General features: G+C 34.5%; 1 protein-coding gene across 1 annotated transcript; it reads left to right on the plus strand.

Annotated features, from left to right (window-relative positions):
- Positions 1 to 4,865: 4,865 nt before the first annotated feature.
- Positions 4,866 to 40,826, plus strand: SPSB4 (splA/ryanodine receptor domain and SOCS box containing 4). The gene is made up of 2 exons (XM_070945936.1): positions 4,866 to 5,559; positions 40,699 to 40,826. The coding sequence occupies exons 1-2, from the start codon at positions 4,866 to 4,868 to the stop codon at positions 40,824 to 40,826; spliced, it is 822 nt and encodes a 273-aa protein (XP_070802037.1).
- The last annotated feature ends 31,263 nt before the right edge of the window (positions 40,827 to 72,089 follow it).

Raw genomic sequence — 72,089 nt, forward strand, 5'->3', positions numbered from 1 at the left:
TTTATATACCTATTTTTATTCATCTGTTCCTATAATTAAATTATTAGGCTTTCCCAGATTGAATGTAAATGATGGTCTTTTACATTGCTTTAAGTACTTTATACATTTCTGAAAGATCATGCAAAATTATGATTCTAAACAATGAAATTATGTTTTCAAATTAGCTGATAAATTAAGCAAGACATAAAACAATGAAGATATATAAAAAGTTTTTAAAAAAAATGCCTTATAAAGAAAAGTAAATTATACCAAGTAAAGAAAAGTAAATTATACCAAAGATCAATTCTTCTTATGTTAAGATGAAAAGTATCCATAATGTTGATATTTGTCTTGTTTTTACAGATACCAGCGAACATTGTGAGTATGTACATTCACACATTCAGTATTGGGTCCAATTTTCTTGTGATATTTAGGAACTATTGTACAATGGTGTAAAGGATTAGACAATGAAGATGTAAATATAAAGATTTTTATGTTTATTTTTATGCTGCTTTTACTTGGCTTGTGCTGATAAGTAGGTACACTGACAACAGCGACATCCCAACAGTGATGTCAAGATCACTCTTAACTAAGGTGCATATACTATTGTCCTAGCCTAATTAAAATTATTATATATACCTTCCAGCATTTTCTATTCTTGCAGTTAATTAACTGGATTATTTTAAAAAATATGCTGATAAATCTTAGGTAAAGGGTTTACTTCTTTGAAGCACGAAAATTATTTTTCCCTACCTCACAATCTGCATCTGGAATTCCAGATGTCTTCAATCCTAATGTGCAGCTCCTAAAATATTTTAGTAGTGTATTTCATTGGTGTGCTACAAATACCTGTCTAGGCTCCTGCAAGTGCTTCTTAATGACTTATATAAGACTGTTTTCAGAATAGAATTGGTAGAACTATTAATTCATTTTGTGTCTTGCTTACTACATGTGTGTGCCAGTTTCTTCAATGAAAACAGATATTCAGATAGAACATATAAAACCCTGAAGGTTTTGTCTTTGCTTATTTGTTTAATCTCTCTAGCAACCTTGCTTCCTACTCAGCTTTTAATGGATGCTTTTGTTGTTCTATATGGATTAATCTAGCTTTTCCATATTTTTAAAAAATGAGCTTGTAAAAAACTTAGGTATTTTACCTTTTTAAACTTGGTTTAACTTTTTTAACATTCATCAGATGTTCTGCTGAATGAAAGCATGTTTATTTTAAAAATAAGTATGATCAACTAAAATAGGCCTATACAGTATAGTTAAGTCAATCCTGATTGTATACACTTATTTTTTCTCTTTGATCTGATATCATGCCACAAGTGACTACATGATACATGTATTAATAATTTATTTTGAAATCAATTGTTTTAAACCACAGGCGTCAAACTCGCAGTGTCACATTGCCGTCACGTGACATATCGTGACAGTTTTCTTCTTCCTGAAGCTGGGGTGGGCGTGGCCTGCATGTAACGCATCTGGCTCGCGGGCCATCAGTTTGACACCCCTGTTTTAGAAGCTTCTGAGACTCAAACAATAATCAGTTTGTATGCTAGTGCAAAGCTGTGTTGTAATGAATGTCTAAATCTGATGGAGTAAAAATAGGAAACCTTAAAACTGCAATTCCAGGAGTTTTCTGCGTTCAGGCAATGCTTCCTGCTTTGCAATAGCAGGTTGGTAATTTCTATTGCTACCATTTTGTCTTCCAGGGTAGTTTCTACTGGCATAACCACTTGCATCCCCCAAGCTTTAAATATTAAAATGCAATCATTCCTGGTAAAGGAAATAAACTGCAAAAGTTGTTTAGGTCCTGGGAAACTAGTTGTTAAATTTGTAAATGGAAATGCAGTGCTCTGAGCAGATCACAAGATGACAACCATCCGTTAGATTTTTTTTTAAGAAAAACTTTTATATAAAAAAAGATTGAAGCAAATTTAAAATAATAACAGATCAATAAGATTACATATAAAATACCTTCATATCCATATGTATTAATACATACATATGTATGCATTAAGAGAGGTCACTTGACTGATTAGAAAAAGAACATGAGACAAGACTTGACCTAAGCACAGTGCAGCAAATTACTCCCCCCCCAATTAAAATATTGCAGGTTCTAGTTTACCTCGTCCAGACCCTTTCAACAGAACATGCGCTAATTTCTTAAGTTCCAGAAGTTTTTCTTTTCTGAAAGAAAAGAGAGTTAGATTACAGAATATTGGGAAGTGTATACTGTAAATACAGTAGGAATAATCCTAGATTTACAGCCAAAATGGAACTTGGAATTTTGTTTGTAAATCATTGTTGTAATTTGAGGCACTAAGTGAAATTATTTAATTTTACAACCATTTTTGCAGGTCATCTAAGTTGCAAAGCAAATTACACGGTTATTAAGCAAATCTGAGAACTGGCAAAAAAATTGCAAATTGCCAACATGTCACCATGGGACACTGCAACCTCTTGTAAATGTACACAGGTTGTCAAATGCCCAAAATGTGAACACGACTGTTTTTTTAAATTTATTTTTTCTTCCATTTATTCGTGTCCAGTTCTCAGAAACTGCCTGGACAACTATGCAAATGAGGACAGAACTATATTATTGACTTGTTTAATATGGATTCATCATGATACTCTTTAGTTTTGTCACTACTTTCATAGTCAGATCTTTCTTCACAATTAAAATGATAATCTCACTTGCTTTCAATGTATTCTGTCTGATGTTCTTGTGATATAATATAGCATGCATTTTCAATAGTGGAATACTGTCTGCCCAACTTAATTTTTCCAAGGTTCCACTTTCACTATTGGTACTGACAATGCTCTATTTAATATCTTGGCAGTTCAATGAAAAACACTGGGAAATGAAACTAACACTCTCTTTCCTGCTTCAATTTTGATTACTCTCTGCTATGTGCAAACAGAGCTGTTATCCTGACCATTTTTCTCCATTATGTAGGGTATACATGTGAAACCAGAAAAATATTTTTCACCTATAATATTTTGAACAACTTATTTTTTTCTTACACCAATTCATTAAGAGCTAAGCAAAAATATTAGAGAACATTTTAGCAAAGAGATAGGCCTTCGGATGGGACATAACTTAATTAAAAGTGACCTTTTCCACAGGACAGATGTGAAATCTTAAAAATAGCAGTTTGTCATGTAATGTAGGGGAATTCTTCATGATCTCAGCTGCAGACATTGCAGATAGGTCTAGGAAGGAAGCAGTGGCAAACCACTTTTGAAAAAACTTGCCAAGAAAACTGCAGGAACTTGTCCAAGCAATCTCTGAGAATTGAGTAGAAAGGAAAAAAATACAGTAGATGCTGCTCACTTCAAAATCACTGATCACATTTTCTCAGGTTTTTGGAAAATAATCCTAAATTACCTCACTTTGTATAACATCATCTAGATATTTTGAATCCCAATTACTATCATTCTTGACCATACCAACCAAATAAATTGGCCTAGAATATAAAGATTTGGACTCCAACTTAATAATAATAATAAAAAAAAACCAGCCACAAATGCTATGGCAGTTAGTTTTTGGAATCAGTTTTAAAAATAGCCTATTTAAGACATACAATTTGTACCATCAGTGGTTACTAAAGACAGGATAATTAACAATTATCTCTTTTCATTTGCCAACTTTCTTTAGCAAGGCAAATTATCTTAAGATATTGATTGTAAGATTAAACCATTCTTCATTTGAGATTAGCCTAATATACTACGACAACTTTAAACATATGGGTTCCATAATATTGTTCAGAGGTTCTTAGTCAGATGGTATTTCCTACAAGGTACTGTACAATCTTCTATGGAATAAAATCCATCTACTTTTATGGAATAAAATATTTATTCTATTTTGTAAGCTTCCAGTCTTATAGAAAGATAAAGACTCCCTTGAGCTGATTTCAGCTACTGATCACTACATGTTTTCTTGGCAACTATATGTACATGGTTTTCAGCTGCAGTCATCCATAGTGTCTTTCCCTTCCTTCCTTCCTTCCTTCCTTCCTTCCTTCCTTCCTTCCTTCCTTCCTTCCTTCCTTCCTTTTCTTCTTAGTAGTTTTGCTTCTAATTTTAAAATCAAACAATTCATAGGACTTGCTAATCAAAAAACACCTACATAAAGTTCTACCGCCCTACCTTTCTTTCTTTCGAAAGCTATATTAATTGTTAAGATGTTAAGCCTTACATGTTTTTATAGGAGGCACGGTGGTTTCATCTGATTTTTTTGCTATCATATGTCTGCATCTCCTTGGGACAAAAGGTAGATTTAATAAGAGAAAGAGATAAAAGCGAGAGTTTGCATAAAGAATGTCTTTAAGGTAAAATAAAAAATTAGAAGTGAAAATGGACACAGTCTCATACATACCTGATAACAGGGGCAAGCTGTTTGTACAGTGTCACATCCCTCTTGACTAGACTTTGGGTGGAAGGGCAAAAGGTGTGGAATGTCTCTGTCTGTTGTGGAAAAAAGGAAATGACTGTCTGTGCTCTTAAACTGTAGACTCAATATATCCAGCTGACAGTCTGGTTAACGAGGACTGAAGTACAAAGGCCACGAAGCTGAGAATAGTTAGGTCTTAATTTTAAAGCAACTTGGCACAAATCCCCCTTCTACTTTTTTCCTCTCTGTTTTTCTTTTGAAAGAATAATTATGTGGTTTATAATTTGGCTACTTTTTAACCGGTGACTTTCTGCTTTATTTCAGAAGTGTGTTTTCAGAAAACATTGGCTCTGAAAGAGTCCAGAAAGAAGTAAATCAAGTTGCTGCATAGTGAGTCATTGGCTCAGCTTGAAAGTGCTTTCATGACTTGACACTGGGCCCACATTTACCCTTCACTCCCTGCAATCAAGCAATCTGCAGCTGAGCGATGGGCCAAAAAATCTCAGGGAGCATAAAGTCTGTGGATGTTCGGGATCCCCCATATAGACCAGTTAAACGAGAACTGAGGGGACCAGATTTCTGCAAGCCTGCACGATTGGATATGTTGCTGGATATGCCCCCAGCCCACTTGGAGGTCCAATACAAACATGCTTGGAACAACGAAGATCGATCCTTAAATATATTTGTGAAGGAAGATGACAGACTAACCTTTCATAGACACCCAGTTGCTCAAAGCACAGATTGCATCAGGGGAAAAGTTGGCTACACAAGGGGACTCCATGTCTGGCAGATTCACTGGCCCACTAGGCAACGAGGAACACATGCTGTAGTTGGGGTCTCAACAGCAGAAGCCCCTTTGCATTCTGTAGGATATACATCATTGGTTGGTAGCAATAATGAATCATGGGGCTGGGACCTTGGACGGAACAAACTTTACCACAACTGCAAAAACCAGCCTGGAGTGACCTATCCTGTGTTTTTGGAACCAGATGAGTCTTTTGTACTTCCAGATTCCTTGTTGGTGGTTTTGGATATGGATGAAGGAACCCTTAGCTTCATCGTGGATGGACAGTATCTTGGAGTAGCCTTCAGGGGCTTAAAAGGGAAAAAACTGTATCCTATAGTCAGTGCAGTATGGGGGCACTGTGAAATAACAATGAGATATGTCAACGGGCTTGATCGTAAGTGTTTCATTAACATTTTTCTTCTTTTCAGAATATGTAAAGATACTTGTTACATTGCCAAGCTGACATTGTCTCCATGTTAAATGGGCTGACGAGGCAAAAGTACACCTGCTGTTCTATATCCATCTGTCAAAGTATCTCTAGGGCTCATCGTTGTGTTGATAGCTGCAACTTTGAGTGGCAGGAAAATAGAACCTAGTTCTAAAAGGAATGCTTTTTTCTTTTTATTATGTGTATACAGCTGATCTGAAGGCCCAAAATAGAATGAACAGTTTTTTTTAAATTTTGTTTCTTTAAAGAATTCTGCAGCATTAAATGTTGATTGTGAAAAACTAACACAAATCCCATTGGTATTCCAGAGTAAATGGCTTTGCAAAATTACATCTGCCTTTGGGATTCAAACTTAACTAGACTGAGTAATACAGGAAGCTTTTGAGAACCACTTCTAAATATATGCATAAAGATTGTCTTCCATCTGTGGTTTTTCCTTACTTTATTTTTTTCTTTACAGTCACAAAAATGGTAGACAGGTTTTTGTGGGGGTGGGCTTCGTAAAAGTTAAATGCCTGCAATATATGTATACTGCCTTCACTTTCTCCTTGCATGCTTGTACTGGATCTCATTGGGACTGCTCAATAGGGAATCTCAATGGGGCTTTCTCATAGCAGCTGGTCTTCAGAGCTGCTTGCTGAGCTGGAAAAGCAGAGAGGTGTTCCATTTACATGATGTGACTCATGCTGTTTTCTCCATTAGGCACAGTTCTTTTGTAATCTCAATTGAGGAGCCTCTCAGTTGTATCACTGCGTGTTAGTGTTTCTTTTTAATCACTCACAGCAGAGTGAAGTATTAGCAGTCTGCGGCACCGGTAAAGGTGCCTACAAAACCCACATAACTGTCAAGGTTTGCTGCAATATAGTGATTGGTAGTGCTCTTTTTTTTTTTTTTTTTTTTTGATCCTTGAATAAAAAAGTTCTACACAAACATGATGCGGTCATTGTCAGTGACCTGTGAGCAGCATAAGTATTCAGCAGTGTGACCAGGAGGCCATTGATTGTGAAAGCCTTATACAGAAACTGGCATGAGCCATTTGGCATAAGTAGGGTCCATCAGTAGCTCAGATCAGCTGCCATGAGAAAGACGTGTATAATCATGCAAGTGGCAGATCTGTTGCAACTGAAGAAAGGAAAGAAAGAGGAAGAGCAAATACAGATATGTTGCTATGGGACAAAGAGGGAAGAAGCCCTGGAAGAAAGACAACAACAGTAAGGTCCCACAATTACCATAAATTCAAGGTCTCATTTGTCATTTTGGCACCTATGGGAATAACAACATATGTTTTATTTTCTTTTGATTTTAGAGAAAGTTTCTCCCCCCCCCGCCCCATTTGTATAAATGGAACTAAATCCAGTGTGTTCCTTTGTAGCTTTTGAACTTTCCAATGCTAACATTATACATTTCTGAAATAATTCCTTCGTACAATTGAGAGTTACAAATCCATTTTGACCACCATTCAGCTATTAAGCTATTTGCTTAAATGATGAAAGATTTCAAATTAATTAAAATCAGTGCTTCTCAAGAGTTTGTACAGTATACATGTTGCCTGGGGAATTCTGGAATTTGAAGTCCAGATATCTTAATGTTGTTGAGGTTGAGAAACACTGGATAAAACTAATAGGCAATTCATGCTGGTCACTGCTGCCGTGCCTTCTGTGTGTGTGCCTATATAATAATAAATTATTACCGGCTTAGAACAAGATCCCCTCCCAAAGTATTTACAATCCCGATTAAAGTTCTGACGGTTAATTCCACCCCCCAAGTCATATGATTGCATTCTGGGCACTCAGCAACCAGCTCTGTTTAATGGCCATTTGCACACGCAGATGTGCAAGAAGGAAAACCAAGGCTTTCCAAATATACCTTGCTTGTTGGGGCTGAATGTCGCTAAATGGCACCATGTTTGAACAGAGATTAAGCTGAAAACTATTATTATAGAAAGAAATACAATTTAACTTTTTAATAAAGAAACATTTATTTTAACTAGGGAAAACATCATAATTTCTGCAGGATATGCTTTGTTCTTTTATTTTAAATGTCATACTGAATTTTATTTGTGGATTTTTTGGAAGAACTTGAGGTAATTAGTTTAGTAAATAACCTCAACTTTATTTATTTATGTATTTATTTGTTTTATATGGCTAATCCATCTCACAAAATGACTCTGGGCAGTGAACAAAATTTAGAAAAATAAGAGCAGTTAACAATAGTACAAACATTAAAGCATTAAAAATTAAAATACATAGTTGGTTTAATCTGAAACAGCAGTGTCATTAGTTATCTAAGATCATAAAATGAAAAGATTTTTTCATAAACTGGAAAGCTAGAACTTTACCATTTTTAGCACTTCCATCTTATCTTTTACCATTAGGAGTTTCATGAGTTTAATTTTAGGCAGTACACAGTTATTGTATTTTTACATGAAAAATGGTAATTGGTAGAAAAGTAAGAAGGAAAGAACAAACATTTTATAAATAATTGAATTGAAGTGGGATAATATATGTTTGAGAGCCATCTTGGTCTAATGGTTAAGGCAACAGGATAGAAAGCAGGAGGCTCTGAGTTCACTTTAGCCATGAAAACAGCGGGATAACTTTAGGCCAGACTCTCTCTTAGTCCAACCCACTTTACAGGGTTGCTGTTGGGGGGGAAATAGGAGGAAGAAGGTGTGTTAGATATGTTTGGCACTTCGAGTTATTTGTAAAAATAATAAAGTGGGATGCAAATAAGTAAATATTTTGATTTGAAAAATGGTTGTCATTTCACTGGGAACTGATAGAAGTTGACTAATAAAAATGGAAATGACCCCAAGCAGTCTATGGAGATTCTCAGTCATCCAGGTCATAGTTGTCCCAAAGGTGCTTTTTCAAGAGGCAACTGGACTTTCTTGTTTTTATTTGAACATGTTTCGCTTCTCGCCCAAGAAACTTCTTCAGAGCTGAAGAAGCTTCTTGGATGAGAGGCGAAACGTCTTCAAAGAAAAACAAGAAAATCCAGTTGCCTCTTGAAAAAGAAGCTTTGGGACCCCAAGCAATGTTGCATTCAGAAATAAAAGAATACAATTAGTTTTACAAGCAAAGCATGTTCCCAGTTCATTCATGCAAAACTTTCACACTTACGTGATGTAACAACCAGATTTTTGTGTTTCTGGTTTATTTAGGAAAAGAAATCTTTAAAACAAGAAAAAAAAATACATTTTAAAATTACAGTCTTCCTTAGGCTCAATTATAGTTGAAAAATTGTCATAAGTTGCTTTTTTCAGTGCTACTGAAAAAAGAAGGTGTAACTTTGAACAGTTACTAAATGAACTGCTGTAAGTTGAGGACTACCTGTATTTAGAATCTTGAGAATGTGGCTGTCATGAAGTAGACATACCTTCTAGTGAAGGTATTTTTTTGCTAATCTGCATCACAAGGCAGATTAATCTAAGGACAGCAACTGGGACTGCCACAACTGCCGTCATAAGTCAATGAGGTCACATGATGTTGTGCTTTATGATCGTGTTGCTTAGCAACAGTTGCCAGTCCAGTTACCATAGTTAAGTGAGGTCTACCTGTAATTCTTTTTGTATATTTGTATAAGTTCATATTGAATTTATTATTGTGCATGGGCTAGAAATATATATTAACATTTCACCTAGATTAATAAAACATACTAACATATAAACATTAAAAAGATCTTTTGTTCAAAAATCTATATTGAATGTTACCTCACTTTAGCGTGAGCATGAAGTGTGGTTTAACTGAAAGAAAAATGAATGCATGATGTGATGCTTTTTATTAGTTTGCCCAATAAAATTTTCATGGTGCTCTCAGGAAAAAAAAGTCATTTAAAAGCAAAAGGACATTTCAGTGTAAGACAGAAATAATCATTTTAGTAATTTACTGATGACCATACTGACCTTTGAATGCCTATTAAGTCCCAATTAGTTGCTGAAAAATGCAAATGCAGATTCTGATAATCTGCTTTCTGTTGCTCAGACAGCCTACCAAATTAATGGATAAAATCATTGTCTTCCTAGACAGAAAATTAGTAGCACATTTACATGTTTGCAGCAGCTTGTCAGAGCATCCTTTGTAAATTCTTCATTGGAGGTCAGCATCCTTGCTGCTCTGATGTTTAAAACTAATTTTCCTTTTGACTGTTATATCTAGTTATTAGACATGCATTTTTCTTTCATGTTTACTTCAGTGGGAAGGGAAAGTAAAATGTAAGTGAGATCTGTAAGATGAATGTTTCTCTAACATTTGATTATTTACATCTATGTATAAATTATTGATTGTTAACTAATGAAACTTGTAGCAATGATGGTATGGAGCAGTGATAGCTAACCTTTTTGCCGTCACATGCCAAAAGCGGGGGTCATACGGGGGGTCGCGCATGTGCGTACCCACACCCATAATTCAATGCGTCCCGCCCCCTTACATGCACACATGCACCCCCGCACTCCCCTCGCTTTTGGCACGTGATGGCACAGTGGGTCCGGTAGGCCCGTTTTTCGCTCTTCCCAGGCTCCAGAGGCTTTCTAGGAGCCTGGGGAGGGTGAAAACGGGCTCCCCCCCGGAGGCCACCCTGGAGGCCCTTATATAGTTCTTGTGATTATCAGGGCTGTTGACGTATTAAGTGTACTTGGTTTTGTTTTGTTTTTATTTATTTATTTATTTTTGATTTATATGCCGCCCTTCTCCGGAGACTCAGGGCGGCTTACAATGCGTTAAGCAATAGCCTTCATACTTTTGTATATTTATACAAAGTCAGCTTATTGCCCCCACAAATTGGGTCCTCATTTAACCTACCTTAGAAAGGATGGAAGGCTGAGTCAACCTTGAGCCTGGTAAGATTCGAACCTGCAGTAATTGCAGGCAGCTGTGTTAATAACAGGGTGCTTTAAACCACTGTACTACCAAGGCTCTTAATGAATGAGCATGTAGAATCACTTTGTATATTCAGTTCAAATATGCAAAAAGTAAAGCAGTCACGCATGCAGATATATTGAGCATGGAGCTTATGACTATATTCACACATTGCAGATTCCCTTAACCATGATTAATTGAATAAGTGACAATTAGCTAAGCCATCAAAAACAATTGGCAGGTTTAGTTGGAAGCAGGTCAGATAATTATGGTGATATTAAATCAATGATCAAGCTTTTCCAAGATTAAATTTTTATTCTTGTATAATGTTAGGAGAAATCAGTGCTATGGTTTCAGAAACAAAACCAAGTTGATCCCGAAGAAAGAAATGTATGCCTTTTTTCTAGACTTCGGTAGTATCATAATCGATATTCCATATCTCCCCATCCTACTTAATAATACTGACATCACCCAAAAAATATCCTTAGGGAAACAAGTCTTATCAATTGATTTTAGTTGTGTTCTGGTAACTAAAATCCATGGTTTTTTGGTATATTTTATTTTTGTCTTTGTGTGTTTTTACTGTCCCACCCAGGGGTGGGTTCTACTTACCTTTACTACCAGTTCACAACAGGGCCGCGCGTGTGTGCTCGCTTCACTTGCACGTGCGTTCACATGTGCAGAAGCTTCTGCAGATGCGCAGAAACATTCTGATGATGTCGGGGTCGGTGGGCGGAGCCTCCCGCCGGTTTTACTACCGGTTCTATAGAACCGGTGGAAACCGGGAGCAACCCACCACTAGACTGAACCCAATTGCAGATCACAGTTTTAAAGATTAGATTAATATATGGGAAGAAGAAGATAATTTCATTTTTTTAGGTGTGATGTGCATTTTTTGTTCACTATGTGATAGGCGGCTTTGCTAAGAAGACATTGTAAACATTACTTACAAATGAAATCTGACTAAACTAATTGGATATTGAAATTTCCTATTAAGGGAGAAGTGTCATTAAAAAAATTATCTGCAATTTTTTTTTTCTGTTCTCTGGCTTCATGATACTCTATACTCTATATTTGTTAGTAATTTATTTATATAATAACTACCATATCTTGTAACACAATTTTTATACACTTATAAAAGTGTATACACTTATTCACTTGTGTTTTTTTTTTTCAGTTCATGTTATATTTTTTTCACATTCCTGGCTAAGAATTCTGCAAAAAAGGAAACCAGTTGTCCTCTCCCTCTGTATGACTTCATTCAGCAAACTCAAATGTATACTGAAAAAATGCACAGAGCAGAACGCAATATATTGGGTGGAATGCTTTTATAGCTTTTGTAAACTTGTAATTGGGTTGGGAAAAAATGTACTCTATCAGTTCCCCCAAGCATGTAGCTTAGAATTATTTTCCATGGAGTCTTCTTAACCCTAATAAATATATTTAATTATAGATTATTACCTTGCGTATGCAATTCAGGGGATTGTGTAGGTACATATTTATTCAAATTGATATTTTGAGAAAACCTTTCCAAAAATACTTTTGATATGGCAAGCAAGTTGAAGGGGGTGTTTTGGATTACATTCAAATGAACTAGTAAACATGGTTAGGAGATCCTTTCTTAAATGATTTTCAAACGGAGTGGTATATCATTTTGGAAGAACCATATGCATTGTTTCAAGGCTGATGTCAAACACAGTTGGCTGTGTTACATCAGAAGAAAATTCAAAACAGCTGGAAGGTTTTGATCCTGCCTTCAAACAAGGACTTTTTTACTTTGTAATCAGAACACTTTAAACATTCACTTTCAAACTTGAACAGCTGATTTCAGATTTGCTTCCTATAAACTCAGAACGTCCACTATTTAGAACAACCAACTTTGTTTCTATGCTGGACTGAAATAGCCAAGTTTTGTTCCAACTTCAGAATAAAATTTTCAAGAAACATTATTTTTGTTTCACACTCAAAAGGCCATTTAAAGTTTTAAACATGTAGTGCATCCCTAATTAATATTTTGTATTTTACGGGTGAACATGAGGTAAGATAATGATAAAAAAGAAAAAGCTAATAGACTATTTTAAAACTCTTTGAATTGACTTGTGATCTGTTAAATACTGTTGCAAGTGACTCTAGGATCAACATTCTACACATACATTTGCTGTCACAAATGTTTAAGGGAATTATACTGTACCTCTTTGAAAGTGAAAACATAATGCCTGGTTTCCTCTTAACAGTGAAAAAGACACAATGAATTAAGTGACTCACTGATTCACCCAGACAGTCTGCTGAATAGCAAGTAATACTGGTGAGGGTAAAGGAAAGAATAAGGAGCAATAAGGAATATTGAAAAGAAGGATTGGGACACTTATATATTGTGAAAGGAAGGCCACATTACCTGCATACTTTCTGTTCTACTCTTTTTTTTAAAGATAGTTCTCAACTTACAGTAGTTCGTTTAGTGACTGCTCAAAGTTACAACAGCACTGAAAAATGTGACTTATGAACATATCTCAGAATTATGACTTTTGCAGCATCCCCATGATCATGTGATCAAAATTCAGATGCTTGGCAACCAGTTCATATTTATTACCTTTGCTGTGTCCCAGGGTCATGTGGTCACCTTTTGTAACCTTCTGACAAGTAATGGGAAAGTCAGATTCACTTAACAACCAGGTTACTAACTTATCAACTACAGTGATTCACTTAACAACTGAGGCAAAACTCACTGAACAAATGTCTCACTTAACAACAGAAATGGACTCAATGGTGGTCATAAATCAAGGATTACTTGTATGTTTCTTTTGTCATAATACTGCAGGGATAAAATAATTGGAAAAATATATAATCCTTTCCTTTATTCATTTTCCTTTGTTTAAATTTAAAATGATATTTATTCCATCACATAGTTGTACCCTAGCCCTTTACAATAATCCTCTTTCTGAAAATAAGCATGCTTGGATGAAATTAAAATTTGACTTAGTTATGTTATTACAGAATCAAACAACTACAGAAAAAGAGCATTCAATATGCAGTCCGTGGCTTCAGATTTTTAGCTGCTTTTTGCTGATCTTTTGTGAAGAACCACAAGTCTTTTAACTGCCTTTTTCTCGGTTCTAGGGCTTCTCGTTCCTTGTCTTTCCAGCTTTCATGTAACATTAATTGATCCACAATAACTAAGCAGGTGATCAGTTTCAGTTCTATATTAAAAATTGGGTAAGAGACAAACTTTATTGAAAGTATAATTGACAGAGTTTTTGTCATTGAACAAACAATGGAACCTGGTTCAAAATAAATAAACAAACAAATAAACAAACAAACAAACAAACAAACAAATAAATAAATAAATAAATAAATAAATATAGTATATAATGCAATTAAGGAATTTCTTGCAACTAGATAGGTAGACTTCTAGTTTAGAGAGCACTGCACTAGGTTTATATTGGATTAATAGCAATTTATTCCAAATAGATAAATAGAACCTCCCAGGTTCAGGAGTAGCTTGGCTTCAAATACTATATATTATAGAGATTTTTATCTGCTTCATGCCATAGTGGTTTGAATAATGTAAGATACTAGGTTGGATAGTTCCTTCAGCCCAATCAGCTTATTTGATATTTGTGACACATTTTTTTAAATTTGGAGATTTATCTATCTATGTGTATATACACATATAAGGTAGAATATTGGATATTGCGCAGTAATGAGAACTAGAAAACAAAGATGGTCATAGTTTGCACCTATTGTAAAACAGTAACAAATCCTGTTTCCAAAAGTTATTCTAAAAATGTAATTCAGGAAAGAGCTTTTAGGTTGATTTTCTAACAATGGGTTTATTGTTACAGAACCTCTGAAGGGTAGAGGTATTATAGAAATACTTTTAAGTGCAGTTTTTTTCATAATAAACACTTGAAGCTATTTAATTTCTTTTCATACAAATATAAATGTAAACATGACATTAGATAAAATGTAACCGTTACAGCTGAGAGCTTTTCCATTATGTCTTCTGCCCAATGTCAAAAATATTCATGGATCCTCTATTCCACATTAAAAGCTTTCCACTCTTACATGCCTTGTAAAAATAGCTTCGTAATTGGTAGTTTTATGTAGGAATAGACAAGTTAATGTTCTTTATAGCTACCATCAATGTTTACTTGTAACAGCAGATGTGTCTGCACAATGTGCTGGACAAGACCTAAATAACACAACCTGCTTTCACTGACCTTTTTATTATTTCCATGCTTATGTCTGGAATAATGAAGTATTCATTCAACTGATTAGCTTTTAAAAATACATACTATATATCTCTCTGTGTGAGAGAGGATTAGAGAAATTTCAGAAAACAGTGTAATATTTTCGGAAATACTGTAACATGAATTTGTTAACCTATAAAGATGCATGAAAAAGTTACAGGTGTAAAGTTGATCTGCTATCCAGTATTTTTCTTCTATTAAGGCAATTTATATATTTTCGATGTTAATTTAATTCAGATGTTAAAATTAATTTAATTTTAATCCATGGCTATGTGAAGGCTCAGCAGTTAATATGGGGTGAGCTCTTGTTTTCGCCCTAACTCCTCCTACTTAGCAATTCGAAAGCATGCAAAATGCAAGTAGATAAATAGGTACCAGTTTGGTGGAAAAGTAACAATGCCTTGTGACATCATACTGGCCAAATGTCTTCAAACCACACTGCTGTTCAGTGGTCTCGAAACAGAGATGAGTACTAGCAGAATGAAATCCACAGGGACTCCTTTACTTTTATTTTAATTCTGTAAAAGTAGTAGAATTTTTACTATTTTCTGGAATTATAATTTCTAATTAAAAGTTATCATATATGGGAATATATTGTTAAGAATATTAATTGTAGAAGTACACTATAGAGAATATTTAGCAATGATAAGAAAGTGTTTTATGGAACAGGGAGCATTTTATATTTCTCATTCAGAGTAGCTTTTTAAAGTTTGGTTCAGTACGAAGAAAGATAAAATACTACAGTAGACTTCTCCCCCAAATTTTATTTGTAGTTTTTGTGCATTTAATACATCTTCCTGTTATAAGTGCACTTTGCAAAGTGAAAAGGGCTTTACATCACTGAATACCAGTGGGGTAAATGAGCCATAAACTGACATAAGATCCTCAATCATTCTTCCTCTACCAGCAGAAACTGTCAAGCCTGGGACCTGGAGATCCCAAGTTACATGCAAGTGAGATTGATAGCTATATAAATTAAATAAATAAAAATCAATAATAATGGATTTTTTTTGGATGTTTGGAGCTAAGAAGCCTAATTTGTTTCTCATAATCTAGCCACAGGATAGAAACAAACAAACAAACAAAAACATGACTTCTGATTCTAGTTTTCAGGTTTACCAGTAGTGTGGATACCATCAGCATACTATTGAAGGAATGTCTATATAGTCTATTTAAATCTACTGTTGGCAAAAATGCATCAGGTTATTTGTGCTAATTAAATAGAAAGTAAAATCACGCAAAAAGCCATTGATAAGAATCAGTGCTTGAATAGGCTACTCAAATATTTCACAAGCAATGCACATTTAAAAATATATGTTTGAAAGCTTGTTTAAATATCGATGTATGTTTGTTGGCCTTGTTTGTAACTTTAAAAATATAACCTTTTAAATTTATATTAAAACATAAATTCAAAATATAACTAATTAAATATGTTATATTGTATAAATCTAGATAGGTCTGAATATTTTGTAGGTGAGCAGCATTGCATATGATCACTGATCAGTATAATGTCAAGCGATAGTCACTTTCAGATACTTCTGTCTGAAGACTTCACATCTCTGATCCTCTAAGTGGATAGGTATAGTATAATATAGGTTCTTCTGCTTAGCGGCGTATGCTTTGACATTAAATTAATTATATATCCTTAAACCAGGGTGGATAAAAATCAATGATTTTTTTAAAAAAATCAAAAAAATCAGATTTTTTTTATTTAAATCGGATTTTTTTAAATTTAAATTGGATTTTTTTCATTTAAATTGAATTTATTTTAATAAAAAACTTTTGGGGTAAAAATCTATCGTAAGATAGTTTTCTATTTAAGATACATAAATAATTTAGTTTATTCAGCATGAAATGGAGCTTAGTTATGTAGCATGAGGCTGTATATTCTGCAACACTGGGGCTATCGGTGAGTCAACAGTGGGTCAAAGGAGTAGCAGAGATGACAGTTGCTCTTTAAAAATTATGATTTAAATCGAGTTGATTTAAATCAAGCTTTTTTACTAGTGACTTAAATCATCATTTACTAGTGATTTTTACTAGTGATTTAAATTATGATTTAAATCAACTCGATTTAAATCAAATCCACCCTGCCTTAAACCATTCTCCAATATTTCATCAGTGGAGAATAGGAGAATGTAAAAGTTGGAATTGGGCAAATAAAATAGCTGCTCCTGTTTTCCCAGGGATTGTCCCGCTCTTTAATCTTGATTTGAAATGATGAGAAAGGTCAATTCATTACTGAATTAATTAGTCCCTCTTAGCTGCCTTCACTTGTTTCCATACACATCTGAAAAATTGTTAGTGCAGATTAGAATTAAATTATGTGTTAAAAGTGAGAAACTATATTCCTGAAAGTTTGCCCACTTCGATCAGTATCTTATGGGCATACTTATATTAGAAGGAGATGAGTAATTCCGCTAATGGCCCATTTATAGTGAGAAAAGCATCCTGAAGTTGGTTTATGATGCATTCTTGCATGCCAAAAATACAGATTTAGGACATACACACACAAAAGACCATTTTTAAAAAAGACCCTCGTAATCCCTTGCATAGGGGTGGAGTTAGGATGACTGAATGGAGCTGAATGTTTACTGGCCAGATGCTCTTCCTGATGCCTACACAGAGTTTGAAGCAGATATTTTCTCTTTCTGCCCAGATCGAAGACCTAGGATACCTACGATCAAACTCACAGCTTCCTGATTGCAAGGCAAACGCTCCACATCTAGCCCACTACACCACTCATATATATAAAAGACCCTAATTGTATTATAAATGAAAGAAAACCATAATGTTAAGTAACAAAACAGTTCTTAAAATATTTAAACTGATTGGAACAGTTATGCTAATATTTACCTAATTCAAAAACAGTTTTTCTCCAAAGAACAAATCTTTTATTTGCTATAAGAAGTTATTGAAAACCAAGGAATAGACAGGAGTTTGAAATATTGCAGGGCCGCACTATAGAAAAGTCTTTGAAGAATAGTTGCTGCTTAGAGACCTGCTCATAATCGTTTTTAAAAATAAAACCTTAACAAAATTTCTCATTTTTTTTCCATTTCAGTTACTGTATTTTTCAGACTATAAGATGCTATGGACTATAAGACGCACCTAGCTTTTGGGGAGGAAAACAAGAAAAAAGAATCTGCCTCTGTGTCCCAGCAATTTGCCTCCTTGCAGCAAACAGCCTGGTCAGGTTCAGCACAGCCTGATTTAGCAGGAGCAGCTGATTGGCAGTTGGATCTGCCTCCTGGAATATCGCCTGTCAGCTGTTCCAGATTGCAGTGATCGCTACCGCCCATCGCCACCACTGCGGCCTATCACTCTCTCCACATTCCAGGGGACGGGGATAGGTGGTGGCAGCACCTGGAACGGGCTAAAAATGGGGCGCACGGAAGCTGAAAATGGGACGGGCGGAGGCCAAAAATGGGATGGGCGGAGGCGGCAATAGGCAGTGACGGCAGCGATGGGAAGTAGTGATCCCTGCAGCCTGGAACAGCTGATAGGCGTTATTCCAGGTGGCAGATCCAACCGCCAATCAGCTGCTCCTGTTAAATCAGGCTGTTCCTTTATTAGTGTAGTTTGCATAAAAATAAAATTGTTATCTACAGATGATAAATCTGTTAAATGAGGCATCTATTAATTGTATTGTAATTGTAATTATTTTACAATTTTAATTAATTTTACTCAGTAAAAATAATTTTAATTATTATTGATTATGCAACATCAAAACACATAAATAGGTTTTTCTCAGTTATAGCACTTAGACTTATATACCGCTCCATAGTGCTTTACAACACTCTGAATGGTTTACAACATCAGGATATTGCCCATACAACCTGTGCCCTCATTTTTCCAACCTCAGAAGGATGGAAGGTTGAGTCAATGTTATGATCTGTAAGTAGTCCTCACTTAAGGACTGTTCATTCAGCAACTATTCAAACTTAACTGTGAACAAATGGTAACTACGAACAGTGTTCATATTTATATTGCCTGTGGTCAGGTGATCCTCATTGGCAACTTTTTTGGGGTTTTCTATAAACAAAGTCAACATTAAAGACGGCACATATAGTGACCACATGTCATCCTCACTTAATCCATGATGATTTACTTAACATATTTAGTATTTTTGATATATTCATCACTAAGTGGCATAGTCATGTGACATGCTTTGTCAGTTAGCAATGGAAATTCTGGTCTCTAGTTATCATTTTTAAATGAGCACTACCTGTATAAATTTAATGCTTACTGTTTACTGATGTCTCCTTGTGCTAATATAAGATCCATCCTGAAAGAATGCCACTAAAAATTGGAAAAGTTTCAAAGAAATTGAAATAGGACATAAAAGTCTTTGGGAAGCAGATAAGTAAACCCTGAAAAGAAGCAAACTATATTGATGTGTGCAAATAGAAGCATTTTTTCTCCAAAATAAAAGTACTGTTTTGATGTTAGTGCTGTTCGCAATATTACCAAGTATCATTATCCAGATCTTACTTGAGAAAATCATTAGCAGAGAAATAAAACTTTCCTTATGGAACACATTTATTAAAGTGAGATAGATGAAACTGAAAGGACCTAATGATTTACAGAATTTCTTAACCATCAGGCTAATTACTTGCTATCTTAATTATTTTAATAAGCAAATCCTTGAAATAGTTCACTAATAATCTTATCATTCAGTTAAATATCTGTCTCAGCACCTTAGCTTGTAACTTGAATTCATAGTTCTTACATTTGTTAACAAATAAACATGGAGTAAAGTCTCTATTTTAAGTATTCTTTTGAAATTTCTTTGATTTATTCAAGGAATAACTGTGAATTCCTTCAAGTTAGTATTCTTGATTGCTGCATTAGGTTTGAGATAGAAAACAGAAATAAAGTTTTAATGCGGGCTTTTAGGTGCTGAACTGTTTGAATTAGAAAAAATATTTTGGTGAACTCCATGAATTGGACCTGCATATAATATCTCAAACCAAATGCATCTTTGGCACTAACATGATCTCCGAAAAAGGTGCAACTGCATTAAGGAAATGCTATATGTGTGCTCTATGAATTCCAGAATATTTTCCCCTTTTTATCTAAAATATCATCTCATTAGATACTACTTGAAGACAAATCTGGATACTGTACTGTATATAGCTGACTATATTTTTAAAATAGTGTAACTCTAATGCTAAGCATTGGAGCTATATATACTGTAGTGAACTTGAATTTTATATTTATGTATTATGTATTCAGAAGAATAACTGTGATCCCAGTTTATTCTTATGTTGAATATTTTCTTGTTCTTATCTTAATATTACAGCATCAGTCTATTTTTATGCTACATTAACACATTCCGCATGGATTGCAAAACCAAGAATCTTTGCTAACAGTACTGTTCCTTTTTGCTAAAAGACATTGATTTACAAAGGCTTTATGATGCGGAATCAGCATAAGTCTGCAATTGGCTCATTAAGAAATAGAACTCATGATCATTGAAACACTAAGTAATTCCAAATAATAGATGCATAGCAGCTGTCTTGTAAACTTACAGCTCTCTATATTGTTCAGTTACACAAATTACGATTTCTCTTTTTTGTTCTCCCCAGATACACTGCTTGTGAGAATATACGTGTATATGTGAAAAAACTTTTAATGGGAATAGTTGGAAATTTGTTTGAGTTTGGCAGAATTATTCATAAAATTAGCTGGATGTCTCTACAAAATATTTGAATACGGGGAGAGCAGGAATACTATAGTTTTTGCTTCTTTTTTAAAAGCCGAAGGCTTATATTGGGATAGAGCCAAACCAAACAAAATTGACTTGGCTTTTACAGCATGTATTCCTCTGTTTTCTGTTATTCAAGAATGAAATAATTTCAGTTTATTTCATTCTTTTTTAAAACAGTCCTTGGAAAAAATGTAGTCTGGTATGAAGGCACCACATTTTTTCTACAATTTCTAATATTTCATATATGTATTAATAGGAAGAGATATATACTCCATCTGAAATATAAGATTTGGTTTCTCCCGCTGACATTTTCTCATAAAGAGAAGTTACAGATGTGACATAGGCACCTTATGATAAATATGTCATCAAAACACTTTTTATTGGCTTTTTCTTTTTTTAGAAAAGCACATTAAACGGTATAAGTGTAGGTTATTTGTTATTGATAAAACATTTAAACTCCCCAAAAGCATATGAAATATCTATTTTTCTCTAGAAATTCTAACAGCAGTAAGGACAACATTATGTTAAGAGATGCCAGCATAACTTGTGCATCCACATCCCTTAAACTCAAATAAGTTATTGAAGTAGAAAAGGCTTTTTCCACCTAACTCAGGTTGATAGTAACCAAAATGCTGAGTTATTTGCAAAGGTGAGTCGATAATGCACCAAGAAGAGACAGCAGAGCTTTAGTTCATAAATCCTGTGCAGTTCTTGAATAATACATGAATACCAGAATGACATCTGTTTTAATAGGAGGCCATGTGTCAGGATAAACTTTGAGCTTCTTATGGACTGAGATTCCTTTCCTTTCTATTTTTCTTTTAATTAAAGATTATATGCTTACTAACTGTTTAGAGGATAGTTAATGGATTTCGGATATGGTTTGTCTTAATATGGCTGCTTTTTTTAGTTCTCTTTTGGCTACTGATACTGCCTTTAGTAAATAACTATAAATAAAAGTGTACAGATTTTTTAAAAATTTGATAGGCTAGGACAGGAATGTACAGAACATTTTATTGGCCAAGTGTGATTAGATATGCAAGGAATTGGTCCCCGGTACATACGATCTCAATGTACATGCAAAACATCAAAGTAATAATAAAAAGGATATTTTAGGGGCAAGAAGAAAGATAATAAGTGCTTAGCAATTGAGGCTGTTGGTAGAAAGTAGACAGAGTATCTCTATCATTGTTGCATAAGAGAAGCAATCCAGAGGTTGGCTGCTACCAGTTCGCAATCAAATTTGATGTTAATTTTCTGAGCAGTTCAGAGAACCGGTTGTTGGAAGAAATATTTTAATCCTGCAAGGAACGCAGGAAGGAAAGATTCTAGTGTGCCTGTATTTCTAGCCTAATCCTTATCTTAATTGCCGCCCCTGCTGCTTTAAGTGTTTTCAGAAACTGCCCAGACTTTCTGTCTATAGCTGAGCTTCTCAGGAGTTTGCCCCTCCCCCCCAGAGTTTTTGTGGTACTTTTATTGGGGGGGGTGGGCTTGAACAGCTATTTACAGAAGGGCTGGCATAGCCATAGAAGAAATGGTGAGAGGCAGGATGCAAGCTTGGCATTCTGTCTTAATTTTTTTACTGCCTTTCTGGGGGCATGTAATCTTTCCTTAAATCTGGATGATTACCTAAGGATATCTTGTGAGGTGAGTGAGACCAGCTGGTATCTTTAAGTGGTGCAAATGGATCTAATGATTGCTTCTCCTGGGTGGGAAACTGTGCTTTGTCAGTTCACTGAGCACAGGAGTCTCTTGTCTATGGGGATTCTTCAGTCATCCAGGTCATGTTGTCCCAAAGGTGCTTTTTCAAGAGGCAGATGGACTTTCTTGGTTTCCAGAAAGTCCAGTTGCCTCTTGAAAAAGCACCTTTGGGACAGGAGTTTCTTGCATTGCTTCGGAGTGGGCAAGGCACATGATTGTCACTGATAATAAGTGGATCCTCCTTCCAATTAGTTTTAGTTTTCTGTCATGATAATATGGCATAGTAACATAGCACCAATTGTAGAAAGTTAACATTCACCCCTCTCCTAGAAGAATGAAATATTTTGAGAAATATTAAAAAGGAAGAATATATTTCCCTGAATGAGAAACATGTTTTCTTAGAGAGAGAAAGCAGCCCCCACCTTCCTTAATAGCCCACAGAAGATGTCAGTACTTAAGAGATAAAGAGATACTATCTATATTCATAGGCAAAAATTCCCTGCAGCAAAGTTTGAACAAAGTCAGAATGGGATTACCTCTCACTCAAGATGTTAATTTGTTAATTTGTCTCTTTAGGTCCACATTTTGTAGCCCAAATATGCCCACCCGCTTTCTGGAGAGCTTAAATGACCTCTCTGCTAAAGGGTTTCACTTAATGAGCAAGAGTAACTTGACTGCTGATAGTTATCCTTATATTTTAACTATTTTAATTCCTTCATGTGCTCTGGCAACCTGCCTGATTCATAATTCCGGATTGCAGGTATTGCTGAGGAAAAGGAAGGTATTCAGACAGAATGGCCCATGCCTGCTGTGACTTATTGATCTTCAGTGTGTATTCCCCCATTTCTAATCTAATGATTGGTATTTAGGGCAGCTTTTTGCAAGCTTTTTGTATTTTTGTACAGGTAATCCTTGACTTACAACAGTTCATTTAGTGACCATTCAAAGTTACAAGGGCACTGAAAAAAGTGACTTATGACTGTTTTTCGCACTTACGACAGTTGCAGCATCTCCACGGTCATGAGAGGACGGGCGAGGCGAAGCTCCCCTCAACGTAAGTGACATCGACTTGGCCACACCAACCCAGCCACGCCCACCCAGCCAGTGATTAGGGCAGAGAACCGGTTGTTAAAAAAATTGCAGCCAACCACTGAAGCAATCTAATAAATGTAGCAGCAATAAAAATGTCAGTGAGTCTATAACAGGTTGAGGAAAATGCTTGTTTAATATATTTTTAAAGAAAAAAGCCACCACACTGTTCTATATAAGGAAAAGTTGTTCTTTACAAAACCATCCCTACTTAGTATGCATAAGAAAGTAAAATGAACTTCTTTATCATTTGAACTCTAATATCGACTATCATATTTATAATACAAATAAACTTAGTCAGAGCCCTGAGTGAAGCAGCAAATTCTGCAGAATAGTATTAGTTTTGCTGTCACAACGGCTCCAGATTACTGCAGATGACTTTGGCTAAGAAAATAGCATGAATCATTCTTTGGTTTATTGTAAAGTGCTATAGACACTGTTGTAAATATATCCTGTCTGGAGAGATCAGATTCCAGTAATTGATTTAAAATACTGCTGACATTACAAATGGTAACTCAAACTGTCCTGGAAGAAAACAACTAAACTAGAATGACTGTTCCAACTTTTGCTTTTTAAACAATGCTGCTTGTATTAATATCATCAAATCTAAAAGATAAATTTAAACCAATTTAAGATTGAACATTTAACATTTGTTCCAGAGTTCATCTGTCGTATTAGAGCTCTGCCTTTTGGCACATGTAAGATTTTTCAAATATACCAGCTAAACCTGATAAATTTTAGTCTATGTTTTGCTTCCTAGTATCTGGCTACCTAATAACTACCTAGCTCTCATATTGTCTGTCTAATATATTAATTTATTTGATACCCCCCCTCCATCTTTATTTTGGTAGCTCAAAATAGCATAAATTTTCTCACCTTCTGTTTTCCTCACAGGAATAACCCTGAACTGAAAGAGAGTGATTGGTCCAAAGTCACCCAGCAGGCTTTCATACTAAAAGTGTCCTTTGTTTATAGCTCACCACATTAGCCATGGTACCAAACATGATCTCTCTTTGCTACTACCATCTTAAGTTTAGTTTTGGCCAAGAAGAATATATTCTTTTGCCCTTGACATACTTTAATTCCTTCTAACAAAAGATAGTCATATCCTCCAAATTTCTTTGTAGCTGAACAGCTATTGAAATTCATGCAATTATTGTAATTTCAAAAAAATGCTTTTGCTATATTCCAGCTTCAGTATTTTGCATAGCACAACTATTTATTTCATTGCATGAATAAATTGGTGAAAGTACATAAGTAGTCTTGGAATTATATTACTATCAGTGATCTAAATAAGTATTTTGGAATTGTTAAGGACTTTATCTCAAAGGTTAGGGTTAATGTTGCAAATGAATCAAATTTAATTGGACAAGGATCATTTTTGCAATATTTTTTTAGATTACGTTATCTAAGTACCTATTCATACTCATTTAATTAACTTTAATGTACTATATTTTAATGGATTAATTCCCCCACTTCCCATAGACTATGTTCTGATTACTCACAACTAGAAAAAAAAATCTAATATTTAATTTTGGTTTTGATTTTTTTTTATACTTTGCAATAATTGCAATCTAAATGTACAGCAGGTATGGTGGCAAGTTTTTCTTAAGAATAATCTCTATGACTTTATTCCTGCTTCTGAAATATTCTAGATAGAATACGATTTATAAATTGACAAACAGGAATTATATACACACTGTAAACCAAACCAAATCAAACCAAACCAAAGGAATCATAATTCAGTTTATTACACGAACTCAGCAACTATGGGTTGCTGAGTTGTGGTTCTTTCTTAACCTTTGCAGTATACGTTTCTGCTTGGCGACGTCAGCTCCTAATCACACTACCTTCACTCATCTTTTCAGGTTGGTCGAGGAAAAGTCTACAAGGAACCAGGTTTAAGCCCCACTATCGATATGTAGTCCTGCCTGACGGTGAATAGCTGTTAGCCTATGTCAAGTATACCAAGCTGAATAAATCAATGAAGTATAAGGATTGTCAGCAAATAAATAAGCCTAGCCCTAATAACTAAATCATAACAATTCATTTGATTTATATTTTTCCTTTCTATCCATAGGAGACTCATTATAACTAATTCTATTATAACTCTAGCATACTATATAATGAAGTTTAATATCATAATAAACTATTACCACCTGGATGGTAAAATGATAATTAATATCATAATTATCACTATTACCACCTGGATGAGGCCCACCAAATAAATTTTATTTGTACCATTTCTTTTGAAAAGTTAATTGCAACTTGACATTCACCCAGCATGCTTAAGTAAAGAAAACCAGCAAATATTTGAAAGCTGTGGTACATGCTTGATGACATGGCTGAGTGTATCCAAGGATGCCCTTTTAAATTAACCTATGTTATATAGGTTGTACAGTTATGTTTATGTCCCTTACTCAGCAAGAGCTGGAACCAAGATGAGGTTTGTGGAAGGAGATGAGAAAATATGATGATTTCTTTTCAAAATCTGTGTTTGCATTCAACATTGTGCTGTGCCACTGTTTGATTAAGTAGCCTTCTAGCTAGATTCCATTTATTTAGCATTTCAAGCCAAGGTGCTTAATGACTAATAGTTCTTGAAAATCTTTCCTGAACTGAAGATAAATAGTAAAACATAATGAAGATTTCAGTTTTGTTAAAAGAGACATCCATGAAATATGTCAATTCACTGGCACATATGGAGTGATTAACATCCTGAACAGACTGTAAAAGTACTGTGTGGACTCACATCACTTGCAGTGATGGTGTGGAATTGATAGTTGTTATGTTTGAAGTGCTGTCCCTGTAATGGAGTATTCTGGAGCTGTCAGAACAATAGCAGGCTTCACTTGTCAGAAGTAAATCAGTTTTTAGCAGATTTAACAGGCTCAGGCTCAACCCATCCAAGACCGAGTGGCTGTGGTTTCCGACGTCCCGATATAGTCAGTTGACGCCATCGCTGACTATTGGGGGCGAATCGCTGGCCCCTACGGAGAGGGTTCGCAACTTGGGTGTCCTCCTGGACTCACGGCTGTCTTTAGAAGAGCACTTGACGGCCATGACTGGGAGGATTTTTCATCAGGTTCGCCTGATTCGCCAGTTGTGTCCCTTTCTGGATCGGGACTCACTACACACAGTCACTCATGCCCTCGTTACCTCCCGCCTGGACTATTGTAAGAGGGGCTCCTCCAGGTGCCATCAGCCAAACAATGTCGACTGGCGGCCCGTAGGGGGAGGGCCTTGTCTGTGGGGGCACCTACTATCTGGAACGAGCTCCCCCCGGAGATACGGAAGATCCCGGATCTGCGCACTTTCCGCCGTGCTTTGAAGACACTCCTATTCCAGCAGGCCGGCCTGGCCTAATTTTTTCCCCTTCTTCTAAATTTTTAAACTCAAATTTTAATTCGTTTTAAATTATTGGGGCTTTTAAATTGTCTCAGGCAAAAATTATTTAATTGGGTTTTAATCATGTCTTAACTTTTGTATTTATGTGTTTTATTTCGTGCCTGTTCATCGCCCTGAGTCCTTCGGGAGTAGGGCGGTATACAAATTTAATAAAATGAAAAATGAAAATGAAATTAAATTTGCCACTTTAAAAAAAATTATGCATGATTTTTTTATGCAAGCACAACGTATTTAAAATATCTGGTGCCAGTTATCTACTGTATATATACTTAGTAAAAAGCAAAGGTTTCATGTGAAAGGCGCAGGTAAAAGAATATTAAAAGTGATGATACCTTATTTAGCCTCAATACCATACAAATCAGTGCAACATCTTTGTCTTCTCTATTTCAGTTCTTTATAGTAGAGCTTTATCTTTTAATTTATATTGCTTTGTGTAGCTTGCAAGAGTAATAAAACTGGCATAATAGGACAGGGCTACATAGATCTCGTATTGTCTCTGTTGGCATTGAGTTTTCCATGTACCAGCTTTCTAAGGACAATAAATATACAACTAGGTAGCATAAATACTTACTTTGGAGTCTTTTGGAGTTGAGAAGCCAATTCATTTGAATACATGTAAAGATATACTTTGTATATCTCTAAGTATCTTCTTTATTGCCTAGAACGATGTTTTTCATACTTGGCAACTTTAAGATGGGTAGTCTGCATCCAAAATTTCCAGGATAGAATTCTAGGAGTTGAAGTCTAATATCTGAAACTTGCCAAATTTGAAGAACTCTGGTTTAGAGACTAATATTCTTTCTCTCTATTTTGTTTCTTTCTCTCCATTTTGTTCCTCGATTTTTATTTTTATTTTTGGCTGCTCAGATAATCATCTCACTGACCTTTTCCCTTAATCGAGCAGAACACTACACCTGTAGATAGATAAATCATTTATTGTTTATTATTACTTATTATTTATAAAATGGAACCCACCCCTGCAGAAAAAACACAATAAATATTTATTACCAGGTTATTATTTTAACTAACTTTTTTTTAAACCACCCTAGCCATATCAGCTCCTTAATAGCAATAGCAATGGCACTTAGACTTATATACCGCTTTACAGTGCTTTACAGCCCTCTCTAAGTGGTTTACAGAGTCAGCATATTGCCCCCAACAATTTGGGTCCTCATTTCACACACCTCGGAAGGATGGAAGGCTGAATCAACTTTGAGCCTGGTGAGATTTGAACTGCCAAATTTCAGTCAGCTGGCAGTCAGCAGAAGAAGCCTGCAGTACTGCACTCTTAACCACAGAGCCAGCACGGCTTAAGCATGAAAGCCGTTTGAATGATTTCGGTCCAGTCATTCTCTCTCAGTGTAATTCTCCTCACAGGGTTGTTCTTGTGGTGAAGATAGAAGGAGGAAGGAGTATGAGGTATGATTTCCACCTTTTTTATAAAAATAATAAAGTCAGGATAAAAAAAAAAAAAAATCCAGTAACATTCTGTTCCCAATATTCAGAATGGATCAAGGCACATTAAGATTCTTCCTGTTATTAACCCAGAAACTAATACTCACCAAAAGCTTTATTAAAAAGTTGTGCTTGTTTTATAATACTAGATTTATCCATACATATATTCTCTTTCTAAAGCCTTGCATACTATTCTTTGAAATGATGAAAAATATATTTTCTCCAGGATTATTTGTATAATCATTATGAGTGTTAGAGAAGTACCTAGGATTTTGTTTTAATGACCCTTAGACATTTGGGGAAAGGCAAATGTGTTGTGAATGTGTTGCAAATATTATTGGGAGAATCTTTTTTCTTTTATAAAGGCAAATGGAAGTAAGTTAATAAACTGAATAGTCCACATAGGTTGGATGTTATTGCTGCTGCTGCTGCTGTTTTAAGGTAGCATAATTTTTGGAATTTGTATGCACAAACATTTAGATAAAATTAAATGGTTAAATGTGGTTTCAAAGTAGTCTGCTTTAAAAGAAAGCCCTTTTCCCAATTCTACTCTGTGTATGCTTACGTGTGTGTGTTTTTATTGCCTTCATTCAATTTCATTCATTCTGTATTCACTTTCTTTCACTTCAGCCCTTAAATCATTTAGAAGTGTGTATTATTGGAAAGAAAACAGATTGAGACGATTCTTTATATTGTCTAGGTCTATTCTTGGTAGTAAGAATGCTGTAGAAAAGAGGTGTTTGGATTTCCTGTAGATTTTTGCCACTGATACATTGTTTTAAATAAACAAATTTACTTTCAATCAAACTCTAAACATTCTTCCTGTGGCAGCTTAAAAGGTTTCCCTGTCTTGCGAAAATAGCTTTAATGGAATCTTTAATGGAATTCTCACATAAAGGTCACCTTTTTTACAATGGCTTGCCCATTACCTTCATAATCTTGGCAGTAGATAATGATTGCAGTGTGAAAAGTTGAATTTCTACAGGCATTGGATTTTTAATGTAGGTATTTTTTAAAATGAAATTCTGTATTTTAATTGGGCAAGGAAGTAAATTAGTAGTTACAGTAGTTGTAGTCGGAAAACTGCATGTGTTCATGCAAGTTAACCATCATGTCTGTTCCTTCTGTTATAAAATATATAGATTATTTTAAAATACAACTGCTTAATAGAAGCAATAAGAATACCAAACAGAAGCATTAAATTTGTGCTTTAGAAATTTGGTAGGCAGCTGAGAGTAGGACTGTGTCGTAGCTCTCACGTTATACTGATGCACAAATGCTTACACATAACAGGTCACAACAGGTGGCAGTCCTTAACTGATCCTGAGAAAGCTTACTAAAGTTGCCCTTAGTTAGTACTTGGATGGTCACCACAAGAATATTGAAGTAAAAAAATTGTCCCATAATAAAGTAATAGCAAGCCACTTTATTGCTACCAAGTTATACTATGGATAAATTGAACTTAAGTCAAGGATGACATTAGTTTTTAAGTCTAATGCAGTGGTTCTCAACCTGTGGGTCACGACCCCTTTGGGGGTCGAACAACCCTTTCACAGGGGTCGTCTAAGACCATCAGAAAACACATATTTTCAATGGTTTTAGGGATAATTTTATGGTTGGGGGTCACCACAACATGAGGAACTGTATTAAAGGGTCGTGACATTAGGAAGGTTGAGAATCACTGGTCTAATGGAATGGTACAGATAATGGGCCTTGTATTCAAGTTCATTACAGAAAGATTGTGTATATATACTTTATATCAAGGGAAAATTACATAAGAATACAGACCAGTAGAGAATTAAAAATGTACAAATTCTGTTACAGAATATGCAAAAAGTTCAAATATATGTGGCTTTATTATACAACAAAAATGTTAATATAATTAAATTTAAACTGTCAATTATCATGTGAACATATTGGGTCAAAAATAATGAGCTAAAGGAAGTAGTGGATATGTAAACATTAATTTCTACAAAAAGGAAGCAGGAAGATTGGTAATGGTTTTTCTAGTAACTTTAGAGACATGGGCAGATTAAGAACACAATGAACGTAAATCCTAAACAATATAAGAGATTAAATTAAAAGCTGTTCAGGTAAATGTGAATGCGAAATGAAATAAATATTTAACTTGATTCATTTCATTTAAGTGTGAATATTTTCCTGTTAAAAAATAAAGTAGTCAAGCAAATATTGAGAAATGCCTTAAGCATACAGTCGTTGGGAAAACAAAGTAAGTCAGCAACGAAAAGTTATTTAGAAAAATGTACAGATGACCAGATTAAAGGAGAGGAAACATGGGAAAACCATTTCACATTCCTTGTGTTCCTCAACAGTCAGACTCAAAAGTTAGATTATGTAGTCATTCATTGTGTCTTGTTTGTTTTTGTTTTGTTTTTTAAAAAAATCAAAATACAATAACGTATAAATTGTACTTATTTATCTAAATATATTAATTTAAAAAATTACTAAAATATATCAAAGTACTGTATTGATATATAAATTAAAGTGAATTATCTATCCTAGAAAGTTAATTCTGTTTGGCTTACCTTGATGTAGTTGCTAATAATCTTTATGCACTGCTGTCTTATTTGTCTCAGACTTTTGACAAGTCAACACTGTTATAATACTGAGGGATTTCCCCCTCCCTCTTTTTTGTAATAACATCCCAACTCATGTTCAATCTAGCTCTGTTGGATTATTTTTCTTCCCCCAAAAAATTGCCAACATTTTTTGGAAACATTAGCAGATATGGCAGGTCTATGACAGTTCGCTGTGTCCAACTCACTGTGTCCAACTTGCCACAGCCAACTTGTTTTGGCCAGCTCGCTACGGAACAACTCACCATGGCCAACTTGCCCTAGGACAAGAGTTACACTAATATTGAAGAAAAAGTGGAATAGAATCATTAAAGAAAAGATACCAAAGGAGGGATAAAATGAAATGTGATGACAAAAATTAAAATATTTTTAAAATTACTTTAAATAATTAAAATGAATTGTTGAATTGCCCCACAGTGAGTTGTCCCGTGGCAAGTTGGCGATGGTGAGTTGGCCATAGCGAGTTGACCATGGCAATTTGACTCCAGTGAGTTGTTCCATTCCAATGCCAGGAACTCTCTTATTTACAGTAATTAGAAAAATTTAAAGTAGACAAAAGAATTGCCGTTTTGATCATTGTAGGAGTGAGTTGGAAATTAAATTGCATACAAATGATAAAACATATCATTACTAAAATGTATAAATTTTGAAGGGTCCTTGGTGCTCTTTAATCTTGGTTGTTTTCTTGCAGATGTTTTCATTATTCAAATGAAGTAACATCCTTGTTTAGGTAACGAAATGTCTGCAAGTAAAGAGTCAAGATCAGAGAGAACCCAGGACCCCTCATTTCAATCCTGAGCTACAAATATTCTCCTCTATCTCTATAAATTTTTACTGAAGTTTGAAATAGAAGAACAAGTTGTATACGATATAGGGGGTTAACATGTTGATTATAACAGATGGAAATATGAAGTTGAACTTGTTAAAATTTATACTACATTATAATCTTAAGGAGAATTTTTATAAAATGATGTGGTATTGGTGTATGTCACCAAAAACATTTTCTAGATTGTATAAAGACATTTCAGATTTATGCTGCAACAACAAGAAGGGGAATTATCATGTTTGGTGGACATGTAAAAAAAAAATAAATCTGGATTAAATACATACACTGATTCCCACCCAATGTTTTTCTTTTGGGATTGATAGAAAAACAGTTGGGGAAAAAAATCAGAAACCTTGTTTTTGTACATCGTAACTGCAGCGATCACAAAGATTGAAAGATTTATCCCTATCCACAGTGGAGGAATAGTTCATATAACTCACTGGGATGGCAAGATCGACTTCTTTAATTAAAAAAAAAGATAATATAAATTTATTGCTTAGATAAACTCCTTATGAACTTTCTGCATAAAACAGAAAAAAATGAACTTTTGATTTATGTTTTTGATGATTAGAGATTATACCTATAATTGCGGAAAACAATAATATCTTATTCTTTCCTTCTTTTCTATTATTTTTTTTACTTTTTCTACTTGCATTTTTTGTTATCTCTTTGATTTCTTTCTTTTTCTTACTTACTTTATATATGCATTTAGTTTTTATCTTTCTTTTTTAAAAAAAATAGATAAAAATTGTATATCTATTTCATTTTGAATAAACGTACTATCAAGATAAATGTATTAATATCCTGATTGTAGTTCAGTTGATTTGTCATACCTGATTTCTCTCATTCTTAGTTCAGCTTTGTGAATAACTATTGGTCTAAACCCGTGTTGGCGAACCTATGGTACACAGAGCCATTTTTCCGGGCACATGAGCCATCATCAAGCTCACCTGAAACTGTGCATGCGCGCGTGCCCAAGCTGGTGTTCAGGCCTCTGGTGCGCATATGCACAATTCAGGAGACCCAGCTGGTCTTTGGAGCTTCCTGCGCATAAATGTGTGTTTGCACATGCACATGTGTGTTTGCATGTGCGCATTGCGTGCATGAAAGCTGTGTGCATGTGCATATGGTGAGATTGCGCACAAAGTACGCGCTAGTGCGCATGTGTGAAAGCTGTACGCATGTGCAGATGATGCTGTTGCGCACGCAGCACATGGGGAGGAGCCACACGTTACTGCGGATGGCATGCGAGCATGCGCAGCGCACGAAGAGCGTTCTTGTTCGGCACTCGATAAAAAAGGTTCATCGCCATGCTCTAGACTAAGGTATGAATTAGAACACAGTTGTGTTGGATTAGAGATTAGATGATCTCATCTTTTTTGCCCTTGATGTGTGTCTGAAAGCTCCTGTCATACAGAGTGGCATGCAAACATTTATTCATATCTAGTCAAATTATATAGATCAATGATTACCTAGAAAAAAAAAAGATGACTTAAATGCTACAGGAGGTAACATTAAGCAAGACGTCTTTTCACAGATTCAATGCACACTTGCTATTTATGTTTGATTATTCAAAATAAGAATAGCATATGGCAGGTGCAGATGTTTACATATCCTGCCAATCAAAACTTTGTAACACCTCCCTTGGCAAAAATAACTGTGCCAGCTAAAAGTCTTTCTGTTTCTAGAATTTTTGTCCCCACTCGTTCTTGCAAAACACTTGTAGCTGAGAAAAAGTTTGATATATGCACTGCATATTTGATATCTGTCCACAGATTTAAATAATATTCAAGTCTGGAAACAGTGAAAGCCATTCCAAATCTTTAATCTTCCCTTCCTATAAGACTGATTCAGAGGTATGTTTCTGATCATTGTCATGCTGAAATATACAACCTCCTTTCAGCTGAGAATTGTATGAAAACATACAATTAGACAAAGAGTGCCAAAAATTTTTGCTTGCAGCTATAATTTGAAACAGAGTTGTTAAGGCACACAATGAACAGCTGGCTCTATGTTTTGGGGGTTTTGTGCTGGGTTTTGTGCTTTAATGCTGGGAAAACATTTGTCTTAGAGATAAAGGGAGAAAATACATAATTATATATACAAATATTTTATTTCTATAGATTACCTTTATTGTTCAAAGTCTCCCCAAAGGGATGAAAACAGATACTGATCTTGTCAGACATATGGAAGGCAGTATTAATAATGCATAGTTTTGCTTGTGTATGTAGAAAGTACATCAATAAAGTAAATTGTATGAAACACTTGACCTTTTTCAGGATCAAGGGGAGAGCCAAATGAATAATTCAAACTTCATCTCAACCTGGAAGGTGTAAATTTGATGCACTCTACCGTATTGAATAGCTTTGGTACCTGTCATTCTAAAGTTTTTAATTAGGACATCATTTGCAAATATATCAGCAGAATTTTAAATAAATGAATGTTGGCTTTTTACATTTAACTGCTTTGCTTGATACTTAAATGTATCTCAGAGTTCATTGGCCCTATTTATGTATTCAGTTAAATTAAATAATGGTCAAAAGTAGTGATAAGAACATGCACACAATGTTCCATTCTCCTTCCCAACCCAGTCCCAAAGTGTCTTGTCTTGAAAGAAACATGCAGAAGAAGTTGCAGACAATTGTGTCATGCTTGCAATAGGGCAACTCTGTCACCTTGATATTTCCCAGCAACAACATACCTGACTGTCCTCTGCTCTGCAAAGAGAATTCAAAACAAGATTCACTGATATCAATATAACTATATTTCTCAGCCACTTTTAAAAATCAGCTCTTAAACTGTTTTCAACAAACCACAGCAAACAAAAACGCTAGTGTAGGTGTAATCTTCATCTATGAAATACAAAGAATGGGGGAGAATTGGAAAGAAGCAAGGAGCTCTCGGTATCTGAGCAACCCTAAAGAAAAGAATTAATTGACAATTAAAAATCTGTCCTTCCTTCCATCCTTCCATCCATCTTTAAGATTACTTTGTGAGTTGATTGGCCTTTATTTTCAATTCTGCCATACAAAATCACTGTATGGTTGCAGATATCATGTTATTTTGAATTTTAAGAGGTTTTTTTTTAAAAAAGGATACATTTCTCTTTTGAAAAGTCAGTGACTGTTAGAAATTGTCTCTTCTTTGCTTCTCTGAGCCCAGACTGAGCCAGTCAGTCTACAAAACAGCTTCCCACAGAGAAACATGACTCATCAAGAAAGAGAATGACATTTAAACCACTGCAGACTAGAGGAAAATATAGAGTGGTACAATTGGGAGATTTCAAAAACATTGAGGAAATATATAGGCAACATTGCCACCATGCTTCTAAGATTTTTGAGATAAATCAAACTTTTAATATTTCACAAGATAACATTGTATGAAAGGAGAAATTTGATAGAGAAAATTGATAGGCTACATGTTCACTGGCTTTTGTTCCTCCATGAGTAATTATATTTAAGTTTCAAAAATCTGAAAGATATTACTACATCCATATGTAAGCATTTGCCTGCTGAGGGACAGGGCCAAACTATATTTGGAGTAAACCCAGGATTTTCCTGCATGTCCAGATGTTGAGCTATAGTTGCAAATATGCTTGGATGAACCTTCTTATATTGGAAATCTTGCCTAGTGTAAGCAGAAAAAAGCTAGTTTTGAACTTATATGACAAAACTGACTTAATGAAATAATTGTTCAGTTAAAATAATGTATTAATTAGCAGCAATTAACGTAGGTAGTGTGATTAGACTGCTGCTTTTGCAATAACTGATACTCAAAAACATGCTGCCTCTGATCCCTGAAGTAGCATTTTCTTTCTCTCCAGATGTGTATCTAATCACCATTCAGTGCCATTCAGTTTGCATCATTGTTATTTGTAGCACTGATTTCCATAGCTGGCCTATCCACTAAGGGAATAAATGTTGTTTTAAATATTAAATCAGGTCTTTTTTCTGTCCCACAACTGCACCTTATCAAAACTCATGCTAAATTATGGGAGAAGGAAAAATAATTTTTCTGTCCCTGTATTATGATTAATTATGTATATTATTTATTTGCTTCTCTGTGTTCAAAAAAATAACCTTTTTCTCCCAAATTAAAACATTCCGAACTAGGTGTGATGGATCAATGTCCTAAGTTGCTATACAAAAGTATCCTTCCTTCTGGTAGTGACTTATGTGTTTATGCACAGTATTACAAGTGTGTTGAATCATGAACTTTTGTGAAATCATTACTGTACAAGTAATTTTATATCTGTACCATTGTTTTTGTAGCTTATCTGTCATCTGTATGTTTCTCCAGAATTTTATCCAATAATTAACCTTTTCTTTTTGGCATAAAACATGTTGCTTTCTATTTCAGTAGAGATCATATTTGGCAGGTTATGAAACTAATTAAATGGGTCTAACCATATTGGCTAGACAGGAAGAAGAAAAAAATCAGCCTAAAAGAACAATGGTAAATCATTTCCTTACCTCTGCCAAGAAAGCTGTATGGAGGAACCTTTCCCTCCCCACCATAGTACTGTTGTAGCAATAAGAAGAAAAGGAGGGAAAAGCCATAGTATATTTCACAGGAAATACTTGATTTTTGAATTATATACCTAACTAAGAGACATGTACTCAAAATCATCTGTATACTACACATACACATACATATACAGAGCGGAAGGGGGAGGGGGAGGAAGAGAGACCTGAGAAATACAGAAAATTGTTAAAGTTACAGTACATCTTAGGTAGTAAAATAATTTAGAGTGGAGAGAAAACAGCTATCCTTGGCAGCAATACATGTGAAAAAGAACTGGTGAACACAAGCCGAACAAGTGTGATGAAGGTGAAACTTGTGTAGTTAGAAAAAATATATAAGTATGTTGAATATAGTGGAAAAAGGGAATTAATGTATGTGGAAAAACAAGAGATCAGAATGAAGACTGAATGGATACTGAATCATTGGGATTGAATGACATACATTGATGTGATTTAAAGTATACAGTAGATCAATGAGGTTCATATTGTAAAATAAATGAAGGAAGGAAAAGTGAATTGGGTAAGACATTAAAGAACAAATGCAATATATAGAGTGTATGCAAGATAATTTGGAGAAAGAAGAAAGAAAAGAAAGAAAGAAAGAAAGAAAGAAAGACAAACAATATTATTGTATCATATATATTTCATCTGTCCTATGTTAAAGTGCTACTTTATTGATGTTAATTGAGAATAAGATCTTAGTGAGTAGCTTCTCACTATGGTATGGAAGAATCTGGAAGGAGAGGGTTGGTGGCAAACAGCTTACAGGCTAACATTACAAGTTCACATTTCATTCTTAAGGTTATGATTTGGTTTTTGGTATGACTGAATACTTAGTTCATAATTTATTTTACAATATAGGTTATTTTTGTTCAGGAAAAATATGGGATTTATTTGTAAATAATCACATGCTACAGTTTGCAGAAGTATATATAGAATGGATTTGTATAGGTTTTAATTCTATGATTTTCCATTTCTGTGCTGTTGCTATTTTCTGAACAAACTGTCTTACTATGCATATTCAAGGACAAGATTGTTGTCCTATTGCTATTGAATATTACATTTACAGTGCACATGTGCTGACATAATTTATATCATTTGTGTACTCTCCAATGAAATAGATTATTCATTAATAATAGACACTGTCCCCATTTAGCAAGTTAAATATGGTTTTCTTGTATCTCCCAGGAATACCTATTTCAATCTGTATTTTTACATTTTTTACTTGTGATTACTGCTAGATGCCCACATCTAACAGTAATCCAAGACTAGCAAGTTATGGTACGTTAGTAAATTGTTCTTTCTAATGAATTGTTCTTAGTTACCTGGAAAAATATTCTGAAATATTGTGCCCAGTTCTTAAAACTTCACTTTAAAAAGATATTGATAAGACTGAGCAACAAAAACGTTGTAAGATCTGAGGGACAAAACATCAGGAGAAATTAGACAAACTGAATATGTACAGCCTGAAGGACAGAAGACAAAGGGGCGACATGACTGAAACCTTTAAACATATTAAGGGTGTGAATAAGGAAGTATTTTCAATAGTATCCAAAAATCAAGAACATGGGGTATAATGTCAAACTAACAGAAGTGAAGTTCAAAAGTAATGTTAGAAAATATTACTTCACAAAAAGAGTAATGGAAGGTTGGAATCAACTTCCAGTGGAGGTAGTGGGTCAGTCATCAGTAACTGAGTTTAAACATGCTTGGAATAAACACATGTCCATCATCTGACAAAAATTAAAAAATAAATAAAATTATAAAAATAATAATTAAAAATTAATTAAAAAGAAAACAAAAAACTCAAAGGATAGACTTGATGGACTACTAAGTCTTTTTCTGCCATGTTTTCATGCTTCTTCAAAACTTTTTAAAGTTTAACAAATTAACTTCTGTTCTAATCATAGGTTTTCCCATATTAAGGTTGTACCATTGCCATATTTCTAACAAAACAATAATATTCTTGGAAATGAAAAGAAATAATAGTATATTTAATAGTATTTTACCATCTCTCATACATTGTATTATTAGGCAGTTAACAAAGTTGAAAGTGCATTTTAAAACAATTCTAAAATTCACATAATAATAGCTAAAATGCCAGGGTAGATACATAGGATTTTTGCATATTCCTAAAGTGCAGGGAGATCAATGGGTGCTTTATTTTTGAAAATGTTTATGTGTCCATTTTGTATTTTGTAGACTTATGTATATCATATATACATTGTAATTGTATTTATGCTGTTTTTATTGTTTTGGGTGAGCCACCTAGTTATTTTTTAAGGTGGGCATCCCTGCAGGTTTTTAAACAAATAAATAAACTCCAAACTAAGGGTTATTACTATAACCTAAGCAGTACCACTTTCTGGTTGATACCAAATAAACATCTCAAGATGTGGTACTGCCAAGAGGCCCTCTAATTGAGATTCAAAATAGGCAGATATTAGTAGAATAAGGCAGTCTCTTGGATCTCAATTATTCAAAAGCCAAATCTTAAACCTCATATGGTGCAGTTGGTTCAACAATAGTGTTACACGGTGGGGATGAAATGCACCATATAAAGGCAACACTGCTATTACATTTTGTACTCTCTGTACCTTCTGGATCACATGAAAGGACAACTCCAAATAAAGCACATTCCGATAATTAAGACGTTCAGTGTCCTGAGATGTCTGTAGCTGGAACACCAGTGAAAGCTAAAATACAGTAGAAAAGGACTCTGTATTCAGTCTAAAATAGCATCCAGGCACTAATTGTAAGGGAATGACTTTGGGGAATGAGGAGAAGAGATGCTGCCTAGGAAACAATCAGGCAAGAAGGGGAGATGCCCCTAAGGAATCAACGGGGAAAGAAACTTAGGATATGATCCCCCTCCTAATGGATCCAGCTATTAAAAATGGTGGCAGGAAATTTGTACTGTTAGACTTGCTACATTTTGTTAATGCAGCCCTAGAATAAAATAGAATTAATTCATCTACTTGTGTTTCCTGTCTGGTTTAACTAGGACAGTTGATACTAATCTAGGACCTGTGTAACTTTCCCTATTGAATGGTACATTGAATTGAAACATATAGTTACGAGTGTTTTCCCTGGAGTGTTGTATTTTCTGTCAAATTTGTTTATAATTATTTTATATAAACATACATAACATTTTGACTCTATTTATGGCTGACCCATAACTTTTTTTGTTTTAAAACAAAACTCATTTGTGTTAAATGTCCAGCGTTTGGAGAAAAAAGGAAGGTTAAAATTTCAGAAAAATACATTTGAGAGATAATGGCTAAAGGTGTTGCAAGTAATCACTACTCCTTTTAATGTCTCCTTTTGATAACTGCTTTTTATTTGTTTGTTGGGGAGCAGTTCTGCTAACAATTGTGTAAGGATCTACTAAAAATGTCACAAGGTAATTAATTACAAATGATTGCTATATATATAAATTTGCTAATTTTGGAGTTAATACTTAGTTTACATTCTGAGACTGGTAAAAATCAATTCTTGGTTTGTATTTAATCTTGGTTTTAATTACTAGGGAGGTTACTTCAGCACTTCTGGTACAATGGTTGGCAAAACATTAACTACTGAATTGTTTCCTACAATAGGTCTGAAAGAGCTTTATATGTCTAGAACATTTTGATATTTTAACTGTCCTGTTCTGTCCCAGAATGCTGAAAGTGCAGTGTGTACCATGTCATATCCTCCTCCTAATAATGAAATGTTTCCTCTGGATTTTGTCTTTAAGCATAATAAAGCTGTGTATAGAACTTAAGGATTTGCATGTAGATTAAAATGTTTGAACATTTAACTCAATAACTGTAAAAATATTAAGTGGTTACATTGAATTTGCACATCCAAGAGATACAGTGTTTGATGTGAGAACTACCCAAGCCAGTTAGCCATACGTTCTTACAAAATCAGCCATCAATGCAGAATTTTATTCCTTTTTTGTAAAAGCTAAAAAATACCTTTTCTTTTGAGGCGGGGGGGAGGGCTTGAAAGCAAGCTTTAAAACAAAATTTTAAAACAAAAAAGTATTGAATGTTTTTGTCTCTGATACTCTTGCATTTGTTTTAGAGATATTTAAGAAATAAATGTCTTTCAAGTGAACAAAATCTGTTTATTATCTGAGATGTCAGAGAGAAAGTGTCATTTCTGTTTACTTCAGCATCTCAGTGGAAAGTCACACTGCACTGAAAAGGTTCTTTTAGAAGTTCAATTGCATTTTAGTTTCTTTTTCCTAAATGGGAACAAATATAACATTTAAAGGTCAGGCATCTCTCAATCCAGCTGCAGAGAGTATTGTATTTTAAGTGTTCAAGGGATTTCTATCTATGTTGAAATTCCTGATAACTTGTACTGGGTTTTTTCCTCCTAATTTAAATCCTTATAAGTGTATTGCTTCAAGAAATAGACCATATTTTTATTTTATTTTATATATAATCCACTATTTTTTATAAATAACTCAAGGCAGTGAACATACCTAATATTTATTCTTAGCTTATTTTCCCTACTTTCCTCCCGTAGCAGTAGATTTCTTCTGCTATGATCAGTTCATACATACATTATATTAAAGGATTTTACTTTAAAAGGGATATAACCCATTTACTGTTACATTTTTATTATTAATGAGGATAAGAAATGTTGATGTTTTGTTTCTGTTTCATTTTCAGCTGAACCTCTACCTTTAATGGATCTGTGTCGAAGATCAATTCGCTTTGCTCTGGGACGAGAACGCCTGCATGATATAGAAACTCTACCTTTGCCTCAGTCTTTGAAAAATTATTTACAATATCAGTAATATGATTCTAGAGTTCTAAATGGTAGAAATTGTTTACATCAGAATATAAATCTTCATGGTGGATATTTTGAGTGTTATTTAATTATTTTTTACATTTTTTAAAAATAAACCATAGCAGAGGATTATGGAGACTACTAAGAAATGTGAAAATGTTGAATTGATTTAGTTCTTTCAGTAGAATAATTGTTGCCTATACTGTTACACAGCCTCATTATGCAGAATCCAAAGCTTGTTTTCACAGGTAAGAGCCAAATGTGTTATGTGTGTTAGGTTAGACCTAATGTTGGATGTGTGCCTGATGTGCAAGAAATGCAAATACAGCTCCCCAAACTAGTGTTCATGAAAGAAGAATATTCTTTTATATAAGTCAGAGTATCAGCATGTGAAAAAAATAATCCCTGTTTGATGGTTTTCAAAATTCTGGAATGTAATACGCCAAATAATTAGGGTCCTTACAATATCAATTATGATGCAAAATTCCTTACTCATACAATCTGTTTATTCTCATTTTGAAAGGAAAATGTTCCAGAGAACAAACACATCACATCTAGTGTCACCATAGGAAGACATTGGGGATCTTTGTGCACATGGAACATAGAAGCCTCATTGGTACTGCAAGATTGTGGCCTCTTACATTTAGGTGCTCAGATTTTTCAGATTTTTTTTGCTTGGTATAATATACCACCTGCCATATTTTAACTTACTTTGTTGAACAAGATACTCAATCTTGTTCTCCAAAGCAACTCAGCTCAATCTACAAATTAGTTAAGTTGACTTTCTTAAATTGTTTTTGTTTTTATTTCTTCAGTAGAATGAAATTTGGTCAAATTAGTCTTTTCCAGCTTAACCAGTTTTGGTCCAGGTATTCTGGTTCAGACCTATATTAATTTGTCAAATATCATGCTGCCTTTTTATTCGTGACCACATTATTATTATTATTATTATTATTATTATTTACTTTTTGAGTTCCAAATACCATGTTTCCTGTAATGTGCCTATGGCATAAGAGGGCTTGAATTTACCCACTCCAGGCACACATTGAAAAATTCCAAAGCTCAAAAGCTAGCCAGGCCCTCTGCCAGAATTGTGTGCCAGCTTCCCATGTGAATATCCAATGCCTTGATGAGTATTCCACATGTTCAGATGACCCTATGCTTTTACTCATACATTTTACATATATTTATGTGAATACCTCATTCTCTGAAATTGTTATCTATTTCTAACCATGACAAATTGGCAAAAGACATGTTACCATGGCATCACAGACAAGTACATAAAGGGCAGGATATACACTGCAACATATTTTATTGTTTGCCACCCCCCTCCTTCAGACCCCCATGCACTCTACCAGACATCCCTCAGAGAGGCAACACATGGTTCCAGAAACAGGAAAACATAGCCTATTAATGTCTTATTTTAAAACTTGCAAGGGACAATAATATGTAACTTTATACAGTTTTGTTTATCTTGTCACACATTGAGAATTACATTTTGAATTTCTCTCTCCAGAATAGAGTGGAATTTTTTTTTTTTTGTTCTTACATCTTTTTCTCCTTTGCTTAGAATGTGTGTTCATTTGTCAGGATCAATTTATTTTTAAGGGAACTGCTTTTGTTTGTAATTTTTTTTCTGTTACATTCACACTTTTTTGCCTGATCATGATCTAGTTTTTAACTGGAAGTTGTTGTAATGGCAGGATATCAAATGTTGATTGAGCTGCCTTCAGCATATTTTAATGTGAATTCACCGAAGAATGAAGATATTTCTAATAAACTCTACTGTCCAAATGACTACTGGTGTATTATGTTTCCTTCCTTCCCTAGTCTAAGTTACTTGCATGCATATTATAATAAACCAATTAGTAGTTCATTTTTTCTCTACCTGACCATTTTTATGGTTTATCTTTTATCTTTCATACCAATGTGTTCCCGTGGGAAAGAAATGAATAGAACTAGAAAAAAGAAAGAAAATAGATTACAAAACATCTATGGTATAAAGTCCTCTGCTTCAGTTTTAAAGTTTATTTATTAGTAACGTCTGTCTACTCCCTTTGTTCAGTTTTGGCTTCATCCTGTTTTCATTGGCAGAGTTCTCGGTGTCAACCACCCACTTCTAGTACCCTTCATGATACAGGTTGCACTACATTAGAAGAATACAGTTTACTGACAGTTGAAGCTGTATGATTTTACTTTTCACTGCTTATAACGTTTGCATTCTTTCTCAAGCGCAAGTTTTATTTTCACGTCAGTTTGCCAATTTGAAAAAGATGTTCAAACCTTATGTTCATCTTTTTTCTCATGTACAGGAAAGCTTGAAGTTTTTTACTTACAATTTTTCTCTGTTTTCTTATACAAAGAGAAACAATTGTTATACAGTTATTGTGGATATTTTTTGATCTGAGAATTGAGTTGCAGAATTTAGAATTAAGAAGTTGAAAGTTATGTGAAAAGTGTGAATGAAATGAAGCAAATTTATTTCTCCAATATCTTAATTGATGCTATCATTCACCGATGTTTTTTGAATGTCAGGTTTTGTTTGGTGTACTGCAATCTTCTGTTAGGCGATGGAGGTTTTTTTTATCTTGGCACAGAACAAACTTTTCTTCCAGCTAATAGTAATAGAATAATATGACCCAGTGTTAATTTTTATTCTTACAGTTCTACATTTAGCAAAACATTTCATTATGTTTCAATTTTTTTATTTCAGTTGCATCTAGCTCTTTGTTGAGAAAAATTACAAAAAGATTATATAATATGAATATTATTCCCAATCTTATTTATAACTTGGAATGAATGTTGCTGATAACCACTATATTTTTTTCTTTGCTTGTTAAATTTATTTGCCTCCTTTCTTACTCTGGGGCTACTCTAGACAGCTTAAAATAATAAACAAGAAGAACTTGAAAGGGTAAACAGAACAAAAGTAAAATAATAGAACCATAAAATAAACAAGGGGGGGGGGAAGAATACATTAGTATGATAACCAAAAAGATGGATGGGTGGAGAGCAGAGCTCAAGAAATGGAAGGTGGAGTCTGCCATCAATCTCAACAGCCACCTCCAGTGTGAAACTCCTCCATTCTGCCCCTAGACTAACCAGCAGAGCCAGGTCTTCAGGTGCTGGTGGGAAGATAGGAGTTTGGGAGCTAATCTTACCTAAGAGGTACCAAAGGATGGACACTGGAACAGAGAAGGGACTTCTGGATCCCAATAGTCAGAGTTCTTTGACTGACGGGATCCTAAGTAGTCCTCTGCCAGCCTGAGTAGATAGACTTGTTCTAGCAGGACAAGGCAGTTTGTCAGGTAGTCTGGACTTATGCCATTAGAAGCTTTAAAGGTCATAACTAACACGTTGAAGTGCACTTGGAAGCAGCCCCAGTGAAGTTTGCCGAGCAGAGATGTAATATGGGCCATCCTAGGGGCCCAAAGACTGCTCTTGCTGCTGCACTTTTCACCAACTGAAGCTTACGAATGGACTTCAAGGATAGGCCTTTGAGGAGTGCATTGCAGTAGTCCAGGTGACAAATGACCAGGGCTTGAGTAACTAGGCACAGGGAGACATGATCCAGGAAAGGTCACAAGTGGTGCACAAACAGGAGTTCTCCTGGTCATACATGTCACCTCTTAAAGCAGGAGACATGAGTCCAGGAGAACTCCTAAATTGCAAACTGACCGTGAACGGCATGGTGCAACTCCATCCAGAACTAAGGATGAGAAACATTCGGATCCTGAGGTTTCATGCATCCAAAGCCACTCAATCTTTCCAGGGTTCAGTCTTAAGTCTCTGGCTCCTTCAATTAGATCCCTTGCAGCTTCCACACATCCTGAGAGGGTGCGACATCATCACTTGGGTCACCATTGAAGTTTATACTTTTATAAAGAAAGGTTCAGAAATTAAACTTTTCTGCGTTCTGAGATTCTTTCTCTCTGACCATAGATGGACATATCCAAGTTAAAGAGTCAACTAATTTAAGTCTGCCTTTCCTATAACTATTTTGTCCAGAAATATATTGCATATGGAAATTATATGATATATAATTTTGTATTACAAAATATTTGAATAGTTGCCATTTGTAACAGTTATCTTGGTAAACTTGTAGCTCTATGTGTACAACAGTAGTATCCAACTTCCAGGGCATTTCACATTATATAAGAGATAATAACTTCTTCAAGTTGAGCTCCATCTTGGGTGACTTCATGCTGAAGTTGTGATTTAAAAAAAAAAAAAAAAATTAGGAAACAGTATAGAAATTTTTGTCAATGTCTCCTTCCAGGCTATTTATTTCAATTTCCCAATTCAACCTTGCCCTCCTAATCAGGTCAATTTTTGCTTCCTGTCATGGTTGACTCGCTACACAGCCTGGTCGCAATCGGACAACAATAATGGAAAGGAGAAGGGAAGGCATTGGAATGTGAGGGTGGTTTGGGAGGAAAACTCTGGATTGTAAGTGTGCCATCTGGAAGTATGAGACAGTTCCATGCCAAGGTTAACAACTCTTGAGAATATCCGAGGCAAACAGATTGTTCTCAGAACAACTCAGGTGCAATGGATTGGTGAATAAAGGATCATGGGAGAAGCAAGGGAGAGAAAGGTGGATTTATCTTACGCCTTCACACATGAAATGTTAGAACTGCTTTTCCACTTCTGTACACATATGGCTTTTCAGTAAAGTATACTCTTGGGGGGGGGAATTGTCTCAGGAATTTCTTTTGTTGGTTAGCATATTGGGACAGTTGACACTTACTTTTTTGAAACCAATAAAAGTATACCAAATACTGCAGGAAATGCACAGTATCATATCATGTTATACCTAGTAGTAAATGTACATCCTTTTAAATGGCAAAAGCTTGCTTTGTTCTTTCTATTAGTATTTACATGCATGAAATTGAAACGCATAAAGGTAAAAAAATTAGATCAGGTGAGATGAAGATATTTTTGTGCATGAGGATTAGCAAGAATACATTTTCTTGTCCTGCTTTCATGAAAATAAACAAAACAACTAGATTAAACAGATAATTCAGAGAAAACAGCCAGAAAATAAGGCTGTTAGAATGAATGAATGTACTTCTTTGTGTAGAACCTGTTTCCAATCAGAGCCAACCTATAATGTTTAATAAAAGCAACACTCAACAATAGCGATACAATTAAAATATAAAAGTTTATAATTTTACATGCATAACTAAAATAATTAGTCAACATTAACTTGGAAAAATAGACTAAACATAAAGTTACTATGACAGAAATGGTAATGTAGTAACCAACAACATTCAAGTTATTAAAACTAGCCAAAGAAGCAGATCCAACTATAGGAAAAGGAAAAGAGAAAACAAATGAAAAAGAATTTTAATAAAGAAACAACTCTTATGCATCATACAAGTACTTGTAAACTTTCATTTATTTGGATGTTAATATATTCACTCTAGTTACTTTTCTGTGTCTGCTGCTTTTTCTATTCATGAATTACAAAACATTTTCTGATCTATTTCACAAATGGCATCATTTAATAATCTTAAGAAATATCTGTTAAAATATTTGCACTCTGGGTCTGATATCAGTGTAGATCACGGGCCCTTTGATCCAGGCCCGGGGGCCAGATCCAGCCCACAAGGTGCTTAGATCTGGCCCGCAGAGTTCCCCTGGAAACAGCGAAGGACCCGCCTGTGGTGCCTCTGCCAGTGAAAATGGAGCATGTGAGGGCCACGGGCTGGCAGAGAATTGCAGGAGGCCATCGCAGCCAAAAATGGAACATGCAGGGGCCATCGGTGGCCCTCCCAAGCTCTATTTTCTCTGGCAGAGGGTTGCAGGCGGCTGTTGCAGCCAAAAATAGAGTTTGGGAGCCCATTTTCACTGACAGAGCACTTAGGTCACCACAGGCATCCCCAATACAAGTGACATCGAGCTGGCCATGCCCATCTTGGCTGCACCTACCTGGCCCCCCAAGGTCAAACATAACGCTGGTACGGCCCTCAATGGAATCGAGTTTGACACCCCTGATGTAGATGCTTATGTTTTCACATTGTAAAATAATAAAATCCTTTACCATTCACAAGAAAAGGAGGAGTGAACAATTTGTAACAATGTCCATACTGTCTAGAAGGCTTTTGAGAATTTTATTGCGGTCCTTCAAAGTTTGCTTACCACTGTTTCGGCATAAAAAAGAATTGGTGTCCATATTTATAACCTTCACAAAGTATTAAATAGCCTTATAATGTAGAAAGAAACTTCATACTAGCATTATATATCTTATTTCCAGTTTTAGTTATTCTATTCTTCTTTTAGTTATTCAATAAAGGCCTACCAATTTCTCTTTCCTTCTCGAACTTATACTACATTTACAAGAGCCATTTGTTTAAAGTAAAAAGCTCCCATTGGACGAATAAACTAACAGTCTATTAGCATTTCTAAAAGGCTTAAATAATTAGTCTGTGCTTGATGTTTTTTAAAAAAACATTTACCTTTATAATGTCTATGTGAAAAATTGTCATAGAAGCTGTCCTAGGATCAGCATCTGCTCCATATTTTACTAGATCAGACAGTTTCTATCTCAAAAGGACAAAAGAAATGTGAGACAATGTGATGTATCAAGTAGAAAACTAACTCCAGTGTCAGATTTCATCTGACATTCATATTCTTTGAAGGGATGCAAACCATACATTTGTGAAAAAATACAATTGATACATAGATCAGTTCATTCCTAAAAGAAAGTAATGTGAGTATAAATAAAAAATGTTTTTTTTTGTTCCAGAAATTCAGATTACAAATTTAAATATGGCTGAGGGATCTAATACTTTAAAGTCATTGTTTGGGACATAATTAGTAATTTTATAAGTTTATTATCTCAAAAGCAAAAGGAAATATGGGGATTCTATCTCATTAAAATGTAAAGCTATAAGATAAGATTCAGAATTCAGAGTTCTAAACATGAGACATGAATTTATGTCTCTTGTATTGTCAACCTTTTTTGGAAAAATTATGATTGTTAGGCTCTTGCATTTTTCTGACCTGTTTCTTTTTTTTTTTTTTTTTTTTTTTGTACTTTTAACAACATAGCTGTTTCAGGTAGTCTAGTGGAGATATCATGCTACTAAATTACCTGATGGTAAAACTGAATTTTTGCCATGAAAATATGTTTAATATCTGCCCATTATTTTAATGTAACAATTCAAATTACCTATTGTGTAGCATCTTAGATCAGGTTAATGTATTCTTGCTACTGGGTTTTTTTTTTTTTTTTCTGTTGCAAGCATGAATTTAAAAATGTGTTCAAATCCTATTTTTGATTCCAGATTAAAAGAGAAAATCATAGAAGCAGCTATGGTATATGGATTTTTTTAAAAAAAAGATAATTAATTACATATTATAGTCATTAATATACTTCAGTCATCATCTATATTGAATAATTTTCCTGAATAGCAAATATAACTTAGGCCCCTTTTCCAAAATATATTGCCAAAAGAGATCAATCAAATTTTAGGTATGTGCACAATTTTTAATTTAATCCAGCAAATGCATGTTTAAGGATTGGGGCAGTTTCCTAACTATTTACATGTGTTCTATGATGTACATTTTAGATAAATCTTTTAAAGAGGGAGAGTCAAACAAAGACAAGTTACAGCAAAATGCAATGCCAAGATCTCACAGATCAGGTCACAAAAATCCAAATCGAAATTCAGCCACTCAGATAATCCCTTTACTGCCAAATCTTTATTGCTTTTCCCTTTTATAGTGTACCTCACACTATGGAGCATAAATATCTGTAATGCTTTGCTTGCACAGAGCAAGAAATGATTTATTTTACTATCAGTAAGAATGCAAAGGTGGGCCTGGCTGGTTTAAATAACCTGCAGCTTGTCTCAGCAATAGGGAAGGAGATATGGCAAAGCTTAAGTAAACTTGTCTGTATTTTTCCTTTAGTAGCTGCAAACATGGGTCCTACTACCCCAACAACTTTCAAGGAAGAGATGGAGTTTTGCTTATCTCCAGTTTATACCTGACTCAAAATTCCAAATTTATGTTAAATTTAAATAAAGAATGTCTCATTAAAAATAATACAGCCTTTTAGCAAGATGTACTATTCTTATTTTTTTTCTTTTTTCACAAAAATGAAATTGACAAGCAGTTATTGAATCAGAGAAGTGAATTGTGTTATCACATGGAAGATGTTAAAGATGGAACAGGAGAAAGAATAATGCGAGCTGTGGAACCATCTAGCTTTTAAATCCCTTTCATCTCTGGAATTTTTAAAGGGCTAGTAGTTCCCAATATTTAAGTTTTCAGTCATGGTTTATGTGAATTGTAGGAAGGGGGAAGGAAAGAAATCCCTTCACATCAAGCAACAAAATGCTTTTGACTCATCCTCAATAGCAGGATTCAATTCTACTTCACAAGCAGCTTTTGAAAAGCTTTCAAAAAGGCTGTCCTTTGTCAAACTTCTGTCCAAGGGCATGCAGAACTAACTGTGTAGTTCTTTGCAATGTGTTATTACCAATATTGCTACAATATTGTCTCTGTTGTTTCTGGAAGAACAAGAAGTGGAAAAACTATGTAAAAGAAAGCCATAAATTGCCCTTTCCATTCACAAAGATAAGCAGCTATATGGAAAATCATTTTTTTTTAAAAAAAGACAAGAGCGTCTTGGACTGAGCCAATGAAATGGTCAATGTGTGAGCATATTGGTTCCCCAAAAAATAGTAAGGTGTATTGTGCTTGGCCTCAATATTACTGAACAAAAGGCTACACTCTTCTCAAATTTTGTATACTTACTTTTAAATTCCATAAAACAATGCACTATTTTTCTTTTTTCTCTTTGTTTGGATCAGCCATTGCTAATAGTCTATTAGCAATGGCAATAAATATGATTTATTTTTAATGTGGTTGCTTTCTTTTGCAAATTTCTTTTACCCTAATAATTTCTTTTCAGTGGTGAACTGAGATAGCTTTCAAGCACACTAACAAAGTAACAGAGTGGGAAGGGACCTTAATTTTTATAATTATTTCTATTTAAAGATAAATGTCATAAACGTAGCCAGTAGTTCTTCAAGAGATTGTTTTCATTATTAACTTTGAAAATCAGTAGGAAAAAAGGAGATATATTTGTCTATTTGTGTATTGCTGACATTTCTTGTCTGTAAGGGTTTGCTCATTATAACAGAAAAGTAACAGAAGAAAAGCTCTCAGGGAATATACAAACCAGAAAATGAAATGGAAGGAGGCATTTAGCTTCTATTCCTAGACTGATGTTTTGGCAGCTTCATTTACCAGAAGTATCTTATCAAAGTTTCACTTTTATGAGAAGAGTTCCTAATTCTTCACACTAGAAGAAAATAGCTTTAGTGAATTCAGGCTTATTCATGCAACAAATGGCACTACTGTTTGTTGCCCTTGTGTAAAACATACAAACAAATTATCTAGGAGTGTAAATTAGTAGGGTATTGTGTTATGGTACGGTATGATAAATTCCATACCATATGGTAAATTCAATAGGATGTTTGTAGTGAACTATTACTCAAGTGGGAAAGATTGTACATACTCAGTAGTTTTTATGTAATTAAAAGATTCTGCTCAAAAGCAAGAAACTCATAATCTTCTACAGACATTATATCACAACACAAATACAATTAGAAATAGGTCCAAGTATAGGATATGAAATACATTGATCCACTAATTCCATGCTGTGAAAATGCTGTGAGATATACAAGAGCCATATAAGAGTGGAGGAATACATTCCTTTCCTCCAACTTCTACTCTGGATTGTCCATTCTTTATTATCTTTTACACTAGTTTTCATCTCTCCCATTCTGAATTTCCTCAACAAGATTTTTTCCACTAACTACAACTGCTCCTAAGTGCACCCAAAGTTACCAAACATCCATCAAAAATAGGATGTCCTTCTTCGTCATCAAGTCCTTCATCTGTCAGGGATAGCCTTAAAATAAAAGTATCTAACTGAACATCTTTTTTCCATGCTTCCCTGATAAGTGCTATTGGCAATTTAGTAAGCTCCTCCTGAAACTTACAAGATCTTAAAATGGGTACAGGCTGAAGGCAAACAATGTCTTCTTCATATGTGTTTCCCATTGTGTGCCTGTTTATCATTTATAATCCCTTCCTCTCTAATGAGTGTAGGTAGAAATATTGTTAAAACATTGTCTCCTCCTTTTCTCCCATTAGTTGTCTTTTCCAAGCGTCCTTCTCTTCTTTTGCCTATTCAGATATCTTTTAACTCTACACAAAAGACTGTGTATTCTACAGTAAAATGAAACTAATCTTCCTTTTAGGTTCATGTCCTTCCATTGAAATAGGAAGGACATGACATTTTATTCAGCAATATGTCTTGGGTTGACACTGACTATGCATATTTAAAAAGCCTGTTTTGGTGTTTTTAAGCACTCTTTATTGCCACAATTGTGTATTTCACATCACTGTTTGTGCTTTCATAACTTTTTTGATACAGAAAGCAACATCCAGACAAGGATAAGGCCCAGATGTTTGTTTTGACTGTGTCGCTTTTATGATTCTGAACTCAGTGTGCTTACTGTTTCTATTGGAACACCAGGAGCAGGGCAGACAGCCAGCTCCACTAATTTTAGGAAGTCACAAAGCATAGCATTGGGTTGCTTATGGTCAGGTGATGGTAGGTTTAAAAACCTCTGTGTGCTGCCAAAAGAGAGAACTGCCACAGACATTTAGACTCCACAAACACGATCCCAAAAGACACTTTGGTGCAATTAAATTTTTGTCTGGCTGATATTTTCACTATCTGAATTCAGTCTGGATAATATAAAAATCTTGTGGGTAATCAGAACAAGTTTGCAATTTTCAAAAAGGCAAAGTGTCCTATCAAGAAATATGCAAAGAATGTCATCCCACACGCAAGACATCTTTTTGCTGCCTAAATTACCAGCAAAGAGTCTTGAAGTCATAGGTATGAAAATGAGTTCTGTTGCAGCAAAACATACATGGTGTGTGTGTGTGTGTGTGTGTGTGTGTGTGTGTGTGTGTGTGTGTATCTATATGCACACACACACACACACACACTTTATAGATCATAATATTTTAAATTTTCAGTTGCACAGGCAATCAACACACCATTATAGTAGTTTATGTTACATTTTTATTTGTTATTTTTGTTACGTTGGTATCAATATTTCTTATGTGCCTGAGCCTGGATTCCATGTATGTAAAGAGCACCGTTTCCTGGATGTGTTGACATTGACAGATTATGATATCTCTTAGCTGCTATAAGTATTTAATTTCTTTTTGTATTATATTTTAATTGTTCAAAATATTTTTATGATTGTTCACCGCCCAGTTACTGATTTGAGATGATCAGTTATAAAAATTGAATAAATAGATAAACTAAACTATCATATCTACTTAATTTTACTTTGATGATGTATTTTTTTTCAAATTTTGCTTGTTTTTGATTGAACATTATGGGTTATTGCTTTGGTAGATTTTGCAGTAACATCTCTTGATAATGGTTTAGATTTATTGAACGTATTCCTTCCTAATGCATTTTTTAATCATAAATATTAAAAATAATCTTAAAGATTGAGATATTTTACAGCAGGAATGGAGAATGACATGTTTTTTTCATCACCGTGAAATTGGAGAGGCCTATAATAAGCTTCTTCTCATTCTACTTTTTCAAAAAAGTTGAACCCTGGTATCAGAACCATGACCACTCATCACTGACTTTTACTGTTTAGAAAAGTGGGGGAGGGGGGGCACAGACTGAAAAAGACCCAGACAAACAAATTGCTATTTCAAGATGCCTCTGTTACGTTGAGACACTATTTCAATCAAAGTGTATCTGAAGGCTTCCTAACAAGCTTTGTTAAATAACCTTCAGGTATACATATAGTAACCATGTGAAAGTCTGCTTGTGAAGCAAGATTTCCTAGCAGATACACGTAAGACAAAATGTTTCCTGTCAGGAGATGATAATATGGGTGGGGAATATGTTTGTTTTTAAATAAGAAAATGGAAAATGCAGAACAAAACCTGAATTTTTCTATCAAGATATTGTTTTTATGCACTATGCTGGCCACAGTCACATTGCTTATATTGGGTAGCCTTATAAATCAAATGTAAGTTAATACCTGTTTAATTTATAATACTAGCATTCTATTAAGTCCTTAATTTTTAATATAATTATCCTTCATATGCCTAGCAGCATTGTATAATACTATAGCTTCCAAATCTGTGCCAAGTTAAAATGAACTCACAGGGATGTAGTGGGATATTTTACTACCAGTACTTACTAAATTAAGTCTCATGAATTAACTCTTGCTTCCTGGAGACTACATTTTATACAAATGTGTATTTGGTTTTAAATCACCCTAAACTGGTCCTGCTTAACTTATATGACCACCCCATCAACAACTCCTTTTGTTAAGTGACAAATGAATAAAATCTCATCTGCTGTTAATAATACTAACAATTGTGCCTAAGACATTGCATACTTACAAAATATCAACCTCCTGCCTTCATGTTCAATGATATTTTGCATTAATTAGCAAACAATATAATTATATAGAGGTACCGATAGCACTGCATGCGTATATACAACACAACACAACACTATGACAGTCAAAGCAAAAAAGCAAAGTATGCATGCAAATAAACATGTACATGTAAATAAACATCTACACTTTTGGACAACATGGCTATTTTATCACTTCAAAGATTGGTGCTTCACTGATGCCAACATGCTTTGTAAATAAAAACATTCCTTCTGGATGTCTTGCACACCCGTATCAAGCATATCTTTCTCTGGAAACCTTAGAACTATAAATATTGCTCTTTAACAAGAAGTTCTGAGTTCTTTTATTATCAGCTAGCAGGTGCAATTTGTTTTAAAATGGCAATAATTGCCTGCAAATTACATTCCATCTTGAAAAATAATAATAATAACCTTCCAATTTTACTTTAGAATGCACTAAACGCAAGTCTTCACCTCTATTTATTTGGTAATTTACTCATTTATCCAATTTATATGGCAACACATTTGTCCAAGAAACTCTGGGTGGCAAACACAATAAAAGCAAAAACAAGTCTATTAAATTAAATCAAATCAACAAATAAAACTGTAATACGGAGGCTCAATAAAACCTAACAAAGCTAGCGTTTCCATTTATTCTGTTATGCAATATGCATCAAAATTTTATATAAATTTTAAAAAATGCATAGCCATTGGTTGATTTCCAGAGGTAATCAAGTGAAGTAAGTATGCTTAATCAGTGCCCAAACTGAATCTTATTGCAATGCTGTGCTCTAAGCAATTTATGTATTTATTTGTAACATTTATTTTCCTCATTTTGTGATTTGTTTGGTTTTATACAAGGCATTATACATGCAGCTTAGTTGAAAATAGTCCAGAAATTTCAGACATACAAATTAAGGTCAAGTCTTAACAGGGAAATGGTCAATAGAATTTTATCAGGCCAATGTTTGCAACTCAATTTTTTTTGAGCAGTTCAAAACATTTATATTAATATTTAATTTATCTGAATGGTCACTTCAGGTGAAGTGCATACACTGTATAGCAACCTGAACCTTAAGATCATTTAAAGAAGTTTTTTCTCCAAGTTCTTATACATAAGGAACGGATATAAAAGGCCAGAATGGAAACATTCCTTTTAGTAATGGAACCCTAAGTAGAGAATTTGTATCTTGAAAATAAATGAGTGGGGATCCATTTAAAATTTAATAAAATTATGCTCCATGTTTATTTTAAGTTAGGTTATGAGAGGAAATTGGCAATCATCAAGAATATACATAAAATCCTTATGTTACCATACAGAAGAGCTTAACGATAGCAAAGGAAAGCGGACTTTCTCATTATTTCGGATGACATGGTTAAAAATATTTGAATATGTGAACAATTTATATACAAATAAGAATGTATTATGAGAGAAGGAAGGAAGGAAGGAAGGAAGGAAGGAAGGAAGGAAGGAAGGAAGGAAGGAAGGAAAGAAGGAAGGAGGGATGTTGAAATCATCCATGTATTAAAACTGCTTAAACCCCATTGGAATTTAAACCAACTATTTGCAGCAGGACTGCACCACTAACTGAGGGAAGAATAATAAATATGATAAATGTGATATATGCAGCATGCACTACGTTTATTATATTTATCATAAATATCATTTATGATATTTATTATCATAATAAATTTATCATTTATTATTTATAATATGCTGCAGGTTATTATAAAAAAATCATCGAAATCATTAGGGCTAGATGCAACTTGGTATAAGGAAAATGCTTCAGTAAGCTCAAATATCAAGGTATAGTAAGTAGATTCAATGTTTCAATGTCTGAAGCATCCTTGGTATAAGGTAAGTAATTCACTCCAATATTTTATGGAAATTAACTGGGAAGACGACATGCAATAATATGAAACCTTAATAGCATTCAAAGTTGGTGGAATTTTTGCAGTTGATCAGTCTGAGGATAATTTATCTGAAATATATCTAAAAACAGAAAACACATTTTCCCCAGATATAGCACTACAATTGTTAAATGATTTTGCTGGGAGTAGGGCAACATGGGCTGAAGCCCATCTTCATAGAAGATTCTTTGTCAATCTTTTCCTATCCCAAAAGAGATAAAAATATGAAGCATGATAACTTACAGGAAATATTTGGCGTATAGATGCTTTATGTCCACTTTGCATAATGGATATAGTAAGTAGTACCAGAAACAGAAGACATTACAACTCCTTTACATTTTATTCATGTGAAAGAGGCTTTGGTTATCGGAAGGTGATGGGTGGTAAAGAAATAGGAACTATAAAAAAAATTAATTAATTAATCGATCTATCATTCATTCAATCAAAGGCAGCTACAAAAACACTTTGGTTTAGTAGCTCATTCATAATGTGTGTTACAAGTGGACAATGGTTAGGGATATAAAGAAGGAAGGAAACAGAAATCTCTAACAATTTAATTCATTTGTTTGTAATGACTATCATTCTTCCTTTGTCATATTGTTTATTACAATGAGGAAGGAATAGATACATGATAAAATAACTTCCTAAGACAATATCTTTATGTAGGCATATCATAAAAGACCCTATCTGTATGGAGGCATGTTAGAAGCAGGATATCTATTCCGAAGACAACCGTCTATTTCATTTTTCAGCACTGGCATAATCACAGCTAGACCTTCAGATTTCATAGTCCAGGTCTGTACCTCATGTAACTTGCATTTTCAGTAATATAATAGATACTACAGATATTTTTTAAAAAATATCCTGTGGTCTTTTTATAATCTTTCTAGCAATTCAATTTATTCACTGAAAGTTGATACAGCAGTGTATCCCAATATCTTCCATAGCAAGAACTAAAGCCAACAAGAGCATTAGCACTAATGTCAACACAGCACATCTTGCTATTATAACTTTTTAGCCACTGATAATTACCTTTAATATAGCATATTGCAGCAAATCAGTGACCAAGCTATTGGTGTGTGTATGTGTGTGCATGCGTGCGCACACACATATTTTCTCAACACCCTGGAATCCCTCCTTTACATGAGATTGATTATTATTTTATCATCTGGACCCATAGCAATGAATCTCTCATCAATTTTTGTTGTTGGCCTCAACAACAATGAGGACTGGACACACATATATAGTGTTAAACAGAAACCTACAGATCACCATGCTTCTGGCTTCATCTTGAACTACCAATTCTATCATCGATAGACAAGCTATATACCCACTACATATTTGTTCTGATTCACTTGAGACTGGTGGAAATCAACCAGGCATTTAGAGGACAGAATATCCAATGATTTCAATAAAGAGAGAGAATAATTTCCAGGTAACACCTGTTAAAATCCACAAAAACAGAGCAACAGAACATCACTGATTGTCACCTACAGTCAACCAGACTGAAGGGAATTCTCACAAGCAAGAACAGGAGAGTAACAGCAAAGCGAAATGCCTTTACATTTATACCAACAGTTTCAGCACAAGCCCCAAGTACACAAACAAAATTAGAGAATTCTTTACATCCTCTCCTTATTATGTGGTATGATAAACCATAATCTTCCAGGAATGCTTTCTGGATTTTACATGGGATGAATGAGATAAACTTCATAAAAACATGAATAACATCAGGACTCAAAACAAAGTAATATTAGAGGATTTGAAACTATGAGGATTTGAAACAATTTTAGGGGAAACAAACTTAAAACAACAATATTGAGGTATGGGTTAGTGAGAAACAGCCAAAGCCATTAAGACTATATTAGTCTTAATATAGACTAAAAGTTATTTAGTCTACATTAAAATATCTGAAGACCACAATGGGTTTACAATTGATAAAGGTACTAAGGTACTTGCAACTGATCTAACATGCAAACTGTATCTGTATAATCATTTTGCCTCACATTTTAATTTGAATCTTACATCAGTTTAGTGGCTCTATGCATTTGATAAAGTGAGCTGTAACTTACAGCAGCTTATGCCTTTTAATAAAACTATCTTCCCAAAATGTCTGATCATGACAAGGGACAACAGTTTACAGGCCCACTGTTAACTGTTGTTAATGCAGCAATCATTGCATCAAGACAAAACCCAGTTCTAATATGCAACCCTCACAATGTGTCAGAACTTTGATAATCAGCATCAGATCCATGGTTGTTGGTGGCAATGAAGTCAAAACTGCCTCAGATCCACAATTTGAGAAGGCATGTTGAAGTCTCCTAGTACCATAAACTGAGAAAACTTCATCACCAATCTGGTTCCATGACTGAGCAGCTAAGATGGAGAAGCTGGTATGCCTCAGGGAAGCATAAGCAATCCAATCCATTCCATAGACTTCATTCACAGTCAAGTTCCATATCTGGTTATCTGTATAATAGTATCTTTGAAACCCACAACAGTCTCCTGAATCACTGTAGTCATACCACAACCTTGGTCCTGGGGTCACATCTGGAACCACATTTGGAAACCAAATAAGCACATCTCTCATACACATCCAGTTCTTAGTTAAATCAGCCTCACAGACTAGCACTGCCTAGTGTCTTTTTGACAAATGCCAGATCTCTCGTCCACAAAATTGATGAATTAGAGCTTGCTGCTTGGCAGCAAGCAGGCTTCTCTGTGAAAGTTGCGTGATGATTGTCACAGAGACCTGACTACATCCATCTGTACCCAATGTGGCAGTGAGGTTGACAGGCCATGTCACTTATCGCTCCGATAGAAATAGTGACTCTGGTAAGAGCAAGGGACAAGCACTCTGTATCTATATACATAGTGACTAGTGTATTAACAACAGAGTAGTCTATACATATTGCTCCCCAGATGTAGAACTGATGACTGTCACATGTAGGCCATTTTATCTGCCTAGAAAAATCACTGTGATAATTATTATAGCTGTTTATATTCCTCCTGATGCCAATGACAGCATGGTACTTTCTAAACTATATGATGTCATCTCCAGGCAGCAGCAAACCCATCCAGAGGGCACTCTTGTGATGGCTGGGGACTTTAATTGAACCTGTCTAAATCAAACCTGTCTAAAGATAGTTCTCCCTAAGTTTGTGCAGTATGTGCAGTATGTGCAGTTCTCCACCAGAGGGAAGAACACTTTAGACTGTGTGTATTCTAACCTGAAACAGGCATACAGAGCGATCCTCCCACCCCTGGGTATATCCAACCATCTTTCACTCCTGTTGCGCCCGAAGTATGCCCCTCTCAGGAAAAGAATTCAGCCAGTCATGAAAATGGTTAAAACCTGGCCAGAGGGTGCTCTCAGTTAGCTGCAGTACTGTTTTGAAACCACTGAGTGGGGTGTATTTGGACATACGATCTGCATGAATACATGCATGATGTTCTACTCTCTTACATCAAAGCGTGCACTGACAGCGTAACAATGGATAAGTGCATCAGAGTCTATGGAAATTGTAAACACTGGATGACTGCCGAGGTATGGATGCTTCTGAGAGCCAGGGATTCTGCCTTTAAGGCAGGAGACAGTGATATATATAGAGAGGCCAGAGCAAACCTTAGAAGAGGCATTAAGATGGCAAAACAACAATACAAACAGAACGTGGAGAACCATCTAGTAGATAACAACCCAAAGCAAGTGTGGCAGGGACTGTAGCACCTAACTAACTATAAGTGCAACACGAGGAACACAGTCAACACTTATGCCTGATTGATGGAGGAGTTGAATACCTTCTTTGCCCACTATGAGGTGAAAGATCCCGTAGCCACTACAAGCTGGCCTTCTGATTCCCAGCCACTCACTCTTTAGAAACACCAAGTGAAAGCTGTATTGAAGGCTGTGAATCCTAGCAAAGCTGCAGGCCTAGATGGGGTGCTGGGTATAGTAGTAAAGAATTGTGCCAATCAATTAGCAGGGGTCCTGACAAGGATCTTTAACATTTCCCTGCAAACAACCTGTGTTCCATCATGTTTGAAAGCAGCCACTATTGTCCCAGTCCCCCAAAAAACTGCAATTAACTGCCTAAATGACTACAGACCTATAACAATGTCTGTAGTGATGAAATGCTTCGAGAGATTGATTCTCCAACACCTTAGGACATGCCTCCTACCGGACTTTGGCAAACATCAGTTTGCCTACATGGGGAATAGGTCAATAGACGATGCCATAACTACTGTTTTACATTCTGTAGTGAGCCATCTGGAGAAACCCGGAAACTCTATCAGGATGCTTTTCATAGACTATAGTTTGGCCTTCAATACCATTGTGCCAAGCATCAAAAAGCTTTTATCAAAAAGCTGATTGACTTGGATTTTCCTTCTTCCATCTGTGACTGGATCAAAGACTTTCTGAGAGACCGGCCACAAACAATGAGGGTTGGGTTTGTCATATCCACCTCCCTGAAGCTTAGCATTGGCTCCCCACAGGGCTGTGTGCTCAGTCCCTACCTGTATTTACTGTACACACATGATTGTGTATTGTCTGACCCATCCACTGTGATCATTAAATTTGCAGATGATACCACCGTATTGGGTCTTATTACAGGTGGAGACGAAACAGCATACAGGGAGGAGGTATGCACATGGTGTATCCACATGGTGCTTGGACATCAGCAAGACAAAGGAGATGGTGTTAGACTTCCAGAAGAGGAGAGAGAAACTTGCCCCACTTTACATTGAGGGGCACTGTGTGGAGAGTGTTTCCTCCTTTAAATTCCTGGGAGTCTACTTCAGAGAAGATCTCGCCTGGAAAATCAACATGACCCAGGTGGTCAGAAAGGCCCAGCAGAGACTCCACTTCCTTAGAGTCTTGTGAAAAAATGAAGTGGAACAACACCTGATGACCACCTTTTACCGGTCCACAATAGAAAGTGTCCTCACTCAGTGCATTACGGTGTGGTATGCTGGCTTGACAGCCGCAGATAGAAAGATATTACAGAGGGTGGTGAGCACAGCACAAAACATCATGGGCTGTCCCCTGATAGCACTAGATGACATCATTAGGGCTCGCTGCCTTAGAAGAGTGAGGAAAATCCTCACGGATGACTTAGCCAGTGCTTCTTTATTCTCCTGCTGTTGGGAAGGAGATATAGAAACATAGGCAGCCACACAAATAGGCTGAAGAACAGTTTTTATCCTTGGGCTGTCAGTCTCCTGAATGGAAAATCAACATAGTACGATTGACTTGTGGGGCCAGCGCGATGTGCAATAAATTCACATGGTGCAGTAGGATTGTGTGTTCGTTAGTAGGATTCACTGGATTAGGGATTTTTCTTTTCTTTTACTGTCTTTCACTGTGAGTTGTATTGGGGGATGCATGAAGGGAGGCTCAGCCAATCGCATTGTACACATGTTGTAGTCTGACAATAAAGGTTTGAAATTGAAAGAGCCTCGTGGCGCAGCAGACTAATAGCCTGTTATTAACATTCAGCTGCCTGCAATTACTGCAAGTTTGAATCTCCCCAGGCTCAAGGTTGACTCAGCCTTCCATCCTTTCTAAGGTAGGTAAATTGAGGACCCAGTTTGTGGGGGCAATAAGATGACTTTGTATAAATATACAAAAGTATGAAGGCTATTGCTTAATGCATTGTAAGCTGCCCTGAGTCTCCGGAGAAGGGTGGCATAAAAATCAAATTGAAAAAAAAAAATTGAAACAGCCAGGTTGGTTCTCTCATCCATGATTAGGTCCCAGAAAACATCAGTAGCCACAGAAGGAGACCTGGCTCACTAATCTCAGATGACAAGGTACTGGAATATAACCTAGGGACTAGAGTGTAGAAACTATAAAAGATACTGAAACTACCTTCTCTGTCTTGTGCCATATCTCCCTCTGCCCAACACAACACAATGTTATTGCCTCTCCATCCCCTGTCCAATTACAGAACCAGGCCACATTGATTGATTGTTCAGTCAACCTTTTAAAGACCTTGAGTTATACAATGTCTGAATACTGCAATTATCAACAATTTTCTTTCACCCCATACATTTTGTCTAACCCCATCTTGTAGATAATAACACAACCCACATATACATCTGCTATCCACAATTGGCAAAGCTATGTTGAACAAATGTTGCCAAAGATATATTGAGAAACACACAATAAATATAGTCTTAGTTACACAGTAGACATATGGTGAAAATGACATATGATTACTTTACTATATACCGAGCTGTGTATATATTTAACATTCCAGATTCTCAATCTATCCATTTGTTTGGCTTCTTGTTTTTAATGTGGAAAGTGTTCTTCTTAGTTTCATAAACCCATTATTACTACACAGAGTTTATGCACTTGAGGAGAATATTTTCTGCCATAATAAAAGATGTAAAAAGCATAATATACCTTCCGAAGATAATCTGATCAGAAAAGTTTTGGAATGTGCGGAGATGGATAAATTAACAAAGGAGATACAAGAAAAAAGAGGAAACAGAATATTACTTAGTGTGGGAGAAATAGTATGAATGGTTGGAGGAGAGAGATAAAAGGAAGGGGAAATTAAATAATAGTCGAAATAGGAGTTGAAGTATAATTGCTAATATGAGGAAACAAAAACTGTAGAAATAGAAGTGGGTACATGGGTATTGTTATATATATATATGTAAATAAATAAATAAATACTAGAAGTATATGTATAAAAAAATATAGTAGAAATAAGAGAGGAAAATGTATAAGTATGAAATTCTTGACTGATGCGAAACTGTTGAAACAGAAAAAGTGTTAAAGCTTTCTTTTTGTTTTTAAAAAATGTTTAATAAAAATAATTTTAAAAATTTTTAAAAAAATAAAAGATATAAAAAGCAAGATTTAGTATATCCTAAAATTATTTTATGTCTAGCTAATTCATTTAGGACATAGTTTACTTCTCACTCAGAAGAAATTGTTTATCATAAAGGTGACAAGCACACAACGGTTCGGTCAGATTAACTGTTTCTTTTCTCTCTCTTTCTCTCTCTCTCTCTCTCTCTTTTTTTTTTTTTAAAAAAATCTGTTTTATGTTAAAACCCATCAACTTTGCAGATATTGGATATTTGGTTTTTGAATCCTTATATAAAATGAATTTCTGTACATGTTTGCTTGTTTAACAAAATATTCACCTGCTATTTTTAGTTTCAGAAATCAAATCTTTTACTTAGTAGAAAGAGCACTATTTTATTTCCAGCACATCATAATACAGACATTGAATAGCCAATGCTCTAGTAAGAAAGTCATGTGTTGAAAAGAAGGAAAATGTTTTCCAGACTGAACTCCAAGATCAGTCAAAACACTGTCAAGTCCAACCGAGTGAGAATATATAAAGTATAACATTTCCCACACTATAGCTTAGCCCTTTGTAACCACAAAGAAACACACTATTCAGTGTTTGTATTTTAAAAATGTTTCTCCAGCTGTCAGGGAAGTAGATGTATGAGAGAGTAAAGATGTACAGATGGGCTAAATTCTCTTATCTTAGATAAGAGGAAAGTTAGCCAAAATCAGAAATGCAAGTATTAAAAAGTACACATGTATTCAATTAAGCTGAATCTAACTTCATGCATGTCTTCAATCCAAAATGGTCTAGGAGAATTTGGGTAGATTTTAATTTACCTGAGAAAGTTTTGACTGGTTTAATTTAACCTGTTTAATTCAGACTGTTCTATGAAGCTCTGAAATGTAGTTTAACCTCGGTGGTGCAGCAGACTAAAGTGCTGTTAAGTGCTAGTACTTAGCTGCCAGCTGCCTGCAATTAGTGCAAGTTCGAATCTCACCAAGCTCAAGGTTGACTCAGCCTTCCATCCTTTCGAGGTAGGTAAATTGAGGACCTGGGTTGTGGGGGCAATAAGCCAACTTTGTATAGAACAACACCACTTAGGGGGACCCGAAAGCCCTAATAAGCAGGTATATACAAAAAAGTATGCAGGCTGTTGCTATAATGCATTGTAAGCCGCCCTGAGTCTACGGAGAAGGGCGGCATATAAATTGGACTGACAAATAAATAAATAAATAAATAAATAAATAAATAAATAAATAAATAAATAAATAATAACCATTCTCACAAAAACTTTGTGACTAGGGGTATGGGAGAAGGAGTAATTGAATTCTGTTTTCAAATTGTTCAAAGGAGTGTTTTAGGGCTAAACAAGAGAGAAACCAAGCCTTAATCATTTGAAGATGTTTTTGTTTGTTTACCATTTTCTTCCCATAAAAGTAAGAACAGAATTTGTGATTGCCTTAATCAGCTGACTATAGATAATACTATATTTAAACTTTTATCATCTTCCCACCCTGACCATCCTCTACATATTACATCTTCCATTTGCACAAAATCCCTCTACCTTAATTTACCCCAGATGTTTTTCAGAATTTGGAGTGGGATACAAAGCAAATTGGATGGCTTCTGGGATTAGGAATATGGAACAGATTTAGTAGTCTTGCACAGTTTTCCAATATAGTCTGTTACTTTTACCTTTATTTTGTGTTAACTTGCATTTTAATAAAGTGTGTGTGTGTGTGTGTGTGTGCACACCATATATTTGCCATTCATACTTTGGACAATATATGTCTTGGATGAATGTATTAGTTTCATTTTCTTAAGTTTATTCATTTTTCCAGATATGTCAAGGTGACCAACATCAGATTTAAAAGTATTTGAAATTTGCTTTCAGCATTGCATGAAGTACATTCAAGCTAAGGAGAATATACTTTATCTGCTGTGTCAGCTACCAAAACGAATGACCGCACAACTAAAGACTCATAAAAAAACCTACTCTTTTTATACATCACAAACCTACTGGTTTTAAAAAGTAAAATAAAATAAAATTGACAATTGGTTCTGTTTACATAATGCTGAAACAAAGTATTCATTTCAGGTTCTGAAAACAGTACACTATAGAAATTCTATAGCACCAAATAATACCTACTAATTATTCTCTTTTTCTTTATATCTGGACTGTTTTTCTTTAAAGATGCTAAATGATTGGCATTAAATGACCCTTATTTGACCTTAAGTTTCAGTAAACTCAGAGAGAACAGATTTCTATTCAGTATGTATACTAAAGTGGTTAATAGAACAGAAAGCTTAAATTTTAAAAGCAAAATGTTTCACATTCTGACTTTTTAGCTACTTTGATGCAAACAAAAAGGACACTGTCATTAATGTGACAATTGCAGAAGTATTAGGATTAAATATTTCAATGTATTATTTTTGTTGTAAATTGGTGTTGTTAGATATTATTCTCTGTGTTAAACCAATTCAGCTATTAAGCCTATTTGGTATTATGATGCCGTTAAATCAGATTATTTGTTTATTTATTTATTCATACTCTCTTGTGCACATTATACAACATTATTTGATGCACATCCTTTTGAGTTTGATGATGTTATGTGGCAAAGACAAGCACCATAAGACTCTATTCAAAGAAATACAGTGATAAATAAAACAAAATAAATTGAATTGAATCATGATAAAATTGAATTGTAAACATTGTAATTCATAAAATGGTACATGTTTTCAGAACAAATAGCTTGTTTTTATAGTTCTGAATGCTATCCATTGTATCCCTTGAGCTAGCAAACATGGAATAAAAAAATACCAAAATTTATTTAAATATTATTTGGGTTCAGTTTCAGAAATTCACACTTGCCATTAATGTATTACATGCTAACATGTATTATTGAACCTTTTTTTAGTAAGTGGGATTACTTAAAAATGTAGTTCATTGGCAGCTGCATGCTATAAAAATAAACAAAAACAAAAACAAAATATGGGTCAAGTAAATCAGATTTAATGTAACTATCCTATTTAAATGTTATTAGTATACTATATGAGCTATAGTATCTGTAGAAGGTTGCTGTAGAGCAAAATACTATTACAATTTAGCCAACCATATTAATTTGCTTAACTTACACAAATGGTTTGATAGAATAATGCCTTCCTTATTCATTAGTGAAAATTTCCATTTACTGAGATACTAAATTATTGATAGAAATGTGTTAGTAAATTACTATTAACAACCTATGCAAATCAATAAGGCTTAGCTTAATTCATTAAATTGGCACAGGGATGCCTGAATAAATTATTACTAAACTGCAATCCTGAGTACACTTGTGGAATAAATATCATTAAATTCAACATTGTTAATTCTGATGAAACATGCTTATCATCATGCTGCAGAAATATTTTATATTCATATTTTCCACACTTTTGTCTACCCCCGTTTAACATTCATGGATAATGATTACTGATCCTGTCCCCAACCTTCATTTATTCAGTGTAAGGATGGAATAAAATATAGAAAAGTAAATGTATACTATCTCTACAAAACCAATAGTACTGCTTCCATTTACATGAATGGATTGTGTCAGACCACAACATTCAATGTTCATGAATGGATTGTGTCAGATCACAACAGAATATGTAGAATCAGATGATGTGTATCAAAGCAGCAGATCGAATTCCATTTTTTCATATCTACGTGTATATAAGAAGCATAATATAACATGAAAAGTACAGGAGCAAGAGAAGAAATAAAATTTATTATTTTATTGTTAAATTATTAAATAAATAAATAATTATTAAATAAAAACAAGAACAGCAGAAAGAACGATGACACAAAAATAGATGAAAATTAATACAATTCTGTTAGAAGAATGTGGAAGAGTAATTCAAGACTTCAAAAGACTTCCTTGTTGAAATTATAAAAAGACAATACTGTAATTCATGGTTACAATATATAGTCCTCAATGTAGTTTGTCTATGTCGATTTTGCCTATTGTTGACATAGTTAACATTCTTGAAAATGGTAGTATCTAATGTGTTCTGTTGCCACTATGTATATAAGATCTATTTGTACTATTCATAAACATACAGAGGACCAGATTCTTGCATTTCTTCCAGCTGTACTGTCAAGTGAACAAAATTTCATCTTTCAATAATAAACTTACTTTGGCGAAAAAAGAAATAATAATCCAAAATCATTCAGTGGGATTTACCATTACCTAATACAAGTTAACTACCTTAGCTAAAACATTATATTATCTCTACATATAGAAAGTCAGTAGAGAATTTCTTTGCAAGGTTATATAACCCTATGTGCTCAAATAGGGATACTTTGCAGAAGTTGTATTTCTGAATTCCACCACAATATTAAGGCATAGGTGTTTGCTTATTATTCATAAATGTTGACATATTTTGACTCAGATTAATCTAGTCAACAAGACAAGATATTTATGGTCAAGAGAACATGTCTTTTCCAACAATCTTTCCATTCCAGAAATATTTGGCGTTAAGTGATTAATTTGCTAAAGATGATGCAAAAAGTGTAAAATTTCAAATGGAAGATAAAACAAATTTTGTGAAGCAGTAGAGAAAATGATTTGTATTATCTAAGCTGTCAAGCATGAGAAAAGTTTTATGATTTAAAAGAGAGGTGACAGATTTATTTTTACAGCTTTACTATATAAATTATGCATGATTTAATATGATGGACCTTATAATGCCTGCAGTGAGTCCTTTCTGTTGTGTCAAAAATCTTTTACATCAAGTACAAACAATCCAGGAGGTTTCATAAAGTATATGAATATATAACAATGCTGTATATAGGGCAATGTTTGAGAAGTCCTTATCACAAAGAAAATGAATACTTACTTAAGTATAATGTACCTTTATTTAAGTACTTGGAATACTGCATCTAGTTTTGGTCACCACAATGTAAAAAAGTTGTTAAGATCTCTAGAAAGAGTGCAGAGAAGAGAAGATTAGGGGACTGGAGACTAAATCATATAGAGAGCGGTTGCTGAAACTGGGTATGTCTAGTCTGATGAAAAGAAGGACTAGGGGTGACATGAAAGCAGTGTTCCAATATCTCAGGAGCTGCCACAAAGAAGAGGGAGTCAGGCTATTCTCCAAAGCACCAGAGGGCAAGACAAGAAGCAGTGGGTAGAAATTAATCAAGGAGAGGAACTTTTCTCCTTGATTAGTTTCCACCCACAGCTTCTTGTCCTGCCATCAGAACTAAGAGAACAAAGGAGAAATTTCTACCCACGGCTTCTGGGGAACTAACAATGATTACCGAGTTTGTGTTCTGTAAAATTTTACATTGTATATGTACATTCTTCATTACAGATATAGGTGTTTCACTGCTGGTATAGAAACAAAAAGGCCTATTGTGTGTGCAAAATGCTTTTAGAGCATGAGTATTTATAAAAATATTTAGAGAACAAAGGAAATATACAGGAGAATTTCTCATGTCAGCATAACCACTAGAGGTTGGATTTAGAAAACAGGAAGTCTGATCCATAACTGAATCTTCTTCTGAAGTACTTCATCAAAAATCAATGGCTAAAATTAGATATAGTACCTGATTTGACTTGTTGTATAATTAATTCATATGGTTCCATATATTCCGTAGTGAAGATACTCCTCATATATTGTACAAAAATTTCTTTCTTTTTTGTGCCAAAATCTTACTCTCCTATACTTTAAGTTTAAATATAGACATGTTTACACTTTGTAAAAACAAAACAAAACAGTGTAATGACAATTTTACTGTCCCACACTTTGCTTTTTAAATAATTTGAGTTAATTATTCTAACAGTTTATTGGGGGAAAATTGCTTGATAGGCAACTTTCTTAAAGTGCAAAAGAAGGTGCAGAAATACTTTACCAATTTAAGTTGGTTATAAAAATAAAATAAGTTGGTTATTAAAAATAAAATTCAAATCACACTGAAATCAATCTTTATCTATCAATAAAATCAATTTGCTTTTGCTTTTGCTTGTATATTTTTTCTTACAAATATAGATTAAGTAGGTGCATTTAATATATTCAAGAATAATACAAGACAATGGAACCAATATGGCTTGGCTAATGCTCCTACAGTTTTGGATACTTGTTTCAAATAATTAGGCTGTTTATCAACACTGAGAACAGGACAAATATTAATATTAACAGCATTTCTTTGGACAAAATCTGGTCTGAATTTAGTGTCTAATGTCAAAAGTTAGTGTTCCAATATTCTTATCTTATTCTTTGATAGTCATGGTATAAGAAGAAATAACAAACAAATATTGTTATATATTTGATGCAGGATTTTTAAAAAATATGGCAAAGATTTGTTGTTTAACATTTAACATTTACTAATTCTTAAAAATTGCTGATGTACCAAATAAGGGCAGAAGGGATCATAGCAATAACCAATTAAAGTTTAAAGCAAACAAACAGAGAATCTCCTAGTAAAAAAAAGAGTCAGAATTTGAAATAAAATTTCAGGCAGTTTGATCAGTCTTTTTTATTGGTATGGTACTTTCTTTGAAGACTGTGTTAATAGTAACTCATTACTATTACATTATCTCACATTACTACCAGTGGTGGGTTGCCCCTGGTTTGGACCAGTTCGCAAGAACCGGTAGTAAAACTGGCAGGAGGCTCCGCCCACCGACCCAGACTTCATCAGGAAGCTTCTGCGCATGCCACGTTGCGAACCAGTAGTAAAGGTAAGTAGAACCCATCCCTTATAACTACATATAAATAGTGATACCATTAATTTAAAAAACCCGTAATAACCAATGAAACTTAGTTTGTTATTTAATAACTAATGAAACTTAGTTTGTTATTTAATACATAACAAACATATACATCAAACCATATAAATTAAATAATACAATAAACTGATTTAAATATAACCTGGATTGTCCTTATAACCACTGCGGTGGCTCAGTGGTTAGAATGCAGTACTGCAGACTACTTTTGCTGATCACCAGCTGCCAGCAGTTTGGCAGATCGAATCTCACGAGCCCCAAGGTTGACTCAGCCTTCCATCTTTCCGTCGTCGGTAAAATGAGGACCCAGATTGTTGGGGGCAATATGCTGATTCTGTAAACTGCTTAGAGAGGGCTGTAAAACACTGTGAAGCAGTATATAAGTCTAAGTGCTATTGTTATTGCTATATTTTTTTTCCTTTTAAAGTCTTAAATCTGTTTCCAGAATTAGTTTGTCCATTATTAACTTGTCTGTATTTTAAGCTACAGTAGCATTATTTTTTTAAGCTACAGTAGCATTATTTTTTCTCTATAATCATTAATGGCAGATGTCCGATTGATTAGCACATAAAAATGTTCTTTTAGCATCTTAACTTGTAATATCCTTGCAATACCAGGATTAGCTTGCCTCTTTTTCTATTATTTTTAAGTAAATAGTGAAAGTTTAGATCAAAGTAATATTTTCTTTATTAACTAAACAAGGTTTTAAGTAAGAATTCCTTTTTTATTTGTGAGCTTCTCTTTGATTTCACTTTTTAGAGATTCAATTTTAAAAATGGCATGATCTCTGTTACATAGATGTCCCTGTCATATATTTTAGTAAACATTCAGCTAATTTTTTAAAAAAGTCCTCACAGATTTTATTTTCTCCATTCCATTTTTGACAGTTTCCTCTCCAGGCAAGGGTACCTTGGTTTTGTTTTTGTTTTTTTAATTTAAAAGCAGCTATCATGGTTAAGATCAAGGCATTTTGGAAAGAAAGTGGGAGCATAAAAGATAAGCATCAGATTTTGTAGCTCTCGAAATCTTCAGAGTTGGGGCTGTTACAACTACCCTTGTTCTCTGCTAACAGTTTCAATATTCAGACAATGAGTGCTTTGCCCTCACTTCCCAGATACTATCAAGGGGAGGCCCTTTTTCTTTGTGGCAATTATCCAACATGTCACTGTGAGATTATTTCATTACAGATTGCTAACTGCATTTTCTGTTGGATTTAAAATGGTGTAAACTGTTGTGTGAGAAGGGCAGTCTGTGCATTCCACTTCACTTCTTTCTATAACAATTGTAAATAACGTAGTGCTACTCACACATTGCATCTGGCTGCTTCACAATTTCTTCCTGTTTCCCACTAAAACTTGGTGGAGTGACTTAGGGTTGCCAGGTGTCCACTATTTGAGCGGACAGTCCACTTTTTTCACATTATGTTCACTATTTTTTTTTCACAAAATAGTGGACATTTTTTTTATTCAAAAGCTTTATGATGAAATGGTACGTAAGTTTTGCGAGTCAGAATTCCATGAAGTTTTGCGCCATGTTCCTACATGTTGGTTAAGTTTGTTTAAAGCAGTCGAAAGACTTCTTTTAAACTGGATACCTCTAAAATCATATTTTATTTCTCTTGGATCTGATGAGTGCCATAAGGTTATCTGGAACCTTATTTCGGATCAGGAAAATGAACTGTCAAAGGACGATGAACCAACAATTTCAGAATTGTATTTATATTTCACGCACTTCTTCATGTCAATAATGCAAGACACCCTACTGAAGCTGGAAAGCAAGAAAATTCTTGCATGTGATCTTCACATTATCATGTGTAAGCTGCGTGATTCTTTGCAAAAAAAATACGATGAGCAGTTTTTTGGAATGAAAGTTTTATTTGCCTTATGTAAAAAACATTTGTCTGAGAATGCCGTGCAAAAGTTCAAGAAAGAAGCCATCAACATGTATCAAAGAGCCATTGCGTACCTAGAAAAGTGGTATAATTTCACCGATTCAGTATATGAGACGCTAAATTGTTTCAATCTAATTGATCGCAATAATCTCCAACTTTAGAAGAAATGACAAACATCTGGTTATTATCACCATGGCGAGAAGAACTTCCACCAACACTCTCTTCGATGAAATTTCTGCCTTAGAAGAAGTTTATGTTCATCTGCACGGCGATTCATCCCTTGATAAGTGGACGTACTTTTTCAAGAAAGAGCCAGCTCCGAGTTTACTGAAACTGTTCCAGTATTGTGCATCAATTCCAGTATCAAATGCAAACGTTGAACGAATTTTCAGCATCATGGGAAATTTGTGGACTGATGAATGTAACCGACTGCTTGTACCATCAGTCCGAAGTGAACTTTGTATATTTTTAATATTTCTCAATGTTGTACTGAAATTAAAGAATTATTCATTAAACACAAAGAATTGATCAAAGCTGCATAGTCAAATAAAAAATACACACGACAACAAAGTAAAATGTAATTTAATATTTTACATATTATTATATTATATTTGATGTTTTGAATTTTAAGTAAAGTTTTGAAGTGATTATTTTAATACGTGTTAAAATGTTTGTAAGAAAATATATAATTTAATTGTAAAAATTTGTTTTATTTTTTTACTACTTAACCCCTCCTCCTCCCCGCTCGTCCGCTATTTTTTGGAAGCAGACCTAGCAACCCTAGGAGTTGTTAAAATTTGACAGCTATTGTTTACCATTAAGAACAGGTGGTGTATAGCTATTTTAAAAGCAGCAATGTTTTTGAGTTTATTTCAAGTGCTAACATCTTGAATTTTTTGAATATATGGAACTTACAAATTTCTTACAAGCAAAAAAGAAAACCAAACATAAATCCTCACTCTCAACAATACAATACAATTTCTGGTAATATAAAAGGGATTTCCTTTAGGAAATAAATTTTGATTAGTATGCAATTCATTAGAAACTTCAAAAAAAGTAACAAAATATTATTCAATTTTATTAATCTAAGGCACGATTAGAAATAATTAAGTCTCCACATTTCAGTACATTTTTCATTTTAATAAAGCTAGATTTTATTATATGTTTTATTGTCTGATATTTTGTTCAGAATTTTGGTCTGAGTTTAAATAAAATTTGAAAAGCTGAAGCCTCCCTTATTTTAAATTTTTATCTGAAAACTACAAGACCTTTCAAAAACCATATAGGTTCATCAAAATGTCCTGAAATGATACCACCCCAGAAATTCATGTTGCTCCCACCTTAATGATTTTTATTCCTCCGGAATAGAAGTTAACATGACCCCATAGTCAAT

This window comes from Pituophis catenifer, unplaced genomic scaffold (assembly GCF_029215685.1).
Source record: "Pituophis catenifer annectens isolate HBS135680 unplaced genomic scaffold, rPitCat1.0.hap2 SCAF_6, whole genome shotgun sequence".
Classification (NCBI taxonomy): Eukaryota; Metazoa; Chordata; class Lepidosauria; order Squamata; family Colubridae; genus Pituophis; species Pituophis catenifer.

Bases quoted from the DNA above. Each gene is read 5' to 3' on its own strand.
- SPSB4 (XM_070945936.1), top strand. From the start codon at position 4,866: ATGGGCCAAAAAATCTCAGGGAGCATAAAGTCTGTGGATGTTCGGGAT. The intron at 5,560-40,698 runs GTAAGTGTTTCA...TTTCATTTTCAG, and splicing joins ATATGTCAACGGGCTTGATC to CTGAACCTCTACCTTTAATG.